Raw genomic sequence first — 72,089 nt, forward strand, 5'->3', positions numbered from 1 at the left:
TGGTGCTGTCTTTTAACATCCATGGCAGTGTCCTAATGTTTAGGGCTCAGCACAAAATGGCACTGTATGTCCCTATTCATTCCCCAGGAGATAAGTGACACCGGACGTATACTTCAGGTCTTCATCTCCATACTTGGCCATGGTGAACGTCAAGGCTGATATAAGTCACCAGCTTCAACAATGTGGGGCAGAAAGGTTTTAACGCAAAGAGAATGGGTGAATGTTTGCTTTCTGTAGGATTTCCATGGAGGCTTCCGATCAGTGAATACTTATACGCCGGCACAGGTTGAAACAACATTTGACTATAATCCCCTTGTTATGCCAGCTTTACTGCTCAGGAGGACAACTGTTGCAAGGCCGAGACACATGGAGGGCAACTCCAGTTGTACAAACAGAACAGGACCCCTTAGTAATGTTAGTTGTATTTTTCTAACCGGGTAATATTTTTTGAATTCAGCATTACCGAAACGTGAGGAGCTCCAAGTGATTTCAGAAATGTTTCATCTCAATGTCATTGTAGTTGAATACAACTTTTACAGAAATTTCCAAAGCAAAATTTGCTGCATGTGTGGTCCTTAAGGGTTTGTGCCCATGGGGCATTTTCCACACTAAGCGCTTAAGCAGCGCTTAAGAAATCTCATGAGCATGCTGTGAACTATAAACGGCCTGCAGTTTGGTGGAGGTCCTGAGACCCTCATCGATTGCTTACCTCTGCAAGCAGCTTCATGAGTGCCTGGACATGGACACAGAGGTCTATGGTTTACAGTAGGAAGTCTAGGCCTTTTGAAGACCCTGACCCTCACTGACCTGCAGGACGTTTCAGAGTAAATGCACACAGTGTGTATTTGTTGTAGATTTTCCCTCGTGTAAAAAAACGCAGGGCAATACAATACCAGCTAAGTTACTGAGAATCGAAAAATCTCATCTATACATTGCGGTCATTTTCCTGCATATAACTTGACTTGTGGATTTTAAAATCCCCAGCGTGCCAATCCTTTGTTCGGAATTTATTGTGGTCTTCACTTTTGCAGAGCATAGGGCGAAATTCTCATTCTGTAACATCTGCAGATTTTGTTGTGGAAACGATGCAGATATGGAAAATCAGTATCAATTCCACAAAGTGTGCAGCCGGGCTAAGGGGGAAAAATATATACAAAAATAAAGTAAAATGAGGGGTTTCCTTTGTTCCACTGCTTGTGAGATTCCAGACTTTCACTCACAATGTGTGGACTATTCAGAGTGGAACTATCAGCCTGAAAAATAGGAAACATGTTGCATGGAGCAACTAGCTACCCTAATAATAATGCTCCATCATCTGAATGTTGCTTGCGTAGTCTAAATATCTGGCAGTTTTCCTCTAAAGGATGAATCAGTGTCAGACAGGAGCCTGTAAAAACAAAGGGCTGAGCCTCGTGGATCTCAAAAAGTAGGAAGTCTAGAATTTAACACAAAAGAAAAGTACAAAGCGGAGCGGAGCTCATTGCAGCTGGAAGATCAGATCCCAAATCCAAAAGGTCAGACTTTCTATCATCTACTGTTATTTATATTAGATTGTGAACTCTGCAATTCAGAAATTATAGCTTCTGGTATTAGTCTTGTGGAATTGGATGAGAATCTCTCCAATATTCAGGTATTTTGGTTGACCATTGTTTCAAGAATACACCGGAGTGATCATCCGCGATGGCTGGCAGCAGACTACTGCACGCCAGCCCGGTGGTCCATCATGTTGACATTTTTTGGGTGCCAGTTAGCACAAATGCATTGCAGTGTTATGACTTTGATCTGGCAGTTTAGTTTGCCATATGAATTGTCGCTATTGCTCGTATCATTCAATCTGGTGAATCGATCTGCTTCATTCTTGGCTGATCCTAATTTTATGCACTATGATGGCATCACAAAAGACATTGGATTTTCCACAAGAAAATATACAAAGGAAAATTTGCTGTAGAACAATGTTCAAATTTACAGACACCATGTTCCTTTCTGAGGAAGTCAATCAATAGCTATTGCAGAAGGTTTTATTATATTCCTTTTTTCTTTATTTAATAGCTAACTTTACGTTTTTCTTTTTTCTCCCTCTAGGTTACATCGGCATATGCGGATGGTACGTGTATTAAGTGAAGGAACACTGACACACTGTGGAGACCATGTTGAAATGCATCAACAAAAATCGACTAGGTCTTCTTGATGAAGCGTTGGCCGAGTCGCAGTACATGGGTGTTTGAACGCAAACTAACAATAATTTGTGCTGGGATTATATCTTCCTGGATGTTGCTGACCATACATGGCTTGGATACAATCTTGCTATAGTTGAGGTTCAGCCAAGGTTCCAAACTTTGGAGAGCTTTGAGAAGATCAACTGTCAACCATGGATGGTGTAACGCATCATCGCTTGAGCCGTTTGTACAGAGAATACCAAAACAACAGCGTCATTGCTCTTCATTACAACTACACAGGGAAGCTGAGCACTAGTAGATATAAGGGTGGACTAAAAGCCGAGGCTGTGGTCTTTTTGGTGGTATGTGTCCTCATTGTTCTGGAGAACCTCATTGTACTTTTGGCTCTATGGCGCAACAAGAAGTTTCATTCACCTATGTTCTACCTCCTCGGCAACTTGACTTTATCAGACCTTCTTGCAGGAATAGCCTACATGGTTAATATTGTGTTGTCGGGGGCCAACACACTCCGACTCACCCCTGTTATGTGGTTTGTTAGGGAGGGTGGTGTCTTTGTTACATTGACTGCTTCGATCTTCAGCCTCCTTGCTATTGCCATAGAACGTCACATCACCATGGTTCGTATGAAACTCTACAGTGGAGACAAACAGGGACGGATGGCCTTACTTGTAGGCATAAGTTGGCTTCTCTCGATCTTGTTGGGAGTGCTTCCAATACTGGGATGGAACTGTATGAGAAATCTTCCTTCCTGCTCTACCATCCTACCCCTTTATTCCAAGGATTATATATTGTTTTGCATCACCATCTTTCTGGCCATCCTTATCTCCATCGTGGTCCTCTATCTACGCATATATAGGATTGTTAAGCTGAATAGTCAAAGGCTGGGTACTCTGCGAAAGGGAGCACTGAAAAAGTCCCAAAAATACATGGCTCTGTTAAAGACTGTTACTATTGTGGTAGGAACCTTCATTGGCTGTTGGCTTCCTCTTTTCATCCTCCTTCTCTTTGATGTGTCATGTGAGGTCAATGCATGCCCTGTCCTTCTTAAAGCAGATTATTTTCTTGGTTTGGCCATGATAAATTCTCTTCTAAATCCAATCATCTACACATTGACTAGCAGGGACATTAGAAGAGCCATTCTTAGGTTGGTCTTCTTCTTCTGCTTTGTCAACGAGGATGGAGAAACCAGAGGGAGATTCGGATTCTTCCCAGTCATTGAAAGAAGCACGAGCAAATCTGAAAAGTCATCCCACAAGCAAGAGGGTTTGGAGACAACAATGTCTTCTGGAAATGGGACTCCTACGCCAATCAAGTCTCTTGTGGCCATTAAAAAGTACTGAGACAAGTCATGGTAAAAAAAAAGAAGTAAAAAGGGAACTATCTGCCTTATCCTTTAAATCACTTCCAACTCGAACTGGAAAATATAAAATTTATTGAAAGGTATTGAAGAAAAATCTATAAATCCCTTGAAATCAAGAGAATGGACAATAGGTTTCATTGCATTAGGCACAAGTATGCTGTATGGTATCGAGTTTATGTAATTATCCTTCAACTTTACAAATAATCCGTACAAAAGGTGATCTCAACCCGTAAGCAATCTCCATGCTACAAATGTTAAGTTGGCCATAGATAGTGATTGCTAACTCGATTGGTCTAGCAATCTTTTCAGTGGGCTTGGTAAATCTTTCCACAGGTACCGTGAGTGAAACACGCCATTGAGAGTTTTGCTACTTTTCTCGCATAGCTAAAGAGTAGCAGTGGAGAACAGTTAACCTCCATGGCTATCAGGAAGGGGGCATAGAGTAATAGAAAGTTTTGCCAGGAATGAAAGATGAAAAGGGTGAATATACTGTTTTCTGTCATTTAGGTTATTTCTTTACATATGACCATGTATTGATGACTGCTTTTCGCAAAGCTGGTTATTAAAGTAGGCCTCTGAACAGAATGTCAAAAGTTGACGATTGGCCCTCGTAAATGACACTTATCACCTGACGAATGAACAAAATGCTTATAAAAGGTGATTGGAGTGTTTATTCCGCCATAAAAATCTTTGTTGTAGGGAACACATCTTCCCATGTACATGTGGGATGTGCTGCAGAATTATCATAGTTTTCATTGGCATATGTAAACAAGTGTCGATCAACTTGTATACAGCCCATCAACGCTTGTTAATGGGTCGAAATAAGCCCATATAAGAAGGCTTTTAATAATTTCATGAGGTTTTTTTTTCTGCGAAAAATGATTGCTTCCAAATTAAAATTATTTTCCACCTTTGCAGAGATCTTGTATTGTATGGCCGTACAACAGCCAGCGTTTTGGTGAATTATACAGGCAAACTTGTTGAAACCAGGACAAACTGGGCCAAGTAAAGCCTTCCTTATAGGTGCAACCCTATCATCAGTACCACACTATAATTAGTGTCATCAATTAGGGCCAATTATGTGTCTCTTCTGACGTATTTAATCATCGTGTCTGAGGACAAGTGTAGCATTATTCTACCGAAGTCGGTGTTAGTCTCAAAAAAGAACAGGCAGGTGCGTGCAAACAAGGCAGCATACTGGTCGATCACATCTTATGGACCATACAGTTCTTATGTGTCTATGTAGTTTCATGCCAATACAAATCCCACAGTGGGAGTAAAATGATGTACATCTGTATATATGTATATATTGAAAATGTATAAATTAATAATGTATTAATTCAACCAGCATTAACATCAATGTATAGGTCTCGAGAAAGAAAAATAAAAAGTTGTCAAGTATGTGTGTCCAAATATTTGGTGTGCCAATCTACATGTGCAAGGGGTTAATCCTCAGCTAGTTGTACTCATTTTGTAGCACCAACGATTATAAGAGCTCCATTTTTCTAATTTCAGGGGTGAGCTCACTATGGATTTATACTATGGAGTTCAATTACAGCAATATACAGTAAATATACGGTACATACATCGTGCTGCCGCTAGTGGTGACTGAAGGCATAAGATCTCTGGTTCAGCGCCTTCACGTAGCACCGGAGAGAGACAGCGGCAATACTCAAAGTGCTGAGGAAATCACTGAAATTTCACCTCCTCCAGTTCCATTAGCCGAATTGTAATGATGTTCAGCAATTAAAATGAGAAAACACTAAACCGGACTTCAAGATTGTGAAGAATAAAATAAAATTGTTCTTTAACAACTCAAATAAAACATTCACCTCTTCATCAAATCGGGAACATTGTGTACTTAACTTTTATATCACCTAGGGGGAGGTGGAACAATACTAGAATATAGAACAAAACGTATCCACTCATATCATCAGGAGTGCTCCAGAAATAGAGAAAAAAATCATCAAAATGTCACTATTGATAACTTGATAAATATGTTTACTTAATAAATCACACTAATTTTGTCTAGGATTACGATTGCTGCCTTCTTTTTAATCTAACTGAAACCTGTCCTAGAAATCTGTTCTACCTCAGCACCCCTGGTATCTCCAGCGTTACATTAGAAAGACAGGGTGGACAGCAGTGTGAGCAGCCTCTTCCTACCTCAGCACTCCTGGTATCTCCAGTGTTATATCAGAAAGACAGGATGGACAGCAGTGTGAGAAGCCTCTTCCTACCTCAGCACCCCTGGTATCTCCAGTGTTACATCAGAAAGACAGGGTGGACAGCAGTGTGAGCAGCCTCTTCCTACCTCAGAACCCCTGGTATCTCCAGTGTTACATCAGAAAGACAGGGTGGACAGCAGTGTGAGCAGCCTCTTCCTACCTCAGCACCCCTGGTATCTCCAGTATTACATTAGAAAGACAGGGTGGACAGCAGTATGAGCAGCCTCTTCCTACCTCAGCACCCCTGGTATCTCCAGTGTTACATCAGAAAGACAGGGTGGACAGCAGTGTGAGCAGCCTCTTCCTACCTCAGCACCCCTGGTATCTCCAGTGTTACATCAGAAAGACAGGGTGGACAGCAGTGTGAGCAGCCTCTTCCTACCTCAGCACCCCTAGTATCTCCAGTATTACATCAGAAAGACAGGGTGGATGTCACGATTCCCCTGACCGCTGTCACCAATGGGTCAGGATTCACACCGTGACCGTCACCGCTACGTCACGGATTGAGGTGACTTTAGGCCAACAGACGGCTATCACATGTGCAGGGGGGCTTATCTTAGTTATCCCTCCACTCCACGATGTGATGAAAAACCACACACACAGGGCTATTGACCTCTTAGTTTACAGCAGGGGCTTATTCTAGGTATCCCACGGCTTTCAATATACCACAAACTGCAGGGATTTATGTATATCCCGCTTACAGTTCCACTTAACACTTGCAGCTCTCTGGCGCCCCCTTACTCTCAGGTCAGATTAGGTACTGCACCCTGGGTAATTAGTCGCCAGAAAGGCTGCCTGCTATGTACTGGCTATTGGGCACGCTGCAACGACGCGATAACTACTCCCACTCAGGCAGGAACAATAATTATTAACGCCGCAGCCGCTACAACATAGCCCAAAAGTCTGCACACTTCTCGCTGCCACCAGCTTCGATTAAACGGGTCCGAAGCTAACCCAACACAGTAGCGTAATTCTCTTCAAGAGACAGGGTACGTTTATAGCATGGATGAACGAACTAATATGAAATATTATATCCCATAAAAATACTTAGGCAGTGCTTTATCAAAAATAGTTTATAAAGATGTTACAAATGAGACAATTGCAAATATGTACAAGGGTAATTATGAAATAAACAGGGATTAAATGAGAAAAGTATCACTCACATGTTCAAAGCATTGCAGGCAAGCAGGCTAGTGGAGTTTTCCATATGTCCCAGCTCATTAGGACGGGCTGCTGGCTTCAGGAGAAGACAAGAAGTCCAGAAGAAGAAATCAAGCAGAGAGCCTGAGCTGGGGAGCCTGCCACAACTTAATACCTTAAGGCTTTGACATCACAGAAGGGCTGGCTTATCCAGACCCTCCTCTCTCTACATTCTGAGTACTTCAATCTTAAATTGATACCGTGCCGCACAAGAGGTTGGTACACAAAATGAGAATGCTTGGTCTGGGGGAAAATGTGTGTAAATGGGTTAGTAACTGGCTTAGTGATAGAAAGCAGAGGGTGGTTATAAATGGTATAGTCTCTAACTGGGTCGCTGTGACCAGTGGGGTACCACAGGGGTCGGTATTGGGACCTGTTCTCTTCAACATATTCATTAATGATCTGGTAGAAGGTTTACACAGTAAAATATCGATATTTGCAGATGATACAAAACTATGTAAAGCAGTTAATAAATGAGAAGATAGTATTCTGCTACAGATGGATCTGGATAAGTTGGAAACTTGGGCTGAAAGGTGGCAGATGAGGTTTAACAATGATAAATGTAAGGTTATACACATGGGAAGAAGGAATCAATATCACCATTACACACTGAACGGGAAACCACTGGGTAAATCTGACAGGGAGGACTTGGGGATCCTAGTTAATGATAAACTTACCTGGAGCAGCCAGTGCCAGACAGCAGCTGCCAAGGCAAACAGGTTCATGGGGTGCATTAACCCCTTCATGACCCAGCCTATTTTGACCTTAAAGACCTTGCCGTTTTTTGCAATTCTGACCAGTGTCCCTTTATGAGGTAATAACTCAGGAACGCTTCAACGGATCCTAGCGGTTCTGAGATTGTTTTTTCGTGACATATTGGGCTTCATGTTAGTGGTAAATTTAGGTCAATAAATTCTGCGTTTATTTGTGATAAAAACGGAAATTTGGCGAAAATTTTGAAAATTTCGCAATTTTCACATTTTGAATTTTTATTCTGTTAAACCAGAGAGATATGTGACACAAAATAGTTAATAAATAACATTTCCCACATGTTTACTTTACATCAGCACAATTTTGGAAACAAAATTTTTGTTTTGTTAGGAAGTTATAAAGGTTAAAATTTGACCAGCGATTTGTCATTTTTACAACGAAATTTACAAAACCATTTTTTTTAGGGACCACCTCACATTTGAAGTCAGTTTGAGGGGTCTATATGGCTGAAAATACCCAAAAGTGACACCATTCTAAAAACTGCACCCCTCAAGGTACTCAAAACCACATTCAAGAAGTTTATTAACCCTTCAGGTGCTTCACAGCAGCAGAAGCAACATGGAAGGAAAAAATGAACATTTAACTTTTTAGTCACAAAAATTATCTTTTAGCAACAATTTTTTTATTTTCCCAATGGTAAAAGGAGAAACTGAACCACGAAAGTTGTTGTCCAATTTGTCCTGAGTACACTGATACCTCATATGTGGGGGTAAACCACTGTTTGGGCGCACGGCAGGGCTTGGAAGGGAAGGAGCGCCATTTGACTTTTTGAATCAAAAATTGGCTCCACTCTTTAGCGGACACCATGTCACGTTTGGAGAGTCCCCGTGTGCCTAAAAATTGGAGCTCCCCCACAAGTGACCCCATTTTGGAAACTAGACGCCCCAAGGAACTTATCTAGATGCATAGTGAGCACTTTGAACCCCCAGGTGCTTCACAAATTAATCCGTAAAAATAAAAAAGTACTTTTTTTTCACAAAAAAATTCTTTTAGCCTCAATTTTTTCATTTTCACATGGGCAACAGGATAAAATGGATCCTAAAATGTGTTGGGCAATTTCTCCTGAGTACACCAATACCTCACATGTGGGGGTAAACCACTGTTTGGGCACATGGTAAGGCTCGGAAGGGAAGGAGCGCCATTTGACTTTTTTAATGAAAAATTATTTCCATCGTTAGCGGACACCATGTCGCGTTTGGAGAGCTCCTGTGTGCCTAAACATTGGCGCTCCCCCACAAGTGACCCCATTTTGGAAACTAGACCCCCCCAAGGAACTTATTTAGATGCCTAGTGAGCACTTTCAACCCTCAGGTGCTTCACAAATTGATCTGTAAAAATGAAAAAGTACTTTTTTTTCACAAAAAAATTATTTTCGCCTCAATTTTTTCATTTTCACATGGGCAGTAGGGTAAAATGGATCATAAAATTTGTTGGGCAATTTCTCCCCGAGTACGTCGATACCTCATATGTGGGGGTAAACCACTGTTTGGGCACTCGGCAGGGCTCGGAAGGGAAGGCGCGCCATTTGACTTTTTGAATGGAAAATTAGCTCCAATTGTTAGCGGACACCATGTCGCGTTTGGAGAGCCCCTGTGTGCCTAAACATTGGAGCTCCCCCACAAGTGACCCCATTTTGGAAACTAGACCCCCCAAGGAACTTATCTAGATGCATATTGAGCACTTTAAACCCCCAGGTGCTTCACAGAAGTTTATAACGCAGAGCCATGAAAATAAAAAATAATTTTTCTTTCCTCAAAAATGATTTTTTAGCCTGGAATTTCCTATTTTGCCAAGGATAATAGGAGAAATTGGACCCTAAATATTGTTGTCCTGTTTGTCCTGAGTACGCAGATACCCCATATGTGGGGGTAAACCACTGTTTGGGCGCACGGCAGGGCTCGGAAGGGATGGCACGCCATTTGGCTTTTTAAATGGAAAATTAGCTCCAATCATTAGCGGACACCATGTCACGTTTGGAGAGCCCCTGTGTGCCTAAACATTGGAGATCCCCCAGAAATGACACCATTTTGGAAACTAGACCCCCAAAGGAACTAATCTAGATGTGTGGTGAGGACTTTGAACCCCCAAGTGCTTCACAAAAGTTTATAACGCAGAGCCATGAAAAAAAAATAAAAATTATTTTCTCAAAAATGATCTTTTAGCCTGCAATTTTTTATTTTCCCAAGGGTAACAGGAGAAATTTGACCCCAAAAGTTGTTGTCCAGTTTCTCCTGAGTACGATGATACCCCATATGTGGGGGTAAATCACTGTTTGGGCACATGCCGGGGCTCGGAAGTGAAGTAGTGACGTTTTGAAATGCAGACTTTGATGGAATGCTCTGTGGGCGTCACGTTGCGTTTGCAGAGCCCCTGATGTGGCTTAACAGTAGAAACCCCCCACAAGTGACCCCATTTTGGAAACTAGACCCCCAAAGGAACTTATCTAGATGTGTGGTGAGCACTTTGAACCCCCAAGTGCTTCATAGAAGTTTATAATGCAGAGCCGTGAAAATAATAAATACGTTTTCTTTCCTCAAAAATAATTATTTAGCCCAGAATTTTTTAATTTTCCCAAGGGTAACAGGAGAAATTTGACCCCAATATTTGTTGTCCAGTTTCTCCTGAGTACGGTGATACCCCATATGTGGGGGTAAACTACTGTTTGGGCACATGCCGGGGCTTGGAATTGAAGTAGTGACGTTTTGAAATGCAGACTTTGATGGAATGCTCTGCGGGCGTCACTTTGCGTTTGCAGAGCCCCTGGTGTGCCTAAACAGTAGAAACCCCCACAAGTGACCCCATTTTAGAAATTAGACCCCCCAAGGAACTTATCTAGATATGTGGTGAGCACTTTGAACCCCCAAGTGCTTCACAGACGTTTACAACGCAGAGCCGTGAAAATAAAAAATCATTTTTCTTTCCTCAAAAATTATGTTTTAGCAAGCATTTTTTTTGATTCACAAGGGTAACAGGAGAAATTGGACCCCAGTAATTGTTGCGCAGTTTGTCCTGAGTATGCTGGTACTCCATATGTGGGGGTAAACCACTGTTTGGGCACACGTCAGGGCTCGGAAGTGAGGGAGCACCATTTGACTTTTTGAATACGAGATTGGCTGGAATCAATGGTGGCGCCATGTTGCGTTTGGAGACCCCTGATGTGCCTAAACAGTGGTAACCCCTCAATTCTACCTCCAACACTAACCCCAACACACCCCTAACCCTAATCCCAACTGTAGCCGTAACCCTAAACACAACCCTAACCGCAACACACCCCTAACCACAACCCTAACCCCAACACACCCCTAACCATAACCACAACCCTAATTCCAACCCTAACCCTAAGGCTATGTGCCCACGTTGCGGATTCGTGTGAGATATTTTCGCACCATTTTTGAAAAATCCGCGGGTAAAAGGCACTGCGTTTTACCTGCGGATTTTCCGCGGATTTCCAGTGTTTTTTGTGCGGATTTCACCTGCGGATTCCTATTGAGGAACAGGTGTAAAACGCTGCGGAATCCGCACAAAGAATTGACATGCTGTGGAAAATACAACGCAGCGTTTCCGCGCGGTATTTTCCGCACCATGGGCACAGCGGATTTGGTTTTTCATATGTTTACATGGTACTGTAAACCTGATTGAACACTGCTGCGGATCCGCAGCCAAATCCGCACCGTGTGCACATAGCCTAATTCTAAAGGTATGTGCACACGCTGCGGAAAACGCTGCGGATCCGCAGCAGTTTCCCATGAGTTTACAGTTCAATGTAAACCTACGGGAAACAAAAATCGCTGTGCCCATGCTGCGGAAAAACTGCACGGAAACGCAGCGGTTTACATTCCGCAGCATGTCACTTCTTTGTGCGGATTCCGCAGCGGTTTTACAACTGCTCAAATAGAAAATCGCAGTTGTAAAACCGCAGTGAAATGCGCAGAAAAACCGCGGTAAATCCGCCATAAATCCGCAGCGGTTTAGCACTGCGGATTTATGAAATCCGCAGCGGAAAAATCCGCAGAGGACCAGAATACGTGTGCACATACCGAAACCCTAACCCTAACCCTACCCCTACACCTAACCTCACCCCTAACCCTATTCTAACATTAGTGGAAAAAAAAAATTTCTTTATTTTTTTATTGTCCCTACCTATGGGGGTGACAAAGGGGGGGGGGTCATTTATTATTTTTTTTATTTTGATCACTGAGATATAATCTATCTCAGTGATCAAAATGCACTTTGGAACGAATCTGCCGGACGGCAGATTCGGCGGGCGCACTGCGCATGCGCCCGCCTTTTTGGAAGATGGCGGCGCCCAGGGAGAAGACGGACGGGACCCCGGCTGGATCGGTAAGTATGATGGGGTGGGGGAGGACCACGGGGGGGGGATCGGAGCACGGGGGGGGGGGAATCGGAGTGCGGGAGGGGTGGAACGGAGCACGGGGGGCGTGGAACGGAGCACGGGGGGGCTGGAACGGAGCACAGGGGGGTGGAACGGAGCACCGGGGGGGGGGGGGTGGATCGGAGTGCAGGGGTGGTGATTGGAGCACGGGGGGGGGGGGGGGGGTGATTGGAGCACGGGGGGAGCGGACAAGAGCACGGGGGGGAGCGGAGCACTGGACGGAGGGGAGCCGGAGCAGTGTACCGGCCAGATCGGAGGGCTGGGGGGGCGATCGGTGGGGTGGGGGCACACTAGTATTTCCAGCCATGGCCGATGATATTTCAGCATCGGCCATGGCTGGATTGTAATATTTCACCCGTTATAATAGGTGAAATATTACAAATCGCTCTGATTGGCAGTTTCACTTTCAACAGCCAATCAGAGCGATCGTAGCCACGAGGGGGTGAAGCCACCCCCCCTGGGCTAAACTACCACTCCCCCTGTCCCTGCAGATCGGGTGAAATGGGAGTTAACCCTTTCACCCGGCCTGCAGGGACGCGATCTTTCCATGACGCCACATAGGCGTCATGGGTCGGATTGGCACCGACTTTCATGACGCCTACGTGGCGTCATGGGTCGGGAAGGGGTTAAAAGAGGTCTGGATACACATGATGAGAGCATTATACTGCCTCTGTACAAATCCCTAGTTAGACCGCACATGGAGTACTGTGTCCAGTTTTGGGCACCGGTGCTCAGGAAGGATATAATGGAACTAGAGAGAGTACAAAGGAGGGCAACAAAATTAATAAAGGGGATGGGAGAACTACAATACCCAGATAGATTAGCGAAATTAGGATTATTTAGTCTAGAAAAAAGACGACTGAGGGGCGATCTAATAACCATGTATAAGTATATAAGGGGACAATACAAATATCTAGCTGAGGATCTGTTTATACCAAGGAAGGTGACGGGCACAAGAGGGCATTCTTTGCGTCTGGAGGAGAGGTTTTTCCACCAACATAGAAGAGGATTCTTTACTGTTAGGGCAGTGAGAATCTGGAATTGCTTGCCTGAGGAGGTGGTGATGGCGAACTCAGTCGAGGGGTTCAAGAGAGGCCTGGATGTCTTCCTGGAGCAGAACAATATTGTATCATACAATTATTAGGTTCTGTAGAAGGACGTAGATCTGGGGATTTATTATGATGGAATATAGGCTGAACTGGATGGACAAATGTCTTTTTTCGGCCTAACTATGTTACTATGTAAATTTATCTACTTGCTATAACTTCGCTACAACACATGACAGAGTCAGGCCAAACCTATCATTCATCTCGGATTAATGTGAGCATTCTAATGAGATCAAATATGTCCTATCTGGGATACATATTTACAGAGAAAACCCTACTTCTTTACCAGACGGAGTTAGAAGCCCGAGTTTCAAGGGATGGGTAGATACACCGAGTGAGGATAAGAATATATATTTTCGTATTTCTAGCTTAAATCGTTTGCCTAATATCTAACAAAAACTAAACAAAGAATCTTTCATGGATCCTTGAAGTTTCTACTTCACTGATAGCTGAACAAGAGCTTACACAGGAAATGCCGGTCGTAAATTCCGTTCGGCCATAAAACTCCCCACACTCTCTGAGAAGGAAAGCCAGGAATTGGCAGCTACAAACTGTTACTCCAAGAAGGGGGGCTTAGCCCACGCAGGCTAGCAAGAGAACTACTTATGATATTTCATACCATATCGTGACAGTGGACAGCAGTGTGAGCAGCCTCTACCTACCTCAGCACTCCTGGTATCTCTAGTGTTACATCAGAAAGACAGGGTGGACAGCAGTGTGAGCAGCCTCTTCCTACCTCAGCACCCCTGGTATCTCCAGTGTTACATCAGAAAGACAGGGTGGACAGCAGTGTGAGCAGCCTCTTCCTACCTCAGCACCCCTGGTATCTCCAGTGTTACATCAGAGACAGGGTGGACAGCAGTGTGAGCAGCCTCTTCCTACCTCAGCACCCCTGGTATCTCCAGTGTTACATCAGAGACAGGGTGGACAGCAGTGTGAGCAGCCTCTTCCTACCTCAGCACCCCTGGTATCTCCAGTGTTACATCAGAGACAGGGTGGACAGCAGTGTGAGCAGCCTCTTCCTACCTCAGCACCCCTGGTATCTCCAGTGTTACATCAGAGACAGGGTGGACAGCAGTGTGAGCAGCCTCTTCTTACCTCAGCACTTTGAGGATCACCACCATTAGATCAGATTTACAGGGTGCTTACATAAGCACCCATGCAAGCTACAGCTCTTTAGTGATTATCTTGCAAAACAGAACATATTTAGAAGTGTATTTATAATTACTTGTTTTTTTCTTATTTATTTTCTGAGAAATCCTATAACCCCTTCACGACCTTAGACGAATTCATACATCAAGGTCAATAGGTACTTACCGATCTTGGACGTATGGATACGTCCAGGCGATCTTGCACGCTCAGGAGCTGCGCGCTCAAGAGTGTCGCTGGGTGTTCACCTGATATGACAACTGACACCAGGCACTCACTGCAAGCAGCGGGGCCCACACCGCTCCCGGCAGTTTAACTTGCTAAATGCTGAGATCGATATAGTTTATAAAGCATAGCAATGCTGCTGCATTGCTATGCTTTACAAGAGATCAGAGTGAAAAAAGTGAAAGTCCAATAGATGGACTAAGTAAAAAAGTAAAGACTAAATTGGAAAAATATGTTCCAAAAAAAATCAATCACAAAATGACCAGAAAAATTAAAACATATTGTACCCATAAATTAATTTTTTTATGAAAAAATAAATAAAAAATACATGTTTGGTATTGCCAAATCCAGAATGACATGATCTATAAAACAGTCCCACTTTTTAACCCCTTCAGTGAACACAGTTAAAAAAAAAAGGGGCAAAAATTATGCTTCATCATCATACCACCGAACAAAAAAATGGAATAAAATGCGATCAAAAAAGACGAATGTAAATGAAAAAGGTATCTCTGAAAATGTCATCTTGTCCTGCAAAAAATATGCTACTATATAGATCATCACCGGAAAAATAAAGAAGTTACAGCTCTCAGAATAAAATGATGCAAAAATAATTATTTTTTCTATAAAAATGTTTTGTGTAAAAGCGCATAAAAAAAATGTAAATGTGGTAATAAACCTGACCCAAAGAATAAAGCTGCCTTATTAATTTTACCACTTGCAGAACAACATAAAAAATATTATATATTGTGAGGAAGTGACTGGTGTTAAATGCGAGGGTCGCTATGTGTCCCCCAGGATGTGCAAAGAAGCATACAGTGCATTGCAGTCACAGGCATAGCTGTGATTGCACTACCAAATAAAGGTGCGTATTGGTCTTGGGCAAGCTATGTGTCCAGGGCAGATATAAGAAAACCTGTTCTGGGCTTTTATTTTTTAAATTGACTAAAGGATGGCAGCGGGGCAGTGCATTTTCTCCCCAGCCACAGGTTTATCATGTGGCCGACGGTCACAGGATCCTTTGTAAAAACCCCTGCAGCAGAAGGTTGGATGTGTCAGTTTTGGTCTTGCAAGCAGGCAGAACAAACGACTCTGCAGAGCACTACCTGCCTGGCACCCTCAGCATACACGTCGGTGCTGTAGCCCACGGCAACCGGTCACGGACTGTCTTTGTTTTCCCAGCTGTGATCCGTAGGATCTGATTTACTTTTATTTTGAACTATTGCTGGGTCACTGCCTCTTCACTGCACAGCGAGGATACTGCTGCACTACAATATATATATATATATATATATATATATATATATATATATATAAATTTATTTTTTCATTTCTACAGATCAACGTAAAATTCTGGAGGTTAGATAAATTCTTTGAGGGGCCCAGTTTCCAAAATGCAGTCACTTCTGGTGGGCTTCCACTGTTTACACACATCAGGGGCTCTCTTAATGCGACATGACACCTGCAGACCATTCCATCACAGTCTGTGTTCCAAAACATCACTTCTTCCTTTCTGAGCCCTGCCTCCCCCCTTAGTAGTATTCCCCACATATGGGGTATCTGCATAGTCAAGAGAAATTGCACCCCAAAAGATTTGGTGTCCATTTTCTCCTGCTATACTCGTGAAAAAAAATTGGGGCTAAAAACATTTTTGTGGGGAAAAAAACCTGTGGAGCAACTGGGGTCTATTTTCCAAAATGGGCAGACTTGTGTGGGGGTGTTTCACTGTTTAGGCACATCAGGGGCTCTCAAAAACACGACATGGCATCCGCTAACGATTACAGTAAAATTTGTGTTCAGAAAGTCAAATAGCGTTCCTTCCCTTCAGAGCTCTGCAGTGCGTCCAAAATGTCGTTTTCCCCCACATATGGGGTATCAGCGTATTCAAGAGAAATTGCTAAACAAATTTTGGGGTTCATTTTCTCCTGTTACTCTTGAGAAAATAAAAAAGTGGAACTAAAGTTAAAAAAAATTGGGAAAAAAGTTAAATGTTCATTTTTTTTCTTCCATATTTCATTCATTTGTGTGAATAAACTTCTTCAGTGTGGTTTTGAGCACCTTGAGGAGAGCAGCACTTATGTAAGGAGAAATACACTAGCTTTCGAAGAAATATTAATTTTTTCCCTCAATTAAACAGAATGGAGAAAAAAAATATTTTATTTACAAAAGTAAAATATTAAAGGATTTAAAATGGCTGAAGGCAACATAACATAAAATCCACAGGAGGGGACGTGATATAGGGTATATATACACGTTTACTTTCAGTGTCACCATTCTGTGGCCATAAGGCTCCATAAATAATCACAGATGAAGATCTTCAAGTGCTGAGAGCTGTCAATGATGATAGGCTGAGCGATCTCTCCTCCATAGTGGACTGAAAATTAGTTCCAGTTAAGGAAATAGTGTGGGTGACATGAAATAAAATGCACGCTACAAAAGTATCCTGAGGGTAGAGAATACAGTAACATAAGAAATCTTACAAAATGGACCCGCAAACTTTGTTCCAACTTTATTCTTCAGAATTTTTTCTTTTTCGAAAGGAGTTGACCTACAACAGTCCATGCCCTTCTTATGAAAACAACTGCTGCTGCACGGTCTTACAGCAGCCTCGGAGGTTGAGAAAACCACACCCCCTTCAATCGGTGGAGCACTGATATTCCTGCAGCCGAGCGCTCTACTTACACACATCAGTTTTTTCATGTGTTGGTACCAAAACATAAGGTTAAGCCAGAGCAAGGGAGTAGAGCGCTGCCCAATGGGCAAATGCCAGAATGGGTGAATAACAATCAAAACTCTGTAGTTTAAAATGTTGAGGAAAAATTGGAGCAGAAATACAAGGCTTCTCAATATTCATCAAGAAGCCCTTTCCTGGAACAGCCACATATAAATTTGTAAAATGACAGCTGTGCACTTGCTGAAAGGAGGAAATGCAAATATCACACTCATTACAAAACAGTGGAGAACAGGATGGGCTATACTGAATGGTTGAGAGAAAGCCATATAGAGAGTAGGTATCCTATAAACTCTTTTTTTTGATGAACTTGCATATCAAAAGAACCTGTCGGCACATTTTCACACATGGAAGTGCGGTGGTTGTATAGGCACTCGTCCTCTAATAAAAAAATACCTTTTCAGAAGAGATACGATGTGCTGGTCATGAGACATCTGACATAAGAGCCATATGTAAGTCAGTCAGGAAGGGCAATGGGGACATCAGTTGACTTGGACGTGCCTCTGCAAGTCTCTTGGCATAGCCGATATAAATGTATGATCAGGTCATTAGAGCACATATTTAGGACTACAGAAAACAATTCCACCCATGTAAAAATCAGATTTGTTCTCCCACCAGACTCACTCTGCCTCTTGTGCATGTCCCTGTGTTACGGTCGCCATATTTACACCATGTTCAGAGGCCGATTTTACCTCAGTGTCCTCCAGATCAGAAAGACCATCAGCTTCGGTGTCCTCCTGTGGCATGGATGGCAGAATAGTTGCAGAGCAAGTGAACCGCTCCAGTTTAAACCAGAGCCGCCATATTGGAGAAGCCTCCATCACGGCCCTGATTTTTTACTAGCCTTAGATCATATCACGGCGAGCAGGACACCAGCGAGCCATCAAGAGGAGTGTGAAGGATGTTGTCGAGATCACAGATCCAGTGAAGGATCAGATCTGTGCATGTGTCGTTACAACATTACGGTCAGGCCAATCCCCTCCATTAATGGCCATGGTCGGCTCATCTAAATGGACCCTTAAGAGTCGCCTAGGGAAATGCTCAGGTCGCCGAGGGATAATTGTGATATAACTGTGGCTCAGGGAGAGTGCAACATTACAATTGCCGAGAATCACAGTAACGTCATGATTATGCCATGATGTCCCAATACCTCCCACGAGAAGCAACAGTATTCTCCTCTCTCGGGAGGAACTACCGTACGTATACTAATGTGTAAAACAAGCATATCATAAGGAAGGATACTGCCTTTGATTAGTGTGGAGTCACAATTGTAATCCCAATCAATCTTGGTTACGGAGTGGAAGAGCTTTGCCAAATACCTGCAAAGAAAACATGAGAAAACGTGTTAGATCACAACAAGATCATCTTCCATCTCTGAGCAATTATATTTTAAAGAAATTGTCCGAGTTAATGGTACTGATAATCTATACACAGGAAGGGTCATCAATATCAGATCAGTGGGGTCCGATGCCAAGCATCCCAACCGATCAGTTCTTATCAGCTCCAGATGTAAATCCTGACCCAAGCTGTAGAGAAAAGCCCTGTGCACTGTATATGGCCACTGCCGACAGCTGCATATTCAAGGGAGAAGACTACGTTTCTAAATGGAGGTACTTGCTAATATTATTATTCCTACTCCATATTGAGATAAGATCACCCCTTCAACTTATCCTGTGGAACCGTCTTTGATAGGAATACATAAATTTCACTTTTAAATCCAAAAATCTTTGGATTACTTTCACAATACACCTTTATTAGGATTCAATCTCCTTTATTCTGCCACAGGGGGCGCTCACAGCACACAGGTTATTATTACGTTCTGTAAATTATATACAGTAAATCCAGATGAGCTGAGCTACCTCTAGTGGACACAGCAGGTATAATGGTCCATATTTATAAAAAAAAAAAATGCTGTAATTGGAGTCAAATCATCAGTGTACCCTCTTCAACTCAGCAAATGCATATTTATCAAATGTCGCAACTTTATGATTACGGTAATTTTTTAAAGAGTGCCTGTCACCAATCTGGGGCTGCCCTTTTTTTAATAAAACAATGGCAGCTGCAGATCATGATTTTTCTAAATATAATCTAGTAACAAAACCTGTTAGAAGTGCCCTAATGTCCACCGACGTGTAACTGATCTGTAAACGATGAAAAATGAAAAGAAAAATTGTTAACACATCTTGATTTATTCAGGATGTAGTCTGAGCGCCATGAGCACAAATCCCCGAATTTGTAGGCCACGTAGGGTGCTCACAGTAGGACGGACAGCATGATGGTGTTGGCTCCTGTGACCATTGGGAGAAAGCTGCTCCAGGACCAAATAAATGTAAATGAGCTGTTAGTGTGCCAGGAATGAAGACCAGAGGGACCCGGCTACTCTACATTACGTCCCCCTGTACCATAATCCCGGGGGTGACATTCCCACATGGAGATCTCATGATTCAAGGAATGACGTGTAGTGCTCCTTAAGTGAAATTAGACGTCACGCTGAATCTGAAGAAGTCGGCATGACAATGAGTTATGAGCCAGATGCCCGGCTCTACAGGCCCTCCACTGACCTCAAAGGCTACTAAGGAGCAGAGCTAGATGGCAATGGAGGTCTATCTTCTTCAACGAGTTCCGCTTTTGTCATGTAAGCAATGATTGCAAAAGATTGGTCTGTAGACCACATGGGAACGCCATGAACAGCCCTTCTCAAGGAAACGTTAAGGTGTCCCAGGTGCCGTTTTTTTAACAAGACAACCCAAGGCCGCATGTTGCTGGTGCTACAATGAGCAGCTTGTGTAGCCTAAACGTGCCACCATGGCCTGCGGCATCTCCGGACTGGTCTCCTATTGAACACATCTGGGACATCATAGATCAGCAATTGCACAGGAGCTGCCAGCAGCGGATCTTGATGATTTCCGTGCTCAAGAACATTCCTCAGACAACCATTAATGACCTCAATGATATCAGCCAAGGCTGTAAGTGCGGAGATTTCTGCACATGGTGCTCATACTCCATACTGAATAAAGCCAAATGTTTTGAAAAGTGTATTTTTATTATGTTAAACATTAGTAAAATTCATAATATCAGAGAAGAACTCTAGACGAACCAATGTGTCAAAAGCCGCACGCTAATGTAGAAATTTGTGCCAAGGGTGAGTTTTTATACATGTTTTAGGATGGAGGAAAAAAATTTGGTGATGTTCCCCCAATATCTCTGGCTTAGCCGGCTGTATACAGCACTGCAGAGAAGAGGTAGCAATACTCACAGCGCTGAAGGAATGATCACCGTAGTGTCCTCCTGAGTCTCTCGCTCCACCTCAGCAATTTCGTCTTCCAGCAGTTTCACCTCCTCAAGCTCCTTCTGCAGAAATGTTCTGGCGTTGAGGAAAACAGACTAAACTGGACATCCAATGACTCTGACTATTGTTATACATATCCAAAAGGAGGGCAGATACTACACAACTACACAGCTATTTCACTCAGACTCTTAGCTTGCAATAGTAGTAAAAAGACCCAGCACTCTAACTTAGCTTTTAGTCAGTGGATTAATTGTGTCCACGTTAAATAACAGAAACGTTTCGGTCCTAATATTCGGACCTTCCTCAGTCACAGTAATAAGATATGGTTGACACCAGGCAGACCCCAGGATTGTGAGATCTCAGTAGATTCATGGGGGATGGTGGACACAGACAGTGTCTCAGGGCTTGTAAAAGTATCCGGCAGGTGCCCTTAGGGAGAATCTGGAGCCTGTGTGTGGTCTGAAGGGACGCGGCCTCCACCGTCAGTCGCATGGATCCTGGGGTCTGCCTGGTGTCAACCATATCTTATTACTGTGACTGAGGAAAGTCCGAATATTAGGACCGAAACGTTTCTGTTATTTAACGTGGACACAATTAAACCACTGACTAAAAGCTAAGTTAGAGTGCTGGGTCTTTTTACTACTAGTTATGATATTGGAATCTACCCAGGCACTTCACTATCAGGCTGTGCACGCGTTTACCTTTCTAATCTTAGCTTGCAATACACCTGGGCCCCGAGTCATCGCTTTTTTTTTTTTTTTTTTTTTTTTTTTAATTGCCTTTTTTTTTTCCTTCCCTTGTCTTCCTTTTTTGCGCCAAGTTTTTCAAAATGGGATATAAGGGTAGATTCTTCTATGCGCCGCTTGAGAAATTAGAAGTCCAGATGAGTAATCCAATGAAAAAGTGGCTTTATTCAACGCGTTTCGGAGCACTAGAGCTCCTTCATCAGGAAAACTCACATCCTGATGAAGGAGCTCTGGTGCTCCGAAACGCGTTGAATAAGGCCACTTTTTCATTGGATTACTCATCTGGACTTCTAATTTCTCAAGAGGCGCAGAGAAGAATCTACCCTTATATCCCTTTTCTTTTTACTTTTGTTGGTCATGAGAAGACCGGTGGATCTGCAGCAGCTTACTTTTCTGAGCCTGTGTAAGGGCTGAATACATTTGAATAGAATTTATCTCCTTATACCCAGATAAGACCCTATTGCTCTTTTATTTTTCTTCCAGCCGTTTATTGAAATTTTTCTAAATGGCGCATGTAGGCTGATGAATTCGCAAAATCAAAAGGGTCTCTCTTTTTTTAACCTTTTTCTTCATTCTTAGAACAAAAAAAGTCACACGATCCTTTAGTGTCGCATGCCAACGTTTGATTTTGCAAAAAATACATACCGTATATACTCGAGTATAAGCCGACCCGAGTATAAGCCGACACCCCTAATTTTGCCACAAAAAAAAACTGGGAAAATTTAACCCCTTAATCCCATGACGTACTATCCCGTCCAGGTGACCTGGGACTTAATTCCCAGGGACGGGATAGTACGTCATATGCGATCGGCCGCGCTCACGGGGGGAGCGCGGCCGAGTGTCAGCTGCTGACATCCGGCACTATGTGCCAGGAGCGGTCACGGACCGCTCCCGGCACATTAACCCCCGGCACACCGCGATCAAAGATGATCGCGGTGTGCCGGCGGTGCAGGGAAGCATCGCGCAGGGAGGGGGCTCCCTGCGGGCTTCCCTGAGACGATCGGTGCACGGTGATGTGCTCACCGTGTACCGAGCGTCTTCTCCCTGCAGTCCCCGGATCCAAAATGGCCGCCGGGCTGCATCCGGGTCCTGCAGGGAGCACTTCCGGGTGAGGATCAGGCTGCAGCTCTAATCCTGCCCGGCTGTATGTCAGACCACCGATCTAACAGAGTGCTGTGCACACTGTCAGATCGGTGATCTGTATTGTCCCCCCCTGGGACAAAGTGAAAAAGTAAAAAAAAAAAAAAAAATTTCCACACTTGTAAAAAAAATAAAAAATAAAAATTCCTAAATAAAGCAGAAAAAAAAATATTATTCCCATAAATACATTTCTTTACATAAAAAAAAAAAAAACACAATAAAAGTACACATATTTAGTATCGCCGCGTCCGTAACGACCCGACCTATAAAACTGGCCCACTAGTTAACCCCTTCAGTGAACACCGTAAGAAAAAAAAAAAAAAAAAACGAGCCAAAAAAACAACGCTTTATTATCATAACGCTGAACAAAAAGTGGAATAACACGCGATCAAAAAGACGGATATAAATAACCATGGTACCTCTGAAAACGTCATCTTGTCCCGCAAAAAACGAGCCGCCATATAGCATCATAACCAAAAAAAAAAAAAAAAAAAAGTTATAGTCCGCAGAATAAAGCGATGCCAAAATAATTATTTTCTATAAAATAGCTTTTATCGTATAAAAGCGCCAAAACATAAAAAAAATGATATAAATGAGATATCGCTGTAATCGTACTGACCCGAAGAATAAAACTGCTTCATCAATTTTACCAAACGCGGAACGGTATAAACGCCTCCCCCAAAAGAAATTCATGAATAGCTGGTTTTTGGTCATTCTGCCTCACAAAAAAAATCGGAATAAAAAGCGATCAAAAACTGTCACGTGTCCGAAAATGTAACTGATAAAAACGTCAACTCGTCCCGCAAAAAACAAGACCTCACATGACTCTGTGGACCAAAATATGGAAAAATTATAGGTCTCAAAATGTGGAGACGCAAAAACTTTTTTGCTATAAAAAGCGTCTTTTAGTGTGTGACGGCTGCCAATCATAAAAATCCGATATAAAAAACGCTATAAAAGTAAATCAAACCCCCCTTCATCACCCCCTTAGTTAGGCTAGGTTCACATTGCGTTAATGGGTTAACGCTAACGGACAGCGTTGCACGGCGAAAATGTCACAATTAACGCCGTGCAACGGGTCCGTTAGCACACCCATTGACAGCAATGTGATTTTCGGGTGTAGCGCATCGCTAGAGCGTGCCATTTTCGGCTCGCGCTAGCAAGGTGCCATTCTTTTGTGGCGCGCCTCAGACGCTGCTTGCAGCGTCCGCGGCGCGCCCGAGGTCCGATCCCCGATCTTCCAGACCGGGGACGTTAACGCGACCACTAAACACGACACCTAAAAAGACATTGCGTTAGCGCAATCCGCTAGTGCTAAACGGATTTCCCTAACGCAATGTGAACCTAGCCTTAGGGAAAAATAATAAAATTAAAAAAAAATGTATTTATTTCCATTTTCCCATTAGGGTTAGGGCTAGGGTTTGGATTACATTTACGGTTGGGATTAGAATTAGGGGTGTGTCAGGGTTAGGTGTGTGGTTAGGGTTACAGTTGGGATTAGGGTTAGGGGTGCGTTTGGATTAGGGTTTCATTTATAATTGGGGGGTTTCCACTGTTTAGGCACATCAGGGGCTCTCCAAACGCGACATGGCGTCCGATCTCAATTCCAGCCAATTCTGCATTGAAAAAGTAAAACAGTGCTCCTTCACTTCCGAGCTCTCCCGTGCGCCCAAACAGGGGTTTACCCCAACATATGGGGTATTATCGTACTCGAGACAAATTGGACAACAACTTTTTGGGTCCAAGTTCTCTTGTTATCCTTGGGAAAATAAAAATTTGGGGGGCTAAAAATCATTTTTGTGGGAAAAAAAAGGATTTTTTATTTTCACGGCTCTGCGTTGTAAACTGTAGTGAAACACTTGGGGGTTCAAAGTTTTCACAACACATCTAGATAAGTTCCGTGGGAGGTCTAGTTTCCAATATGAGGTCACTTGTGGGTGGTTTCTACTGTTTGGGTACATCAGGGGCTCTGCAAATGCAACGTGACGCCTGCAGACCAATCCATCTAAGTCTGCATTCCAAATGGCGCTCCTTCCCTTCCGAGCTCTGCCATACGCCCAAACAATGGTTTACACCCATATATGGGGTATCAGCGTACTCAAGAAATTGGACCTCAAAAATTGTTGGCCAATTTGTCCTCTCTTACTCTTGGGAAAATAAAAAATTGGGGGCGAAAAGATCATTTTTGTGAAAAAATATGATTTTTTATTTTTACGGCTCTGCATTATAAACTTCTGTGAAGCAATTGGTGGGTCAAAGTGGTCACCACACATCTAGATAAGTTCCTTAGGGTGTCTACTTTCCAAAATGGTGTCACTTGTGGGGGGTTTCAATGTTTAGGCACATGAGGGGCTCTCCAAACGCAACATGGCGTCCCATCTCAATTCCTGTCAATTTTGCATTTAAAAGTCAAATGGCGCTCCTTTCCTTCCGAGCTCTGCCATGCGCCCAAACAGTGGTTTACCCCCACATATGGGGTATCCGCGTACTCAGTACAGATTGTACAACAATGTTTGGCATCCATTTTATCCTGTTACCCTTGGTAAAATAAAACAAATTGGAGCTGAAATAAATTTTGTGTGAAAAAAAGTTAAATATTCATTTTTATTTAAACATTCCAAAAATTCCTGTGAAACCCCTGAAGGGTTAATAAACTTCTTGAATGTGGTTTTGAGCACCTTGAGGGGTGCAGTTTTTAGAATGGTGTCACACTTGGGTATTTTCTATCATATAGACCCCTCAAAATGACATCAAATGAGATGTGGTCCCTAAAAAAAAAAATGGTGTTGTAGAAATGAGAAATTGCTGGTCAACTTTTAACCCTTATAACTCCCTAACAAAAAAAAATTTTGGTTCCAAAATTGTGCTGATGTAAAGTAGACATGTGGGAAATGTTACTTATTAAGTATTTTGCGTGACATATCTCTGTGATTTAAGGGCATAAAAATTTAAAGTTGGAAAATTGCAAAATTTTCTACGTTTTCGCCAAATTTCCGCTTTTTTCACAAATAAACGCAAGTTATATCGAATAAATGTTACTACTAAAATGAAGTACAATATGCCACGAGAAAACAATGTCAGAATCGCCAAGATCCGTTGAAGCGTTCCAGAGTTATAACCTCATAAAGGGACAGTGGTCAGAATTGTAAAAATTGGCCCGGTCATTAACGTGCAAACCACCCTCGGGGCTTAAGGGGTTAATGACTCGAGTATAAGCCTAGGGTGGAAAATGCAGCAGCTACCAGTAAATTTCAAAAGTAAAAATAGATGCCAATAAAAGTAAAATTAATTGAGACATCAGTAGGTTGTGTTTTTGAATATCCATATTAATCAGGAGCCCCATATAATGCTCCATACAGTTCATGATGGCCCCATTAAATGCTCCATATTAAAATATTCCCCGTATAATCCTGCATAAAGGGTAATAAGGGTCCCATAAGATGCTCCATAGAGATATTTGCCCCATATAGTGCTGCACAAACGTTATGGCCCCATAAGATGCTCCATACAGTCACTTGCCCCATATGCTGTGGCTGCGATAAAAAAAAAAAAAAAAAAAAAGAACAAAAACGGTCGAAACCAAGTAAAGCTAAAGTAAAAAGAAGTGCATGCTAAATATTGAATAAGATGCAAACATAAAAGTCACTATTAGACCCATTTCTACTTCAGAAAAAAACCTTACTAATGTCCAAGTGATCTCAGTATATATGGGTAACAAGGAGCCATTCGTCACTGTTGTCCTGTTACACACTATCTGTAATGTTTATTCAGCGTTTCATGGCTTTCTTTCCGTACCTCTAAATTTTTAAGCTATGGCGTCTTTTCACCATCCAGTTTCACATTCTCTTACTATCCAGTTTTACCACAGAATGGTTGCTGCATTCCCTGCTTCTACTTTTATAGAGGCTATTATAGTCTTTTCTGATTGGCTGTGCTATACCATGTGATGTGATAGTTACAAGGCACTATGAGGATGCCCGCAAGGCTGTGCTTGAGATTACAGGATTCTTCTCCGGCCGATGCCTTCTTCTATTTAGTGTAAAATTAATCTTAAAATTGTTCGAAATCTCTGGGTCCTGACAAGTTCATAAAATTCAACACATTCGATTTGTTTAAAGGGACACTGTCACCTGAATTTGGAGGGAACAATCTTCAGCCATGGAGGCGGGGTTTTTGGGTGTTTGATTCACCCTTTCCTTACCCGCTGGCTGCATGCTGGCTGCAATATTGGATTGAAGTTCATTCTCTGTCCTCCGTAGTACATGCCTGCACAAGGTAATCTTGCCTTGCGCAGGCATGTACTTCGGAGGACAGAGAATGAACTTCAATCCAATATTGCAGCCAGCATGCAGCCAGCGGGTAAGGAAAGGGTGAATCAAACACCCAAAAACCCCGCCTCCATGGCTGAAGATTGTTCCCTCCAAATTCAGGTGACAGTGTCCCTTTAACTCTGCTATACTGGATTACTTTAAGTCTATGTCTACATGACATCTTTGGTTTGCTGACTTTATCTAGATGTAGCGGCATCGCTATATTTTACACTATATTGTCGAGAGGCCATGTTCCTTTTCTGTATCGGCTTCATAGTTTCCGAACTAAGTAGCGGTTAAAAGAAACTAAACATGTGCACAGCGATGTCATTTCAAAATTTCTGTGCACTATGTTCCTTTCATTTGCGTTGCTTTTCCAGGCAGACTTTAGGCAGACTCCCTTGACTTGGTCTTCTCCCGGCTTTGCTCAGTGGATGATTTCACAAACTCCCCTCTCCCACTCTCTGACCACCACCTTCTTTCATTCTCTCAAGAACTGCCATCCCGCTCAGGTCACCCCCACTTTCCACACTTATAGAAACATACAGGCCATTAACACCCAGGAACTTATGAAGAACTTGCAGTCCTCATTGGCCCCAATCTCCTCCATCTCATGTCCTGATTCTGCTCTGAAGCATTACAATGAAACCCTGCAAAGTGCCCTGGATGAAGCTGCTCCTCCTATACATAAAACAACTCGGCACAGACGGCAACAACCGTGGCACACGCTGCAAACACGTTTCCTGCAGCGGTGCTCCAGGTGCGCAGAACGTCTGTGGAGAAAATCTAATCTACCCGAAGATTTCATCCATTATAAGTTCATGCTAAAGACATACAATTCTGCCCTTCACCTCTCCAAACAAACCTACTTCAACACCCTCATCACCTCCCTGTCCAATAACCCTAAACGTCTCTTTGACACGTTCCAGTCCCTACTCAACCCAAGAGCGCAGGCCCCAACCACGGATCTCCGTGCTGACAATCTGGCCAATTACTTCAAAGAAAAAATTGACCATATTCGACAGGAAATCATCTCCCAATCTCTTCATACCATGCACTGTCCTCCCTCCCCCACTGCATCTAGTTCACTCTCTGACTTTGAACCAGTTACAGAAGAAGAAGTAAGCAGGCTCCTTGCATCTTCTCGCCCGACCACTTGCACCAGTGACCCCATTCCGTCACATTTCCTCCAGTCCCTTTCCCCGGCTGTCACCTCTCACCTAACAAAAATATTCAACCTTTCCCTCACTTCCGGTATTTTTCCCTCCTCATTTAAGCATGCCATCATACATCCATTACTTAAAAAACCATCCCTCGACCAAAACTGTGCCGCTAATTATAGACCTGTCTCTAATCTTCCCTTCATCTCTAAACTCCTCGAACGCCTGGTCCACTCCCGTCTTACCCGCTATCTCTCAGATAACTCTCTTCTCGACCCTCTTCAATCTGGTTTCCGCTCTTTACACTCTACTGAAACTGCCCTCACTAAAGTCTCTAATGACCTACTAACAGCTAAATCTAATGGTCACTACTCCATGCTAATTCTCTTGGATCTCTCTGCAGCATTTGATACTGTGGATCATCAGCTCCTCCTCACTATGCTCCGCTCCATCGGCCTCAAGGACACCGTTCTCTCCTGGTTCTCCTCCTATCTCTCTGACCGATCCTTCACTGTATGTTTCGCTGGTTCCTCCTCCTCTCACCTTCCCCTTACTGTTGGGGTTCCTCAAGGATCAGTCCTAGGCCCCCTCCTCTTCTCTTTGTATACTGCCCCTATTGGACAAACAATCAGTAGATTTGGCTTCCAGTACCATCTCTATGCTGACGACACCCAACTATACACTTCTTCTCCTGATCTCACGCCTGCCTTATTAGAAAACACCAGTGATTGTCTTACCGCTGTCTCTAGCATCATGTCCTCCCTCTATCTGAAACTAAACCTGTCAAAAACTGAACTCCTCGTGTTCTCTCCCTCTACTAACCTACCTTTGCCTGACATTGCCATCTCCGTTTGCGGTTCCACCATTACTCCAAAGCAACATGCCCGCTGCCTTGGGGTCATCCTTGATTCTGACCTTTCATTCACCCCCCACATCCGATCACTGGCTCGCTCTTCTTACCTGCATCTCAAAAACATTTCTAGAATTCGCCCTTTTCTTACTTTCGACTCTGCAAAAACTCTTACTGTTTCACTTATTCATTCTCGTCTGGACTATTGTAACTCTCTACTAATCGGCCTCCCTCTTACCAAACTCTCCCCGCTCCAATCTGTCCTGAATGCTGCTGCCAGGATCATATTCCTCACCAACCGTTACACCGATGCCTCTACCTTGTGCCAGTCATTACACTGGTTACCCATCCACTCAAGAATCCAGTACAAAACTACTACCCTCATCCACAAAGCACTCCATGGCTCAGCACCACCCTACATCTCCTCCCTGGTATCAGTCTACCACCCTACCCGTGCCCTCCGCTCCGCTGATGACCTCAGGTTAGCATCCTCAATAATCAGAACCTCGCACTCCCGTCTCCAAGACTTTACACGTGCTGCGCCGATTCTTTGGAATGCACTACCTAGGATAATACGATTAATCCCCAATCCCCACAGTTTTAAGCGTGCCCTAAAAACTCATTTGTTCAGACTGGCCTACCGCCTCAATGCATTAACCTAACGATCCCTGTGTGGCCTATATTAAAAAAAAAAAAAAAAAATTAATTAACTGGTTCATGCAGCTTTACATGAACACCCAAGCCTTACACTATGGCTGGTCCGAATAACTATAGCAATTGTTACCATCCACCTCTCGTGTCTCCCCTTTTCCTCATAGTTTGTAAGCTTACGAGCAGGGCCCTCACTCCTCTTGATATCTGTTTTGAACTGTATTTCTGTTATGCTGTAATGTCTATTGTATGTACAAGTCCCCTCTATAATTTGTAAAGCGCTGCGGAATATGTTGGCGCTATATAAATAAAAATTATTATTATTATTATTATTATCTGAAGACGTTGTGTGCACATATCCTAAAAAACCTGTGCCCATATCACCCTCCCTCATGTCGGATTATTGAAATTTCAGATCACCCTTTATGACCGGAAGGATATTTAATGCCGCTTTCCAGGGAGGCATTTTTGTCACATAGAGTCTGCAGCTCCTGCTCAATCTTCCCTAGTTTGTAGAGTGTTTTCTGCTTTGTGTCTTCTGTTTCCAGAAGGGTCCGAGCTGCATCTTCTTCTACAGACAAGAAATCTAGAAGTGCGGAATTAAAGTAAGATACAATTTTAGGCCTGATTTACCCATTCCGTATACTCTACTATGATGTCGAAGGTTATGGAGCTGATCGGGACACAGTACCTCTGAGGAGATCAGACATCTCGCTCTCCGTCTGTATAAGAGAATCAATCATGCATTCTTGCAAATCAAAGCTCTTCTTCAGGATTACTGGAGCGTTGTCCGACTCCATGAATTTGACCATCTCCCAACTAACCTCCAAATACTCCTGCATTTGTTTTCGCATCATTTTATCCCAAATGTGAAAGCGATCTGGAGTGGTCTACAAAGAAAAAGAAAAAAGGTTAAAGCAAGAACACCGAACAAATATACAGTTGTGGCCAAAAGTTCTCTGACCAACATAAATGTTGGTTTTCACACACTTTGCCGCTTCAGTGTTTATGATCGTTTTAATCGGACGTTTTTCTGGTTTCTGAAGTACAATTATTAGCATTTCATATGTTTTTAACCCTTTATTGACAAATACATAAAGTTTATAAGAAAACACTCAAAATTTACAGTGTTAATCCTTATTTCTTCAGAATTTTGCTCTTCGTCCCCTGGCAGCTGGATATCAGTTTTAGGGCAAAACCCTGACTGATGACAGCCCACTCTTATCTAACCAGTGTTTGGTTTTGATCACAATTTCTATCAATTTGAGGACTGACCACAGGTTCTCAATGGGATCGAGATCTGGGGAGGTTACTGGCCATGGACCCAAAATGTCAGTGTTTTGTTCCCAAAGTCACTTAGTTACTGCTTTTGCCTTGTGATGTGGTCTCCATTATGGTGGAAAATGCATTGTTCATCCCCAAATTGCTCCTGGATCATTGGACGATGTGTTGATCTGGTTATGTATTCAGCGTTCTTAGGGAAAATTGTAAGCGACTCCCCTCCATGGATGAAAAGCCTCCACACATGAATTAACACAGGAGGCTTTACTGTTGGCATAATACAGGACCCACGATAGCTCTCGCCTTTTCGTCTCCAGACAATCATTCTTTCAGATGTCCCAAAAAGTCTGAAGGAGGCTTCATCAAAGAAATTAACTTTACCCTCATCCTCTGCAGTCCAATCCCTGCACTTCTTGCAGTATGTTAGTCTATTCTTGATGTTTGGCTTCTTTGCTCCCCTTCTTGACACCAGGCCAGCCCCCAAAAGTTTTTGTCTCACAGTTTGTGCAGATGCACCGATACCTGCCTGCTATCATTCCTGAGCAAGCTCTGTACTGGTGTTGGACTAATCCTGTAACTGAATCCTTTTTAGGACAAGGTCCTGGCACTTGCTGGAGTTCATTGGAGACCCAAAAGCCTTCTTCACAGCAGTTAGACCTCTCTATTTGAAGTTCATGATGCTCCGATATATAATTGATTTAGGGGAAATCTTACGAGCAGCAATGTCCTTGCCTGTGAAGCCCTTTTGATGTAAAGCAATGCACGTTTCTTTGGAAGTAACCATGGTTAACAGGAGAAGACAATGATTTCAAGTACTAGTCCCCTGTTATGGTACTGTAGCAACTCACTCAGGAAAGTAGGTAACACACTAAAATCTGCAACTGCCCCTGCCAGTTCCTGTACAGACTAGAGAATCTGACCCTGAAGTCACTAGTGGTTTCTGTTGTGAGCTGATAGAGCCCTAACCACACACTAGATGATGGCAACTCGAACCTATGCTGCCTTAAAGGCTGTTGAGTTTTTCATGTTCCTCCTAAAGAACCGGAGGGCAGAGCAGAATGCAAATTACCTTCACAAGGGAAAGAGATCCCAGAGTAAAACAAACTACGAAATACAAAATAAAGGATTAAAGTAAAGGATTTTCACTATTTGCAATGGATCCTTTTTTTCAAAAATTCGCCGGATCCTGCCTGATGGAAACAAACTGATGTGCGAAGGTAGCCTAACTATCCATATATCCATCTTCATCTATCCATCAGGCAGGATCCGGTGAATTTTTGAAAAAAAAGGATCCGTTGCAAATAGTGAAAAACTGATGCAACAGATCTGTTTTTTTTTTTTTTTAGAGAGAGAATGGAAGATGTGCATGATTTCAATGGAAAAAAATGCACGAAAAACCGGATTCGGAGGCCGGATTCATCATTTCACATCTCAGTTTCATACGTTTTTCACCAGATCAGTCGCTGGGTGTTTTTTCGCCGGACAGAAAAACCGTTCTTCTGTACGTTTTCTCCATCCGCAGGAAAAAGCTTTTCTGACGGATCCGGCAAAAAACGGATGACGTTACTGTGTCCAACAGTTATTAGATATATGTAACTGAAATAGCTGTTGCAAAAAAAAAAAAAAAACAAAAAAAAAAAACAAACAAACAATTTTTATAAAACATTAAGCTTAAGATTAATAGGGGTGCCCAAACTTTTTCATATAACTGTATATTGCCCAGTCACGTACTATATTGCCCATATAACTGTACTACGTTTTTGGGCAATATACTACGTGGACATGCATATTCTAGAATACCCGATGCATTAGAATCGGATAGATATATATATATATATATATATATATATATATATATATATATATATATATATATATATATATATATATATATATATATATTTCCACTTCATTATGCTGAGGTCACGTGAGCAAATTAAAAATGTGATCACTTGTCATTGGTTCCTAATCAGTTTTTTTTACAGCAGCCATTAATAATTTACAATTACCATTTACAGTTTCCTACGTTACAGAAATGCTAATTTCTTTGCACACCCATGGACTTGAATGGGTGAGTCTCATCCGACACACGGAAGATACTAGTGCATACTACAATTTTTTTCACATGCAGATTTGATCTGTGAAAAATAAATAATAAAATTGCACATCTGCATTGCCTCAATGAAGAACTCCAACCTTTAACCCCTTCCTGACATGCTCACGCAGAGCACCGCCACAGGCGCCATCAGGTGCGGATTTCAGCTCTACGTGAGAGCCGACACCCTGCAGCAATGCCCACAATCGGTGCTAGCACCAATCACGGGTATTTAACCCCTCTGGTGCTGCTGTCAATAGTGACAGCGATATAGTGCAGGGAGGGGCCTCCCTGAATGCTTCCATCAGAACAATGCGATGTGATCACGTTGTCCTGACGGTCTCCATGGAGATTCCCGGCAACAAGATGGCCACGGGGTCCATCAGGGAAGGTGGTTTGTGAGCGCCTGCTAAAAGCAGGACCTGAGATGCATACTTCCCGACCTGTCAGGCGCTGCTCCGATGCTCTGAAGATATACATTTATTATTTTTACATTTTTTTTTTTACTTTGTACCAGGATGGGACATCACTGTATAGTGACAGATCATTTATCTAATACTCTGCAATGCTTCTATATATGTTTATATATAATCCCCAAATAAGGAACAAAAAAAATATTTAAAAAAAATGCATTTACCGTATATACTTGAGTGTAAGCTGAGAATTTCAGCCCATTTATTTAGACTGAAATTGCCCCTCTCAGCTTATACTCAAGTCATACGCAGGGTCGGCAGGGGAGGGGGAGCGGCAGCTGTGTAATAATACTCACCTGCTCCTGGCGCAGTCCCTGGTTCTCTGGGTGCCGGCAGCTTCTTCCTGTAGTGAGCGGTCACATGGTACCGCTCGTTACAGTAATGAATATGGACTCCCATAGGGGTGGAGCCGCATATTCATTACTGTAATGAGCGGTACCATGTGACCGCTCACTACAGGAAGAAGCTGCCGGTGCCGGAGAACCAGGGAATGCACCTCGCCAGGAGCAGGTGAGTATAACTCAGTGCGCGATATTCACCTGCTCCCCATTCCACTGACGGCCGCTGCTGCATCTTCCCCGTCCTCTGCACTGACGCTCAGATCAGAGGGGGCGCAGTGACGCGATTAGTGTGCGCGCCGCCTTCTGCCTGAACATCAGTGTAGAGGACGAGGAAGACACAGCGGCGGCCGTCGGTGGAACTTGGACCGGTGAATATAGCAAGTGCCGGGGGCCTGAGAGGTGAGTATGTCATTATACTCGAGTCATTAAGTTTTCCCAGTTTTTTGTGGCAAAACTAGGGGGGGTGTTGGCTTATACTCGAGTATATACGGTATGTAAAACAAAAACAAAAGTACACATATTTGGTACCGCCGAGTCCGGAACAACCCGCTCTATAAAACTGTCCCACTAGCTAACCCCTTCAGTAAACACTGCAAAAAAATGACGAGGTAAAAAAACAATGCTTTATCATCATATCGGCGAATAAAAAGTACAATAAAACGCGATCAAAAAGACAAATATAAAATAAACAAGGTACCGCTGAAAATGTCATCTTGTAGTGCAAAAAACAAGCCGCCATATAGCTCCACCAGCTGAAAAATAAAAAAGTTATAGCTCTCATAATAAAATCGATGCAAAAATAATAATTTTTTTCTATAAAATAGTTATTGTGTAGAGCACCAAAACATAAAAAAAAACTGTCTAAATGCGGTATCACACATATATATATATATATATATATATATATATATATATATATATATATATATATATATATATATATATATAATCTCTCAAAACAATTCCTGAATTGCTGGTTTTTGTTAATACCATCTCCCAAAACTTGGAATAGAAAGCGATCAAAAACGTCATCTGCCCAAAAATGGTAAGAATAAAAACATCAACTCGTCCCGTAAAAAAAAACAAAAAACCAAGCCTTCACATGACTGACGGCCAGGATAAGGAAAATGTATAGCTGTCTAAATAAAAATAAAAAAAGTGTGTGACAGCAGCCAAACATAAAAACCCGATATAATTCTGTTATCGCTGTAATCACACCGACCTGAAGAATAAAGTCGCCTAATCACTTATACCGCAGTAGGAACGGCGTAAAAATTAAAACCAATTCTTCACATGCTATTTATTTTTTCATTCTGCCTCCCAAAGATCGCAGTAAGGCTTGATGCACATTTATCCTGTGCTCTGTGTTAGCGCTTACACCGAGGCTTCCTTGTAAACCTCTGAAATATGTGATTCAGACGGAGCCTCTGCGGAAGATCTACTATATAATTGTCTACGGGTCACTTCCGTCTGTCTGTGTCTGTCACGGATATTCATTGGTCGCGGCCTCTGTCTGTCATGGAAATCCAAGTTGCTGATTGGTCGTGGTCGTAGCAAAAAGGCCACAACCAATCAGCGACGGGCACAGTCAGTCGGTAAAATGGCCGCTCCTTCCTCCCCACAGTCAGTGCCCGCTCCATACTCCCCTCCAGTCAGCCCTCACACAGGGTTAATGGCAGCATTAATGGACCGCGGTGTAATGCACTCCATTAACGCAGCTATTAACCCTGTGTGACCAACTTTTTTACTATTCATGCTGCCTATGCAGCATCAATAGTAAAACGATCTAATGTTAAAAATAATAATAATAAAAAAAAAGGTTATTCTCACCCTCCGACGTGCGCCCTCTCCTCGGCACTGCAAGCGGCAGGTTCCGGTTCCAAAGATGCTATGCGAGAAGGACCTTCCATGACGTCAGTCATGTGACCGCGACGTCATCACAGGTCCTGCGCTCATACCAACCCTGGGACCGGAAACTGCCGCGTGCACCGCACACAGGCGCCAGGACTTCAATTCGCCTTCGGAGGGGGAGTATGTTTATTTTAAGTCTTTTTTTAACCTGTTACATACGTGACTGGGCAATATACTACGTGGCTGGGCAATATACTACCTGGCTGGGCCATATACTACCCGTAACCTTATCAGCCACTGCAGTATATGACAGCGGAAGGTACCGAAGACCAACCACTGTCACCAGAAGATGGGGTATTGTTGTTTACCGGACCCCATTGGAAAGGACACCGTGCCAGCCGTTGTCGGCGCTATTCACTTTATGGACTGATTAACCAGTGACTTTCATCGGAATAGCCGTGATCTGTACCGTTGTTCTTCTACTCACCATATCCTTTTGCCATTTATACTGTTAACTAGATGGAGGCCCAATGCTATCGCATCGGGAGAGCGGTAATGTCACGATGGGGGCAGGTTTTGCAGCATTGAGAATCCCCCCCACCCCCCCCCCCTGTGTGCTCACCCACCTATCCACTCTTTCTTTCCCTTTTGTGAGGTAAAATATTGTTTAAAAACAGTCAGTGAAATATTTTACCTCACAAAATGAATTATCTGTGATCCCCGCTGTAATGTCAGTATTGTCTTTTGCTTCCTCCCCTGCCCAGGAGATGTGGTATGCTCCGTACACGATCAGACACAGAAATTTTTTAAAATGAACTTTTGTTCGTGGGAAAATACGTACGCTACTCACCTGGTAGCAGTGTTTTTTCAGGAGCCATGACAGCACAACGAGAGAGGGGATCCGCCCTTCAGGGACAGGAAACCTCAGACATAAAAGGGCGGCACCTCACTCACCCGCCAGTTGGTTTACAGAGTATGAAAGGACCTTCTAGGTTAGTAGCACATAAACAATATTAATATATGGTACAATTCACCCAGTGAATAAACTTAGGAATTTTCTAAAGGAAGTGTTGAACCCATAAACAAAGAGGGTAGGGAATATAAGGGTGCTGTCATGGCTCCTGAAAAAACACTGCTACCAGGTGAGTAGCGTACGTATTTATTCAGTCGCCATGACAGCACAACGAGAGACTTTCAGAGAAGTGAAAAGGTGACTAGGGAGGGATAATAGCTTCCAGCACCCTTCTCCCAAACGTGAGGTCGGAGGAGCCACCTAGATCTAATCTATAGTGTCTAAGAAAGGTGGATGGAGAAGACCATGTGGCCGCCTTACAGATGTCCTCAATCGATACTTCTGCTCTCTCAGCCCAGGATGTGGCTACCGCACGAGTGGAGTGAGCCTTTATACCTTCTGGAATCTCCACGCCACCTGCGGTATAAGCAAGAGATATCGCCTTCCTAATCCATCTGGCTAGGGTATTTTTTGACACTCTAAGTCCCTTCCTAACCCCCTGGTAGGATAAAAATAATGCGTGGTCTTTTTTCCAGGTGTCTGTTACTGAAATGTATTTAAGAAGGCACCTACGTACGTCCAAACAATGAAATCTCTGCTCCTTATTGTTAGAGGGATTAGGACAAAATGAAGGTAGAATCACCTCCTGGGATCTATGAAATTTTGAGGCAACCTTTGGAAGATAAAGAGGGTCAGGCCTCATCACCACTCTATCTTCCAAAAATTGCATATATGGACGTTGCCTGGATAATGCCTGAAGATCACTAACCCTTCTTGCCGATGTAAGAGCAACTAAGAGGGCTGTTTTGACCGACAGGATCTTGATCGGGACAGAGTCAATAGGCTCGAACGGAGCTTGTGTTAGAGCTGAGAGCACAAGATTTAGGTCCCATGGAACTATTCTCTGTTTAACAACCGGCCTGGATCTGGTGACCGCTTTGAAAAACCTTGTTATCCAGTGATTACTGGCTATGTTGGAATTATATAGTGCCCCTAGAGCTGAAACCTGAACTCTAAGGGTGCTGGTGGCTAAGCCTAACTCTAGGCCCTTCTGTAAAAATTCTAGGATCTGAGCAATATCAGGTTTTTGATCGATTTGTGCTCCTGAACTTGATAGGAACTTCCTCCATACCCTAACATAAATGCTAGTCGTGGAGGCTTTCCTACTTTTAAGTAGAGTATTTACAAGATTCTGGGAGAATCCCTTTCCTTTCAGAAGTGACCTCTCAAGTTCCACGCTGTCAGGTGCAAGTTGGTTACTCGTGGATGGAAGACTGGACCCTGGGAAAGGAGGTCCGGTATTTCTGGGAGGATCCATGGTTGGGAAATGGACATGCTTCTCAACCATGGGAACCAAGACCTTCTGGGCCAGAATGGGGCTATTAAAACCACTCGGGCTCCGTCTTCGCAAATTTTCCTCAGAACTATAGGAATGAGATTCAGAGGAGGGAAAGCGTAGGCGAGATTGAAATTCCAGGGAATCAGAAGAGCGTCGACTGCGTACGGGTTGTCCCTTGGGTCTAGGGAACAGAATTGATGGAGTTTCTTGTTTCCTCGACTGGCAAACAGATCTATCTCTGGACATCCCCACAACCGCACGATCTGATTGAAGACAGCCGGTTTTAGAGACCAGTCCCCTTGTCTGAGCTCGTTGCGGCTTAAGTAATCGGCCATGGTATTTAGATTTCCCTTTATATGAAGGGCCGTAAGGGAGAGCAGGTGATTTTCGGCCATCTGAAAGATATGATTTGTAACGTTCATTAATGACCTAGACCGTGTACCTCCTTGGTGGTTCACATAAGCAACGGTCACCTGGTTGTCAGAGAGTATCCTAACATGTCTACCCTGCAGAGGTATAAGGAACCTATCTAAGGCGCGTTCCACCGCCATCAATTCCTTCAGATTGGAGGACGTGTCTCGCTCAGAATGGGACCACAGACCCTGAATGCAATTGCCCTCCCAGTGTGCTCCCCACCCCGTGGGGCTAGCATCCGTTGTTATTACCCGTGATATATGATATGTCCAAGGTACCCCTTTACGCAGATTAGGGATGTGTGTCCACCACCTTAGTGAACCCGTGGCCTCTACAGATAGGGAAAATTTTTTGTCAAGGTTAGCGCCCAGACGCCGAAAATTATGCAGAACATCCCATTGCAGAGCCCTGGAGTGAAACTGTGCCCACATCACCGCCGGAAAACAAGAAGTAAGTGAACCTAAGAGTGACATAGCACTTCTTAGGGAAACTACGGGATTACTAATTGCCCTGGAGGCCAGCCGGTGAATAGTATCAACTTTTGAGTCTGGCAGGCGACATTCCTGCTGAGCTGAATCCACAGTAAGACCCAAGAACTGCTGTGATGTTGAGGGCTGAAGACGCGACTTTTTGAGATTGATAATCCATCCTAAGTTGTGTAACGCCGCCATCACTTTCCCCAACTGTTCTTTACAGTGTACCTCTGAGCGCCCAACGATCAATAAATCATCCAGATAGGGAATTATTAGTATATTTTGCTCATGAAGGTGTGCCATAACCTCCACCATAATCTTAGTGAACACCCGAGGTGCGACTGCAACACCAAAGGGGAGTGCCCGATATTGAAAGTGCTCCACTGTGCCGGCAAGAGAAATCGCCACCCTGAGAAAGCGCTGATGAGTTGCATGTATCGGGACATGATAATAGGCGTCTTTCAGATCTAAGACAACCATGAAGCAATTGTGAAAAAGAAGCTTTATTGCCGACTTCACAGATTCCATTTTAAAGGATGGGACCAGCAGGAATACATTCAGGCCCTTCAGATTGATGATGGTACGATAAGATCCATCTGGCTTCTTTACCAGGAATAAAGGGGAGTAAAACCCCGTACCTTGTTCCTCCGTAGGTACTTTAACGAGAACCCCCTTTTTTTTGGAGATCTCGAACCTCTGACTCCAACGCCAACTGTTCTGCGCGAGAAGAACGGATAGGAGTTAATTTGAATTTTTCCAGGGGGGTATGGTGGAATTGGAACTTTAGCCCCTCTTTAATGATACTGAGTATCCATGGACTATTGGTGATTTTTACCCAGGCTGGGTAGAAGGCCAAAAGCCTACCGCCCACCTGGGCCGCCAGTCATTGATGCTTTTTAGAGTCTCTAGAAGAGTTAAACATGTAACCTCTACCTCTTCCCCTGTAAGAGTTGTATCTGGTCGATTCTCTATTTGAATCCCTGTCCGATCTTCGGCGATATGGCCCTCCTCTATTATAGTCCCGTCTATAGAAGGGTCTTGCTAGGAGAGGGAATCGCTTCTTACTGTCACCTGCTTTTTCTAGAAGCTCATCCAGCACTGGGCCAAACAAATGAACCCCTTCACAGGGGATGCCACATAGTTTTGATCTGGCCTGCAAGTCTCCTGGCCAGCATTTTATCCAAAGAGCCCTACGGGCCGCATTGGACAGTGCTGATGACCTTGCCGCTAGCCTAACAGAATCGGCTGACGCATCCGCAAGGAAGGCTGCTGCATCCTGAATCATAGACATAGATGATAGGATCTCGCTCCTAGGAACCTTATCCTTGAGCTGGTTTTCTAGATTACCCAGCCATACCATCAACGACCGGGCAGTGCAGGTGGCCGCAATCGCTGGTCTCAGGGAACCCGCTGATGTTTCCCAAGCTCCTTTAAGGAATACCTCAGCTTTCCTATCAAGCGGGTCTTTTAGGCTCCCCAGATCCTCAAACGGAAGAGACGTCTTTTTACATGCTTTAGCCACCGCCGCATCCAGTTTCGGGACCTTGTCCCAGGGGGAAGAAGCTTCTTCCTCAAAGGGATATCTTCTTTTGAACGCTGGTGGGAGAGACCCCTTCCTTTCGGGTTTTTTCCATTCTCTCGTAATCAGAGACTTAACTTTATCAACTACGGGAAATACTCTTCTGGATTTGCGATCTATGCCCTTAAACATTATATCCTGGATGGAACATTCCGCCTGGGTCTCCTCAATGCCCATAGTGCTATTGACAGCTTTGACTAAGCGGTTAACCCTGTCCAGTGATAGACAGGTTCGACTAGATTCCACGTCCTCTGATGATGATGACGGATGAGAATCCGAACTCACACCACCCGTGTCTGAATCCACATCCGAGGCTGGGGATAATATCTCCTTCCTCTTTTTTGAAACTGTCTTCTGAGACCTTATGGAATCTCTGACCTCCTGTCTAACCAGATCCCTAAGAGTAGACGTAAGGTCAGGGGTCTCGTCCTCAATTAATTGTTGAATGCAGATGCTGCACAATTTCTTTTTATGTCCATCCGGAAGAGGTTCCGTACAGATGGCACACTCTCTATGTTTGGATTTGGACACAGATTTCCTCCCCTAATAAGGAGAGAGGGAATACAAGGAGGGACAGCTATCAGAAATGTACTTTCACGAAGCTCACTTACCCATCCCTGCAGTGAATGGTACCGTGATCGGGGGGTCCTTCTTAGCCGGAGATTTCTTACGGCCAGAGGACTTAGTTGACTTCTGAGTTTCTTTGGCTCTACCAGCGCGACTACTGCCACTAGACCGCCGCTGGGAGCTGCTCAAAGGTTGTTCAGGTAACTGCTGCTGCTCACCGCCCAGCTGCGGTGTTCCTTCCAGAGACTCCATTCCAAGATGGTGGACAGGAACAATGTTGAGGCCTCAGTGCAGCGTTTAAATCCATCCCCCTGGGTACCACCCCCGGATGGGGGGTCAGCAGGGACATCCCTCGGTGCACCGCTAATTGGTACTGCCTCCGCTAGCGCCCGTAGAGCGCCAGACTCCCTGAGGCCAAAATCCCCCCCTGCGACGCCGGGCGCCGCCATTAGCCAGGATAAGACGCTACCGCGCATGCGCGGCCGCGTCATCGCCCCGCGCCGCACCCGCGTCATCAGGACACGCCCCTTCCGGACGCGGCCGCGGCGCTGAGAGCAGACGCGCCGAGCAAGGACGGCAGCGCTCACCTAGCCACCGCAGACCCCAGCAGCAGCGGCGGACCGACCCCAGGAGCTCCGGCAGATGCGCACCATTGGGCCTCACATACCAGGTGAACAGCGGCACCACAGAAGTCAAGCCCCCCGCTTAGGGCTGCTTCCTCCTGCTGTCACCTACACAGACAGTCCCCCTGCCGTGTGGTGCTTCCATCCCCCTGATCAGGCCGAGGTAGGGGACCCCCGCTACCTGCATCGGCCTGTCAGGAGTGGGATAGCTTCTATCTTCAACCCTCTTCTCTGGGCCTGTCTGAAGAGGTTCCACTGTCAGGGACAGGAAACCAACTGGCGGGTGAGTGAGGTGCCGCCCTTTTATGTCTGAGGTTTCCTGTCCCTGAAGGGCGGATCCCCTCTCTCGTTGTGCTGTCATGGCGACTGAATAAACCCCTTTAATGTGACCGGCTTCCTCTGCCTGTAGACACGTCACGCATCTGCCACCGGGATCAGCCGAATGATTCACTGCACGGAATTTGCGCAGGCGCAGTAAATCAGACCGCCACCATCTTTGTGCAGACAGATAGCGGTGGTCACATTAAAACCGCGCATGCGCTCCTCCAGTACAAAGATGGCGGCGGTCAGTGAATCATTCGGCTGATCCCTGCGGCGGCGTGTTCACGACGGTGTTCCGCTGGTGGTATTGCGCAAGCGGCTGCATACGGCGTATACAGTGTGTATGTGGTGCGTACGGCGTATACAGTGTGCGTTTGTGTGTGGTGCGTACGGCATATACAGTGTGCGTTTGTGTGTGGTGCGTACGGCATATACAGTGTGTGTGTGTGTGTATACGGCATATACAGTGTGTGTGTGTGTGTGTGTGTGTGTGTGTATACGGCATATACAGTGTGTGTGTGTGTATACGGCATATACAGTGTGTGTGTGTGTGTGTGTATACGGCATATACAGTGTGTGTGTGTGTGTGTGTATACGGCATATACAGTGTGTGTGTGTGTGTGTGTGTATACGGCATATACAGTGTGTGTGTGTGTGTATACGGCATATACAGTGTGTGTGTGTGTGTATACGGCATATACAGTGTGTGTGTGTGTGTGTGTATACGGCATATACAGTGTGTGTGTGTGTGTGTGTATACGGCATATACAGTGTGTGTGTGTGTGTGTGTGTATACGGCATATACAGTGTGTGTGTGTGTGTGTGTGTATACGGCATATACAGTGTGTGTGTGTGTGTGTGTATACGGCATATACAGTGTGTGTGTGTGTGTGTGTATACGGCATATACAGTGTGTGTGTGTGTGTGTGTACGGCATATACAGTGTGTGTGTGTGTGTGTGTGTGTGTGTATACGGCATATACAGTGTGTGTGTGTGTGTGTGTGTGTGTATACGGCATATACAGTGTGTGTGTGTGTGTGTGTACGGCATATACGGCATATACAGTGTGTGTGTGTGTGTGTGTACGGCATATACAGTGTGTGTGTGTGTGTGTGTGTGTGTGTGTGTGTGTGTGTGTGTGTGTGTGTGTGTGTGTGTGTGTGTGTGTGTGTGTGTGTGTGTGTGTATACGGCATATACAGTGTGTGTGTGTTGCGTACGGCGTATACAGTGTGTGTGTGTGGTGCGTACGGCATATACAGTGTGTGTGTGTGTGTGTGTGTGTGTGTGTGTGGTGCGTACGGCATATACAGTGTGTGTGCGCGCGTGGTGCTACGGTCTTCCGCTGCTGGTACCGCACAAGAGGCTGGCACCACCAGCAGCTTCCATATTGAGACACCCATCACTTGGGTGTCCCAATATGGCAGTCGGTGAACTTTCGACGCTTGGAATTCTGGGATCTGGACGGAACTGGATGTGAAGACATTACAAGGTAATGTTCACACTAGCGTTATGCTAGTTTGCGTCGGGCGACGCATGCGTCATGAGCCCCTATATTTAACATGGAGGACGCATGCGTTTTTTGTTGCGTTGTGCGACGCATGCGTCTTTTTTGCCGCTAGCATCGGACCAAGAAAACGCAACAAGTTGCATTTTTCTTGCGTCCAAATTTCGGCAAAAACCAACGCATGCGTCGCAAAACGCAGCGTTTTTGCGTGCGTTGCTGACGCAGCGGCGCACAACACTAGTGTGAACGTAGCCTTAGTGAGGGACAAATATATATATATATATATATATATATATATATATATATATATATTTCCACAAATATTTGAGGCCATGAATCCATTATATGTCCATTTAGCAAGCCAGCAAGAAAATCTCGACGTACGGATGTCACATGGATACGTTTTTGAGGGAAAATAAAAATAAAATAAGTTTAAAAAAAAAATTGCATCCTCGCATTGCATATGGATGACATAGGGTGCGTGTCCACGGTCCAGATTGTCGGCGCTTTGGACGGAGCAGAAAACACGTTCTGCCCCCTTCTGTACGCGCGGTGATTCCAGAGGTGTCCATTGTACACATCCAGAATCCCCGCACTCCATACATAGGACCCTGTTATTTACTTTGCGGCGACAGAGCGCAACAGACATGCTGCGTTCTAAAAAGACACGCCGCATGTCCGTAAACGCTGGGCCGCCGGATGAGCGTTCGCACGCATAGTGGAGACGGGATTTCATAAAATCCCCTCCACTGTGCTGTAACATCTGGACGCTGCGGGTTGAACGCTGTGGTTGTACGCAGCTTTCAATCCGCAGCTAATCCGGATGTAATCTGGGCCCGTGGACACAGATCACTGTCCAGGAACATTTCTGCGTATCTCGGCCGTAAAAAAACGGACCGTATTTTTATACGTTAGGTCTGACCCCGACCATACAATGATTATTAGGGTATGTGCACTGATTTTGGTAAATCCGCACTGCGGCTCTACCGCAGTTTTTGTGCGGATTCCTATTATGGAGTCGGTGTAAACCGCAGCGGAATCCGCACAAAGAATTGACATGCCGCGGAATAAGCAACGCTACGTTTCCGAGCCTTTTTTCCGCAGAATGTGCACTGCGGATTTTGTTTTCCATGGGTTTACATGGTACTGTAAACTCATGGAAAACTGCTGCGAATCCGCAGCGGCCAATCAGCTGCAGATGCGCAGCAAAATCCGCAATGTGTGCACATAGCCTTAACCAGAGGGGTGTACTTTAGTGGTAACTCCGTTTTCATCAAGGAGAAAAAAAAAAACCGTGGCCGCCATCATTATTTACCTCAGTTTCTCCTCACAAACAGACTTCACTGAACTCCACCTGCACAGCCCGCCCCCTGCTGTCAATGATCAGCACAGCACACAAACCTGACCTGCTCCGTCTATCAGCCAATCACAGCGTAGCTCTGCTGGTAAACTACAGATAGCCATGGCAACCGCATGCAAGGTGACCAATCACAGCGCGCACACGCTCCGTCTCTACTCACTTTTCTTATAGGATCAGAGGCGACGGTTTGAATTTAAACTTTCCCGCCCAATCTCTCCTCATAACGTCGCTGTGTGGCGGCGCGGTCTCCGGTGCTTACCGTAAGATGCGCGGTGTCTGTGGCGGGTATAGAGACCGGGACCAGCGTGTAACCAGGAGATGGCAGCGTGTGTGTCCGGCACCGGAGCCCGCCTTGTTTTGAGGTGGGGAGGAGACACCGGGGCGGGCTTCTCCTCACTGCTGCGACCAATCACGTGTTTCGCCACGTGCTCCCGTTATACACAATTACCTCAGGACCGTGGCTGATCCTCCACGTCTGCCTACAGTGACTTCCATCATTTCCTTAGCGGGGAGCCTCGTTCTGATATCTACTTTATCCCCTGCTGCCTGTATAGCGCCGCCATATGCAGCAGGCAGGAGGACGTGCAGCAGCACATGGCGTCTAGGGTGTCCCCTATGTATATCGCCACGGAGGGCGCTCACCGATCAGCCACAACACAGTCAGGAGAAGGGAATGGCGTCTGTCAGGGCAGGATATATTATCTGCAAGTGATCAGTCTCTTGTTATGAAAGCAGAGAATGGGCACGATCCAGAACAGCTTGTGGGGTGTTCCCGGTATATGGCGGGTCTTGTGGGGTGTTCTCGGTATATGGCAGGTCTTGTGGGGTGTTCCCGGTATATGGCGGGTCTTGTGGGGTGTTCCCGGTGTATGGCGGGTCTTGTGGGGTGTTCCCGGTGTATGGCGGGTCTTGTGGGGTGTTCCCGGTGTATGGCGGGTCTTGTGGGGTGTTCCCGGTGTATGGCGGGTCTTGTGGGGTGTTCCCGGTGTATGGCGGGTCTTGTGGGGTGTTCCCGGTGTATGGCGGGTCTTGTGGGGTGTTCCCGGTGTATGGCGGGTCTTGTGGGGTGTTCCCGGTGTACGGCGGGTCTTGTGGGGTGTTCCCGGTGTACGGCGGGTCTTGTGGGGTGTTCCCGGTGTACGGCGGGTCTTGTGGGGTGTTCCCGGTGTACGGCGGGTCTTGTGGGGTGTTCCCGGTGTACGGCGGGTCTTGTGGGGTGTTCCCGGTGTACGGCGGGTCTTGTGGGGTGTTCCCGGTGTACGGCGGGTCTTGTGGGGTGTTCCCGGTGTACGGCGGGTCTTGTGGGGTGTTCCCGGTGTACGGCGGGTCTTGTGGGGTGTTCCCGGTGTACGGCGGGTCTTGTGGGGTGTTCCCGGTGTACGGCGGGTCTTGTGGGGTGTTCCCGGTGTACGGCGGGTCTTGTGGGGTGTTCCCGGTGTACGGCGGGTCTTGTGGGGTGTTCCCGGTGTACGGCGGGTCTTGTGGGGTGTTCCCGGTGTACGGCGGGTCTTGTGGGGTGTAAACCGCTGCGCTTACGCGCATTATTTTCCGCAGCATGTGCACAGCGTTTTTTTTTCCCCATACATTTACATTGATCTGTAAACGCATAGGAAACTGCTGCGGATCCGCAGCGAAATCCGCATCGTGTGCACATAGCCTTAAGGCTTCTTTCACACTTCTGTCGGTACGGGGCCATCACGAAGCGTCGGCGTGACGTACCGACGGAAGTGTTTGCTTTCACACTTCCATCTGCGTTGCCGAGCAGGAAAGATCGTGAGAGCGATATTTCCTGCTGTGCATGCGCAGTCTGAAACACTGGATGCAACGTACAGAAAAACCTTCCCTTGAACGTTTATCTGTGACGACGGGCCGCCAAAACCCGATGCATCCAGTGCACGATGTATGGCCATACGTCGCGATCCGTCAACAATACAAGTCTATGGGAAAATGCAGAATCCTGCAAATTTTTTTGCAGGAATTTTCAAAAATCGATGGATTGCGACGTAAGCAGAAAGACGGAAGTGTAAAAGACGCCTTAGAGTATTCTTTGCAGCAAGCAATTGCTGTGGTTGTGAATGCCAAAGGAGGTCCATTAAGCTCCTAGACTGGCCATCCTCTGACTGGCAACTACTTGCCTCTGCTGCCCTTCAATGACCGCTACCGACTCAGGCTGCTGTCACACTAGCAGTATTTGGTCAGTATTTTACATCAGTATTTATAAGCCAAAACCAGGAGTGGGTGATAAATACAGAAGTGGTGCATATGTTTCTATTATACTTTTCCTCTAATTGTTCCACTCCTGATTTTGGCTTACAAATACTGATGTAAAATACTGACCAAATACTGCTAGTGTGATGGCAGCCTCAGGCAGCTATTCTCCTGCTTTCTGTGATGTCAGTGGACAAAGCAGTTCCTCTCTTCCACTCTTGACGGGGCGTCATTACTGACGTCATGTTAATTGACAGCTGTCTCAGATTTCCCTGGTAGCAAGTCAGTGAAAAATGGACAGCAAATAGATGTGTGCTGATCTTTTTCATTGTGAACCCATTCACTGGAATCAGCTAGTTTGCTATACAAATTGGTACAAATTAGGTCTTGTGTTCTTACTTGTGTCACCAATCATTTGTCAAAAGACCTATTGTGTGTGTCTGTGCTGTGTAATAAAATCAGACTGCACAAGAACAAGAATCTGTCAAGACCAGGGAGATCACGCAGATCCCACTGCTGCCATTTGTAAGAAGACATAACTCCACTGCCACCAATCGTCAGGGCAATTATGCAATTGACTGACCAGCGATGAACGAGGCCGTGGCTGCCTCGACTACTAGGTCTCTTAGGGTACCGTCACACAGTGCAATTTTGATCGCTACGACGGCACGATTTGTGACGTTCGAGCGATATAGTTACGATATCGTAGTGTCTGACACGCTCCTGCGATCAGGGACCCCGCTGAGAATCGTACGTCGTAGCAGATCGTTTGAAACTTTCTTTCGTCGTCTAGTGTCCCGCTGTGGCGGCATGATCGCATGGTGTAACATGTATTGTATACGATGTGCGCATAGTAACCAACGGCTTCTACATCGCACATACGTCATGAAATTATCGCTCCAGCGTCGTAGATTGCAAAGTGTGACAGCAGTCTACGACGCTGGAGCGATATTGTTACGACGCTGGAGCGTCACGGATCGTACCGTCGTAGCGATGAAAATTGCACTGTGTGACGGTACCCTTAGGGTTTGTTTTCACCTGCGAGGAACACGTCCGTGTCTCAGATGTGGAAACGAAGCTCTGGTGCCGGCACTCCAGAGCGGAGCGTGCGGCTGCGTGTGTTGCTATGCGGCCGCACGCTCCGTTCCACAGTGCCGGCACCAGAGCTTCGTTTCCACATGCGAGACACGGACGTGTTCCTCGCAAGTGAAAACAAGCCCTTACTGGGAAACTCAGTGAGCGTATGATCTATACACCTTCAATTCCAAAGCATTCACTCACACTCTCTCACTAGATGGTGGCCCGATTCTAACGCATCGGGTATTCTAGAATATGTATGTAGTTTATTTATGAAGATATCAGAATAATGCAATGAATACACAGGATTCGGACGGTCGGGGGCGCGACCAATTAGCGAAGCGTGGCTTAAATTCCATGGCAATTTGCAGCCGGACTGCGTCTGTCGCTGATTGTTCGTGGCCAGCCACGAACAATCAGTGAAGCCAGGGCCAGCTCCAGGTTTTAGAGGGCCCCGGGCGAAAGAGTATCAAAGCCCACGCAGTGTATGACACAGCCCACGCAGTGTATGACACAGCCCACGCAGTGTATGACACAGCCCACGCAGTGTATGACACAGCCCACGCAGTATGTAACACAGCCCACACAGTATGTAACACAGCCCACGTAGTATATAGCAATGTGCGCACCATATCCCTGTTGGGGAAAAAAAGAATTAAAATAAAAAATAGTTATATACTCATCTTCCGGCAGCCCCCGGATCCAGCCCAGGCCTTTAGCGATGCTCCTTGTGACGCTCCGTTCCCAGTAATGCCTTACGACAATAACCCGTGATGATGTAGCTTTCTCGTGAGACCGCTACATCATCTGGGGTCATTGCCACAATGCATTCTTGGGACCGGAGCCTCGCAAGGAGCGGCAAAGGCTGCCGCGGACGCCGGAAGGTGAGAATATAATGATTTTTTTATTATTATTTTTAACATACGTTTTTACTATTGATGCTGCATAGGCAGCATCAATAGTAAAAAGTTGGTCACACAGGGTTAATGGCAGCGTTCACAGACTGCGTTATACAGCATTATGCCGCGGTGTAACACAGTCCGTTTAATGGACTGCTGAAACGCTATGTGGGCGCTGACAGGAGGGGAGTAGGGAGGGGCCAATTCGCGGCCGGACTGTGCCTGTCGCTGATTGGTCGTGCCCAAGTGGCCGCGGCCAATCGGCGACGCGGGATTTCCGTGACAGACAAACAGAAGGAAGTGGACCTTAGACAATTATATATATATATATATATATATATATATATATATATATATATATATATATACCGTAAAAAATTGGAACAGCACAATGCTCACCGGTGGGTGCCTGGCCTCCCGGGCAGAATGGTCCACTCATCTGCCCACATAGATACAAAAATCAGCAAATGAAGGCAGCACTCCAAATCCTTTCAAAGGTGAAAAATGTGACTTTATTGAACCCACATCTCTGTGCGACGTTTCGGCTCACACTGAGCCTTTTTCAAGCCATGAGTGTGAGCCGAAACGTCGGCCACTTAGTATATAGCACAGCCCACGCAGTATATAACAGAGGCCACGTAGCATAACATAGCCACATAGTATATTGCACAGCCCACGTAGTATATAGCAATGTGGGCACCATATCCCTGTTAAAAAAAACTATTAAAATAAAAAATAGTTATATACTTACTATCCATCAGCCCCCGAATCCAGCCGAGGACTTTACCGATGCTCCGTTCCCAGTAATGCCTAGCGGCAATAACCCGTGATCATGTAGCGGTCTCGCAAGACCGCCACATGATCTCGGGGCATTGCCGCAATGCATTCTTGGGACCGGAGGGTGAGGAGCGGGAAAGGCTGCGGCGGTGAGAATATAATGTTTTTTTTAATTATTTTTAACATTATATCTTTTTACTATTGATGCTGCATAGGCAGCATCAATAGTAAAATTTGGTCTGGGATGGTCGCGGCTGGCCGGGCGCGACCAATCAGCGATGCGTGGTTTAAATCCCTTATCAATTCACGGCCGGACAGCACCAATCAGCGAATCGTGATTTAAATCCTGTGCCAATGTCACTGATTGGTCGTGCAAGGCTGGCCGCGACCAATCAGCAAAGCAGTGTTTAAATCCCGCGCCAATGTCGCTGATTGGCCATGGCCGGCCAGGGCGACACACTGGCGCTGACGGGAGGGGGCACTGACTGGAGTAGAGTAGGGAGGGGCCAATTCGCGGCCGGACTAATCCTGTCGGCCGCGACCAATCAGCAACGCGGGATTTCCTATATATATATATATATATATATATATATATATATATATATATATATATATATATATATATATATATATATATTTATTTATATATATATATATATTTTTTTTTTCATCTACTTTTTAATAATGTGGGCCTATGCAAAAGTTTGTTGCAGCCTTGGAGATTTGTGCTCCGAGATAACTTTGACCAAGGTTTCTGAACTTAATTAACCTGTTAGGGTTATAGCTTTTTCCACTGTCATCGTTGGGAAAGGCCATGTGATGCAAATTTATCCAGTCACCTTCCACGACAGCGGTACTGGAGGATGTCTCCCCGCCCTAATGGGGGACAGGAAACACAAAGAGGTTAAATACCCTCCCCTTCCTGCCATCTCCAGTGTTTTTCCTGTCCCCTATTGGGGCATGAAGAGGTCCTGCGGTAGTGCTGCCGTGGCCGGCGATCGGAGCACTCAGGTCTTACCTAGCCGGGCAGCCTGGGTCGGGATGTGTCTCCTCCCTGCGGCGCTGCTCCCGTCTCCCCACATGGTGCGGACTCGGGACCCTTTCTCCGCTCCTCCCGCGCTCCTTCGGGAGTAAAGCGGAGCGGTGTGGTGCGGCCGGGGTCCCCGCGCGGCTCCCCGGCATTTCCTCCTCTCCTCATGGCCGGAAACAGTGGACGCGCGAACCGGAAGTACCCGAACTTCCGGTTCTCGGCATGTGCGTTCCAGCGGTGGAACGCACGCGCGTCGGACTGCAGTTTCTGTTGGCGGCATAGCGGTCTTTCCCCTACGCCTGGGACCGGGAGGAGGAGCACAACATGGGACGCAACTTCCACGGTATTTAACCCTGGTAGTCACCTCCAGGTAAGGCCCCCTGTCTGACTGACTGGACTACAGTGCTGACTGACCATGGAGGGTGACAGATCTATCTCTGCTTCTGCCGAGCCCTGCGTCCTACCGTGAGTAGCGGGTTAAGGTCCCTTTACCCCTGTATTCCTTAGGGTGCCATATACTTAGTCCCCTTCTCTCTCTTTTTTAGGGAGACAAGGCCTCTGCCCCTAGGAAGGACAGATCTTCCAAGACAAAATCGGAAGATCGTAAATGTGGTGTTTGTGCATCAAAACTACCTTCTTCTTACAAGAAGAGACTATGCCAGCCCTGCACCGATGAAATAATTCGCTCAGAACAGCCATCCTTGTTTGAGAGCATTAAATCCCTCATTAAACAGGAAGTGCAATCCTCGGTATCGGCCCTTTCCCAGTCTCTGTTACCTCCGCCACCTCCTCCTAAAAAAAGGAAGACGACGGCGGTTACTTCTGATTCAGATTCTGGTGAAGTTCATTCCTCCGGCTCGGAGGATTTGTGGGAGAATGAGGGCTCCACTTCCACCCCCAGAGAGGAGAGTAAAAAATATTATTTTTCCTCAGAGGACATACAGGAGTTAATCAGTATGGTCAGGGGGACAATGGGTGTTGAGGAGGAGGAGGAGAAGCCATCGGTGCAGGATGAGATGTTCGGTGGGTTGAAACCTAAAAAATGGAAAGGGTTCCCTATACATGAGAATGTACAGAGTCTCATCCTTCATGAATGGGAATCACCTGAAAAAGGTCTTTCTGTTCCCTCTGAACTTAAAAATCGTTTTTCTCTCGATGGAGATGTCTCTCTGTGGGATACCCCTAAGGTAGACGTGCAGGTCTCTAGAGTGTCAAAAAAGACAACCCTCCCTTTCGAGGATTCTTCCCAACTCAGAGACCCTATGGACCGCAAAATGGAGAGTTTACTAAGAAGATCGTGGGAGACTTCTACCAATCTCCTTAAAACAAACATTGCGTCCACCTGCGTGGCTAGATCCCTATTTCGTTGGCTCCGCACGCTGGAAGACCACCTTACCCAGGGAACATCTAGGGAAATAATCTTAGATTCTCTCCTGCTTCTCCAGAAAGCTACGGGCTTTCTGGCCGATGCTTCGGCAGAGTCCGTAAGAGTGGCTGCCAAATCAGCAGTTCTCTCTAACTCAGCCAGAAGAGCTCTATGGCTCAAGTCTTGGAGTGGGGATATAACGTCCAAAACAAAACTATGTGCCATTCCCTTTCAGGGCCGCTATCTGTTCGGGCAGGCCCTGGATGATATTCTGGATAAAGCAACGGACAAAAAGAAAGCGCTTCCGGAACAGAGAAATCCGAAGAAACGTTTTTTTTCGTCCCTCAAAAGAGCAACCCTTCCAATGGGAATTCAAAGGGAAAGGCAAATCAGGACGCTGGAGCTATCTTAAAGAGGGGAAAGGTAGGAACATCCTGGTTCCCCAGTCCCAGCAGACCCCAGAAAAGCAGTGACTACGCCCAGGGCGTTGGGGGGCGTCTCTCGAACTTTATCAACCAGTGGAGGTCCATTTCGTCGAACCAATGGGTACTCGACACTATTCAGAATGGACTAAAATTAGAGTTCGAGAGCCCTCCCCCTCATCACATGAGGATAACCTCATTACAGAGTCTCAGCCCTCAGGGCGCATTCCTTTCCGGCCTACAAAACTTACTCCAGGAAGGAGTAATTTCCCCAGTACCTCAGCAAGAAATTGGCAGAGGACACTATTCCCATCTGTTTCTGATCAAGAAGCCTTCGGGGAAACACCGAATAATAATCAACTTGAAGCCCCTGAATCAAGTAATAACCTACAGGAGGTTCAAGATGGAGTCGGTCAAGACAGCGATCCCTCTGATAGGACAGGACTGGGTGATGGCTACAGTAGATCTGAGGGACGCTTATTACCACGTCCCAATCCATCCAGAATTCCGGAAGTTCCTAAGATTTGCAATATCTCAGGATCGGGAGATAGTACACTATCAGTTCAACTCCCTTCCCTTCGGAATCGCCTCAGCACCCAGAGTCTTTACAAAAATCATGACAGAAGCCATTATATTCATCCGTCTTCAGGGGATCTGCATAGTACCCTATCTAGACGATCTTCTCATTGTCGCTCCCTCAGTCTCCCGCCTCAGTGCCGACTTAACAAGGTCTCTAGAAATCCTAAAATCATTGGGTTGGATCCCAAATCTAGAAAAATCGGACCTTCATCCTTCCAGGAGGAAGAAGTTCCTAGGAGTCCTTCTGGACTCGGAGGCGAGGAGATCCTTTCTGCCCAGAGAACGTCAACTCGATCTGGTACAGAAGATAACGGCATTCAGAACCCTGAAGGCTCCTACTCTACGACATTCCATGTCTGTGCTGGGATCTCTAACATCTTGTATCCAGATGGTACCTTGGGCACAAGCCCACACGAGAATCCTCCAGACCCATGTCCTATCATCCTGGGACGGTCAGCAGAGTTCTCTCTCCAAGAGAGTTTGCCTTCCCAATCATGTCAAGGCATCCCTGGCATGGTGGCTACGGGTTCGAAACCTCCAAAAGGGGGTCAGTTGGGATCAGATCCCACTAAAGACACTAACATCGGATGCCAGTCAAAGGGGATGGGGAGCTATAGTCGAGGGAACCCATTTCCAGGGCACCTGGGGCCCAGACATCAGAGCAAGCTCTTCAAACTTCAGAGAACTGAAAGCAGTAGAAGAAGCATTAAGAGCTGCATCCTCCCTTGTTCAAGGACACCATGTCAGAATATATTCCGACAACATGACCACGGTAGCATACCTTCGTCATCAAGGAGGCACAAGATTCAGGAAACTAAAGACCTTAGCCTCAAACATTTTTTTCTGGGCAGAGAGACACGTTCTCTCTATCTCAGCAATTCACCTGAAGGGGTCAGCCAATACCCAGGCAGATTTCTTGAGCAGAAGGGATGTGCATCCAGGAGAATGGTGTCTGGACCAGGAGGTCTTTCTCTCCCTGATTTCCAGATGGGGGATCCCAGAGGTGGACCTTTTTGCCAACAGTCAGAATGCCAAGCTGCGAACTTATTTCTCCTTAAATATGACAGACAGAGCACTGTGCATGGATGCGTTCTCTCAGCCGTGGAGGTTCGACCTTGTTTATGCATTCCCTCCGATCCCATTAATATCGAAAACTCTACAGAAGATCCGATCGGAACGAGTTACGGCGATTTTGATAGCGCCAACATGGCCAGGGAGGAGTTGGTACAGCGCCCTGTTAGACATGGCCCAGGAAGGTCCAGTGTGTCTACCTCAGAAGGAAAATCTTCTTCGTCAGGGTCCATTGCTGCATCCAAACCTTCACAGATTGAATCTTTCAGCATGGCTTCTGAGGCCGAGATACTAAAGGCAAGAGGTCTCTCAGATGGAGTAATTCATACTCTCCAGAACAGTAGAAAACCCATAACAAATGCCATTTATGCCAAAATCTGGAAGAGGTTTTCATCGTGGTATCTTCCAGACATTCCTGATCCATTTCATCCAAATATTGCCAAAATTCTGGACTTCTTGCAAAAGGGTCTAGAGTTGGGTCTTAAGCCTAACACCTTAAAGGTACAAATTTCAGCACTTAGCTCCTATTTCGATCAGGATCTAGCCAAACATCGGTGGATCAGGCGCTTTGTTACTTCAGCAACTAGAATCCGTCCCAGAGTTCTCAACAATACTCCTCCTTGGGACCTTAATCTGGTCCTTAAGAGTCTAGCTCGAGATCCTTTTGAGCCTTTATCTCATATTTCATTAAAGGTTCTTACCCTAAAAACGGTCTTTTTAGTGGCTATTACCTCGGCCAGACGGATAGGAGAACTGCATGCCCTATCCATACAAGAGCCTTACTTAAGGGTAACATCTGATAGTATAATCCTGCGTCTAGATCCTACCTTCCTACCTAAAGTAACATCAGACTTTCATAGAGGTCAGGACATAGTGTTGCCCTCATTCTACCCAGATCCTTCTAATGTGAAGGAAGAGTCCTTCCACACTCTGGATGTCCGCAGAGTGGTGTTACATTATCTTTCACAAACAGAGAGTTGGAGGATTGACCAAAATCTCTTCATTCAACTCTCCGGGAAGAACAAAGGCAGAAAGGCTATGAAAAATACTATCGCCAACTGGATTAAACAAGCCATATCTCTGGCATACTCATCCCAGAATCTACCACCTCCTCCATCACTGAAGGCCCATTCTACACGGTCGGTGTCAACATCATGGGCAGAGAGGGGTGACGCTTCTACGGAGCAGATTTGCAGAGCTGCCACCTGGTCATCAGTACATACGTTCACCAGGCACTACAGGCTTGATTTCAACCGAGATTTAACTTTCGGCAGAACCGTTCTGCAGGCGGTTGTCCCCCCCTAAAAATTATTTGTTGGTACTACTCCAGTACCGCTGTCGTGGAAGGTGACTGGAGAAAATAGAATTATTCTTACCGTTAATTCGGTTTCTAAGAACCTTCCACGACAGCACTAATTTCCCTCCCTATCTGATGATTTTATTGGATGATTCCTGCACTTAAGTGGTAACTATACATACTACTGTGTCCAGAAAAAACACTGGAGATGGCAGGAAGGGGAGGGTATTTAACCTCTTTGTGTTTCCTGTCCCCCATTAGGGCGGGGAGACATCCTCCAGTACCGCTGTCGTGGAAGGTTCCTAGAAACCGAATTAACGGTAAGAATAATTCTATTTTCCCAGCTTCATAAAAACCAAGCCTCTAACCTTGTGCCAAAAAACAGCAGCTATGGGTTGTACTGAGCAGCTGCCTATCACTCTGAGAATGAAAATGGTGGAGGTCCAGAAAGCAAGAGAAGGCTATAAGAAGATAGCAAAGTGTTTTCAAGTTGTCCTTTCCTCAGTTTGAAATATACAGTAATTAAGATATGGCAGTTAACAGGAACAGTGGAGGTCAAGATAAGGTCTGAAAGTCATAGAAAAATTTCAGTGAGAGTTGCTCGTAAGATTGCTAGAGAGGTAAATCGGAACCCATCCTGGACTGAAAAAAGACCTTCAGACAGACTTGGCAAACTCTGAAGTTGTGGTACATTGTTCTACAGTTCAGAGACCACTGCACAAATATGGACTTCATGGAAGAGTCAGCAAAAGAAAACCTCCTGCATCATCGCCATGAAATTCAGCATCAGAAGTATGGAAAAGAACATCTAAACAAGCCTGATGCATTTTGGAAACAAGTCCTTTGGACCGATGAGGTTAAAATAGAACTCTTTGGCCACAATGATCAAAGGAATGTGTGGAGGAAAAAAAGGGCACAGAATTTCACGAAAAGAACATCTCGCCAACCATTAAGCATGGGGGTGGCTCAATCATGCCATGGGGCATTTCACAGGTAGAGGGAAGAATGGATTCAATTAAATTTCAACAAATTATTCATGCAAACATATCCCATCTGTAAAAAGCTAAAGATGGAAAGAGGATGGCTTCTATAAATGAATAATGATCCAAAAAACATACTTCAAAATCCACAATAAACTGCCTCAAAAGGCGCAAGCTAAACGTTTTACAATGGCCCTCACAGTCCCCTGATCTGAACATCGTTGAAAATCTGTGGCTAGATCTCCAAATAGCAGAGGATGCAAAACGAACCAGGAATCTCACAGAACTGAAAGAATTTTCAAATGAGAATGAATGAAAAAAATGTAAAATGCAAAAAATGAAAATAAAAACAGTATATTTTTGCCTAAAATACAAAGGAAATATGTCATTTTAATTTTATCAGTTTGTCAACTTGCTTAAAGGGAACCTGTCACCCCCCTGTGCCTCCCCACACACACACACCAGGGCCTATTAAGGTAAAAGAGTCACCTTCAGCAGCACTAAGGCTGCATTCTGTGAAGGTGGCTCTTATGCTTAGTATCCATAGGAACGTTGAAATAATCACTTTTTTAAGTTTCGTGCCATACCTGTATTGAGTCAGGGAGGTATGATTTCTTCCTGACTCAAGCGCCTCGCAGCCGTCCATCATCCCACCGGGCGCCACCTCCTCTCTGTCTTGTGCCGCCACCGGTGCTCTGCAACTATTTCTCGGGCATGCGTTGTGCGCGATGCCCTGGAACTTACATCACCTGATGTAAGTAGATCGCGCCTGCACACAGTGGAGGCCCCAGATCCCGCCACACAGTGTGTAATGATGTATTCACACTGCAGGGCTGGGAATCTGGCGCTGAGTGCATAAGAGTCACCTTCACAGAATACAGCCTTAGTGCTGCTGAAGGTGATTCTTTTACCTTAATAGGTCCTGGGGGGGTGACAGGTTCCATTTAAAGAGAAGTACTAAACCTGATGTTGCAGGAATGACTCTGATCTTTATGGAGGGAAACACTACGATTTGGAAAATTGAACACTCTCACAGCGAACTATGGTTTCCAGAAATGAACAATGACAGACACCCAAACTCGGTATTAGATCAAGTGTATGCAGCACCCCAGGGTCCTGGTCGTTGTAATATCATTCTCCTCTAGGGGGGAGTGATGTTACGTTTGGAGGCAATAAAGGAGATCTCTTTACCAGGTAACACAAACATACACCACATTTCATACTCCAGTCCACCAGGGGGAGCTATACTCCTATTTATTAGGGCACTTCTCAAAATTAGGTAAAACTGGTGGTCTGGATAGGAAGTTAGACAGAAGCTGGCTGAGCTTCACTCAGGCGGTTTCTATCTGAGCTCCACTCAGGTAGTGGGTCCCTGTCTGGGGTGGAGTTGGAGCGCCCCCCCAGACGCAGGGCCGTGGGTTACTCGGTACCGGTCCTCTCTGGCTCAGTTCTGGGGATGTCACGGTGGCTGGACCCGGTCCGTGACCCTGCTAAGGGGCGTCCAATGAAAGGTGATATGAGTCTGTCAAGGTTTTGTGACGCCACCTGTGGTATTCGGTCAGGGTGACCGACGCTGCTTGGGCACCACTGGGGTGATGTGATGGCAGCTAGATGGTTTACCTTCCTGTTGTGAATTCTGTGGTCAAGCTCCCTCCTGTGGTCATGAGTGGTACTGCGGCTGGTTCTGTCTATGAGCTTCCTCTGGTGGATGTGAGTGGGGCTGCGGCTTCTGAGTTTCCTTCCTCAGGTGACGAGGTTAAGTCGTTAGGTGCTGCTCTATTTAACTACACCTAGTTCTTTGTTCCTGGCCTCCAGTCAATGTTCCAGTATTGGTCTTGCTCTCTCCTGGATCGTTCTTGTGGCCTGTCTTCTCTGCATAAGCTAAGTTCTGCTTGTGTTACTTTTGTTTGCTATTTTTTCTGTCCAGCTTGCTATATTGGTTTTTCTTGCTTGCTGGAAGCTCTGGGATGCAGAGGGAGCACCTCCGTACCGTTAGTCGGTGCGGAGGGTCTTTTTGCGCCCTCTGCGTGGTTGTTTGTAGGTTTTTGTGCTGACCGCAAAGCTATCTTTCCTATCCTCGGTCTATTCAGTAAGTCAGGCCTCACTTTGCTAAAATCTATTTCATCTCTGTGTTTGTATTTTCATCTTTACTCACAGTCATTATATGTGGGGGGCTGCCTTTTCCTTTGGGGAATTTCTCTGAGGCAAGGTAGGCTTATTTTTCTATCTTCAGGGCTTGCTAGTTTCTCAGGCTGTGCCCGAGGCGCCTAGGTCTGGTCAGGAGCGCTCCACGGCTACCTCTAGTGTGGTGTGATAGGATTAGGGATTGCGGTCAGCAGAGTTCCCACGTCTCAGAGCTCGTCCTATGTTATTAGTAACTATCAGGTCACTTTGTAACCACCAGGTCTATTGTGGTTCTGAATCACCAGTTCATAACACCTTCCCACAGGTGAAGTATGTCCCCAGGGCTTCCCAGTAAGGTGGATGGTGATGGTGTGAGGTGCAGATGGACCCTAGAGACGCCCCTCTCCACGCGTTGCCCCTATGTCTGCTTAGGTGATGTAAGGTAGACAGCCAACCTATAATTAACTGTCCTGTGGTATTTGAAGTAAGGCATAGTCAGTCCCTTCCTCGGTGTTCCGGGCACCGGCTACGCGCCTCAGTAGGATGTTGCCGTTCTTCGGGCACGACTCCTACTGGCTCTCCTTTGTGCTTGATCTCGTTTCTCACTGTCCACAATATCCTTCGCTTCGTGTCTTTCTTAGGATACCGTCGCGGGTAGTGCAGGCGCGGTTCCGTAACGTTCTGTTCTTGTCGCTAGGTACCTGCCAGGTTCCCATGCCTGACAAGGACCCCCCTGAATCTTCCCCCTGCAACACCCCCTGCCACGGGATGTTGCCTGAATCAAACCCAGTCAGCTTCTGACTAACTTCCTATCCAACCCCTAGTTTTACCAGTGTGAGGATTTGCCTAATAAATAAAAACTTTTGCTTCCCCTAGTGGCCGGAGTGTGAAGTGTAATGTGTGCTGGTGATACCTGGTCAGATGAACTCCTTTGGTGCCATCAGACGTACCATCACTCCCCTTAGTGGCAGAGCGACGTTACTGCAACGACCAGGTCTCTGGGGCGCTGCAGGATCCTGTCAGAGGCATAGACAAAAGGCCACAGAGCTGCGCCATAGGAACGTTGAAATAATCACTTTTTTAAGTTTCGTGCCATACCTGTATTGAGTCAGGGAGGTATGATTTCTTCCTGACTCAAGCGCCTCGCAGCCGTCCATCATCCCACCGGGCGCCACCTCCTCTCTGTCTTGTGCCGCCACCGGTGCTCTGCAACTATTTCTCGGGCATGCGTTGTGCGCGATGCCCTGGAACTTACATCACCTGATGTAAGTAGATCGCGCCTGCACACAGTGGAGGCCCCAGATCCCGCCACACAGTGTGTAATGATGTATTCACACTGCAGGGCTGGGAATCTGGCGCTGAGTGCATAAGAGTCACCTTCACAGAATACAGCCTTAGTGCTGCTGAAGGTGATTCTTTTACCTTAATAGGTCCTGGGGGGGTGACAGGTTCCATTTAAAGAGAAGTACTAAACCTGATGTTGCAGGAATGACTCTGATCTTTATGGAGGGAAACACTACGATTTGGAAAATTGAACACTCTCACAGCGAACTATGGTTTCCAGAAATGAACAATGACAGACACCCAAACTCGGTATTAGATCAAGTGTATGCAGCACCCCAGGGTCCTGGTCGTTGTAATATCATTCTCCTCTAGGGGGGAGTGATGTTACGTTTGGAGGCAATAAAGGAGATCTCTTTACCAGGTAACACAAACATACACCACATTTCATACTCCAGTCCACCAGGGGGAGCTATACTCCTATTTATTAGGGCACTTCTCAAAATTAGGTAAAACTGGTGGTCTGGATAGGAAGTTAGACAGAAGCTGGCTGAGCTTCACTCAGGCGGTTTCTATCTGAGCTCCACTCAGGTAGTGGGTCCCTGTCTGGGGTGGAGTTGGAGCGCCCCCCCAGACGCAGGGCCGTGGGTTACTCGGTACCGGTCCTCTCTGGCTCAGTTCTGGGGATGTCACGGTGGCTGGACCCGGTCCGTGACCCTGCTAAGGGGCGTCCAATGAAAGGTGATATGAGTCTGTCAAGGTTTTGTGACGCCACCTGTGGTATTCGGTCAGGGTGACCGACGCTGCTTGGGCACCACTGGGGTGATGTGATGGCAGCTAGATGGTTTACCTTCCTGTTGTGAATTCTGTGGTCAAGCTCCCTCCTGTGGTCATGAGTGGTACTGCGGCTGGTTCTGTCTATGAGCTTCCTCTGGTGGATGTGAGTGGGGCTGCGGCTTCTGAGTTTCCTTCCTCAGGTGACGAGGTTAAGTCGTTAGGTGCTGCTCTATTTAACTACACCTAGTTCTTTGTTCCTGGCCTCCAGTCAATGTTCCAGTATTGGTCTTGCTCTCTCCTGGATCGTTCTTGTGGCCTGTCTTCTCTGCATAAGCTAAGTTCTGCTTGTGTTACTTTTGTTTGCTATTTTTTCTGTCCAGCTTGCTATATTGGTTTTTCTTGCTTGCTGGAAGCTCTGGGATGCAGAGGGAGCACCTCCGTACCGTTAGTCGGTGCGGAGGGTCTTTTTGCGCCCTCTGCGTGGTTGTTTGTAGGTTTTTGTGCTGACCGCAAAGCTATCTTTCCTATCCTCGGTCTATTCAGTAAGTCAGGCCTCACTTTGCTAAAATCTATTTCATCTCTGTGTTTGTATTTTCATCTTTACTCATAGTCATTATATGTGGGGGGCTGCCTTTTCCTTTGGGGAATTTCTCTGAGGCAAGGTAGGCTTATTTTTCTATCTTCAGGGCTTGCTAGTTTCTCAGGCTGTGCCCGAGGCGCCTAGGTCTGGTCAGGAGCGCTCCACGGCTACCTCTAGTGTGGTGTGATAGGATTAGGGATTGCGGTCAGCAGAGTTCCCACGTCTCAGAGCTCGTCCTATGTTATTAGTAACTATCAGGTCACTTTGTAACCACCAGGTCTATTGTGGTTCTGAATCACCAGTTCATAACACCTTCCCACAGGTGAAGTATGTCCCCAGGGCTTCCCAGTAAGGTGGATGGTGATGGTGTGAGGTGCAGATGGACCCTAGAGACGCCCCTCTCCACGCGTTGCCCCTATGTCTGCTTAGGTGATGTAAGGTAGACAGCCAACCTATAATTAACTGTCCTGTGGTATTTGAAGTAAGGCATAGTCAGTCCCTTCCTCGGTGTTCCGGGCACCGGCTACGCGCCTCAGTAGGATGTTGCCGTTCTTCGGGCACGACTCCTACTGGCTCTCCTTTGTGCTTGATCTCGTTTCTCACTGTCCACAATATCCTTCACTTCGTGTCTTTCTTAGGATACCGTCGCGGGTAGTGCAGGCGCGGTTCCGTAACGTTCTGTTCTTGTCGCTAGGTACCTGCCAGGTTCCCATGCCTGACAAGGACCCCCCTGAATCTTCCCCCTGCAACACCCCCTGCCACGGGATGTTGCCTGAATCAAACCCAGTCAGCTTCTGACTAACTTCCTATCCAACCCCTAGTTTTACCAGTGTGAGGAGTGGCCTAATAAATAAAAACTTTTGCTTCCCCTAGTGGCCGGAGTGTGAAGTGTAATGTGTGCTGGTGATACCTGGTCAGATGAACTCCTTTGGTGCCATCAGACGTACCATCACTCCCCTTAGTGGCAGAGCGACGTTACTGCAACGACCAGGTCTCTGGGGCGCTGCAGGATCCTGTCAGAGGCATAGACAAAAGGCCACAGAGCTGCGCCTGCTCCACGTGCGGCAGCTTCCAGAAAGAGACACAAACAGACCTGTATTGTATAGAGTGAGAAGTCCTAGCAAAAGGAGAGCAAACCAAAAGGAGTCCTGCCCTACACAGGCTGCCTCCTGAGGCGCAGGATCCCGGTAGCCGGAACACAGAGGGAGCAACAGTTCTTTATGCCTTGCTCCAAAGACCGGCAGGACAGCTAATTCCACATTACCTGCCCACCCTATACTCGGGAGGCAAGGTGGCACCCACGAGAGGCTGGGGCATGATAGAGTCCCTGTAAAAAGCCTCACGCCACCGGTCATACGAGTTTGTCCTATCCATCTGGGGGACAGAGAGAGACACAACATCTAGAACATCTACAACAGTTGTGAGGACCTTATGAGAGGCTCAGCAATAAGGTACCACAACAGGCTACTGATTTCCACCTGGATAAGGGGACTCTGGATTTTCCTCCAAACCGGCTGGACTCTGCCTGCCCTGTGATCTGGTGCTTTGGACTGTGGATGCTGAAGTCTTCAGTAAAAAGGTAACTGCGCCTCACACGATCCACCATCTACACTCTGGGAAGCCCTGGGGACACACTTCACCTGTGGGAAGGTATACCATCTAGCTGCCATAACATCACCCCAGCGGACCCCTAAGCAGCGTCGGTCACCCTGACCAAATACCACAGGTGGCGTCACGAACATTTCCCCTTTAAAGACCTTTCCCTTTTACACGGACGGGCCACGGACCGGGTCAGCCACTGTGACATCCCCTTTGAGAACCGAAGGACCCAGTACCGAGTACCCCGTAGTCCTTGGGGGCGATCCAGATACACCCACATACCTCCCCTTCGTGAGCTAATATGGGGGCTGGTTGTCGAATATGCTAAGTCTTTTAGAACGTTATGAGATCCCCAACTTACAGAATATCTTTGCCCTTGGAGGTCCCAAGCGATAGGTATTGTTATGTTTCCTATTGCAATTTTACTTTTCTATAGAGATTAAACATGGCATGGATAGCATCATTCATCAGACCAAAATTACGTTGGAGGGGTTAGAATGGCCTTACGGTGATGTGAGTGAATACGTTATGTTTGTCCTTTTAATCACCGCAAATATTTTTCCCATAAAGATCGGATCTATGGAAACCCAAATATTCATTACTGATCACTGGCTTCAAAGTGACTCAGACCAGCCCTTTGAACTTGCCTCAGAAGTGTACTTTCCACCTCTGCTTAAACGAATCAGAGTTTTGGTGGGTGGTTCTCAGAGCAGATCTCTGCTGTAATTAACTGTTCACTGCAAGAGGTCCCTAATTCAATGGAGGTTGAAGTGTCATCTCTTTCTCTCTTATCCAGTTATAATTAATCCTGTAGGTTCAATGTGAGGGTGGTATGCCCTCTCTCAGGAGATGTCTTTATGGATTTTAATTTTCTCAACAACACAAACATTGATGCATATTTACTTGGATCTATAAATCACAGAACTGGTGAATCAGAGAACCGTTTTGCTTTACATGTTTTTTTTTTCTAGAAGCCGTGAAGCATCATAAAAGAAAATAACAGTAGATAAGGCCTCTCATGGTATTGTAGAAGTCACAGGATGATCCACCATTGTTTCTTGCAGTCCCGATCTCTTACCACATGTGTGATATTTCAGGTGATGGCGTCAGTCCTGTCCTAACCTTACTTTGAGCTGTTTGTGTGCAGCTGTACCGTGTACCTGGGGCTTTGTCCTTAAAACACCTCAGCTGTAATTACAGTATCTCGGGATAAGACAGACCAGGCAGCAGAGACACAGACTGCTTGTAGTGTGGATTTACAGTAAGCATGATGACCGTAAAAGATTGATGTTGTGAAAAAGACTTCACTTTTTTCTTCGTGAATGGTAGAGTATTTTGCTTTGCTGTGAAGATTTTAAAAGGAATGTACAATCATTAAATATCCTATTTGTTCTCTAGATCGTAAAAAGTAACCCCGTTACCTTCAAGGACATGTTCATACATTCGGTATTTTGTCAATATGTTACATCAGTATTTGAAAGCCCAAACCAGGAGTGGTTGAAAAATGCAGAAGTGGTGACGTGTTTCTATTATACCTTTCCTCTGATTTTTCCTCAGCTGGTTTTGGCTTACAAATACTGATGAAAAATACTGACCAAATACTGATACTGTGACCGTAGCCTTAAAGGGGTTGCCTGGTTAATCCATTAAAGACAAAAAAAAAATGAAACTTGCTTCTCACAGCGGAGCTGTTCCTATGATGTTGGCGCTGCTGTTCCTGGCGGGTGAGGTAATGTATGACATACAGATATAAAATCTATGAAATATTTGTATATACTAGTTTGTATTTACTTGAACATATACCAAACTAGAGTTTTCTACAATGTAACTCAATCACTACGGCCAGGGTCAATTGTTAGGCTATGTGCGGATTTGCCTGCAGATCCGCAGCGGATTGGCCGCTGCCGATTCGCAGCAGTTTTCCATCAGGTTTACAGTACCATGTAAACCTATGGAAAACCAAATCCGCTGTGCCCATGGTGCGGAAAATACCGCGCGGAAACGCTGCGCTGTATTTTCCCCAGCATGTCAATTCTTTGTGCGGATTCTGCAGCGTTTTACACCTGCTCCTCAATATGTATCCACAGGTGAAATCCGCGGTAAATCCGCAGATAAAACGCAGTGCTTTTTACCTGCGGATTTTTCAAAAACCGTGCGGAAAAATCCACACACTAATCCGCACCGTGGGCACATAGCCTTAATGTCGAAAGCTTTCAGACATGTCAGTCAGAATGCACATATGAGACAAATGTTCCTAGCAGATAGGAGCTAGTGATGAGTGAGCATGGTCAGAAAAGGTGTTATCCGAGCATGCTCATGTGCTGATAGAGTGTCTTCATCGTGGTCGAAAACTATTCTCGACTTGCCCTGGCTGCATGTCTCGTGGCTCTTCAACAGCCACATCACATGCAGGGATTGCCTGTTAGGTAATCCCTCACGTTTCATCCGGCGAAAATTGTTGATCCAGCGGCGGGAAAAAAACATACAAAGTTACGTTTTTTGTCTCCGGCGAAAAACTGGACAGTGCCGCATCTGGCGGAATCTGGCGTTTGCTAGAATAGAAGCCTATGGGCGCCGGATCCGTCAAATAACAGAATCCGGAGCCGGATTTTGGTTTGTGCATGCTCAGATACAATTGGCCAGCCCCCAATTAGGAAAGGTGTATATAAAGACTGCTAATAGAGCTTCTCTCATCCATTTACCAGTCAGCAAGCAAGGCACAGCCAGCCTGAGACGGAGCAGCCAGCCTGAGACGGACCTGCCAGCCAGAGTAATAACCTGCCAGTCAGAGCAAAAACATGCCAGCGAATACCAGGCCAGCCAGCCACAGCCTACCAGGCCAGCCACAGCCTACCAGGCCAGCCAGTCACCGCCTTCCTCCAGGCCGGCCAGCCACAGACTTCCAGGCCAGCCAGCGCCTTCCAGGCCAGCCAGCTACAGCCTTTCAGGCCAGCCAGCGCCTTCCAGGCCACCAGCCAGCTAAACAATGTCTTCTTCTGGGAGCCCTTCCCCACGTCATCTGTGTTGTGAGGTAAATAAATATTTTTTGTTCTTGTTATATATATATATATATATATATATATATATATATATATATATAATTTTTGTATTATATTATGTACCTATTTTGTACCTCCCAGGGTCGTCGGCATGAGCGTCAGTACCTTTTTTTTAAATTTTTTTTCCACTTCATGTTGAGGATTTCAGTGTAATGTTTTTTTTTTTTTTTTTTTTTTCTTTTTAAACTGTCTTCACAGCATGCTCCTGACTCGGACGGCGAAGAGGCAGGTCTAAACATTGACCTCCTCATCGATCTAATCCGAAAGTGTGAGCCGCTATGGAAAATGGGGGACTGCTGCCACATCGGTCTTGGTGTGACCCGTCGGCTCTGGGAGCAAGTATTCAACGAGGTTGTGGACCACTGGGAGGACCTTGATATTCGGACCCAGAATCAAGCGCGTAAGTATTCACAGTTCAGTTATATTGCTGGATGTAATGTGTTGTATACTAACCAAGTTGTGCTTTCACTTTACAGGCGAAAGAGTTATCAAGCAGTGGCGGTCACTCAGGGATCGCTTCAATAAGGAGTTCAAAACCCAACCCAACAAGGTACAATACTTTGGGTAAAACCCAACCAGGTACAATACTTTGGGTAAAACAAGGTCAAATACTTTGGGTAACAAGGTCCAAGACAAATTTTTGAAACTCTATCATCCTGCCAGTCTATTCTTCCTTGAGGTGAAATAAAATATTCAGCAAATTTGTCCCTCATTCTGGCAACTGACACAGAACTTCTAAAAGTAATGTTATGTTAATCATGCAAGGTGGTTACTTCAAAGTTGTCATCAATGGAAATCTGTTCCTTGCATATAACAAAATTGTGCAAGACCACACAAGCTTTCACCACCTCATCCATATTGTCAGTCTTCAGGTTTATAGCGGTCAACAGAACTCGACATTTGGCTGTTAGAATCCCAAAAGCGCATTCGACCATTCTTCGTGCTCGTGTTAGGCGGTAATTAAAAATTCTTTTAGTTGGCGTCAATCCACTACTTGAGTATGTTTTCAGCAGGTGTTACGAGAGTTGGAAGGCTTCATCTACAACACATGCAAACGGCATGGCCCAGAGGATTCAGGCAGTGGTCTTGGGGGTGGAAATTGGAAGGTGTTTCCATAGAGTTGACGCCCCATTGTAGACACTTTAAAAACTTGCGAATCATTGGAGCGGCCATAGGCCCCAATATCGACTGCTATAAACTTGTATTCAGCGTCTATGATGGCCTTCAGCACAATGGAGAAATATTTCTTGTAGTTGAAATATTCTGAGCCAGATGCAGCAGGTTTGACGATGCGTATACTGTATGTTCCCCGTCCACTGCACCCAAGCAGTTGGGAAACTTAACAAATTTGGTGGAATTTATCTGCAATTTCCAGCCAACTTTCCGTTGTGGGATAAATTTGTCATGTAAAGAGTCCCACAGTGTGTGCTTCACAATTCCCGATATCGTAGAAATCCCAAGTCTGAACTGAAAATGGAGTGACGAATGGGATTCTCCAGTTGCAAGGAATCTGTGAAAAAAAGCAAGGCAATAATTACTACAAAATAACAGCAACAACATTACAGTTATAAGTCAGCTTTAACAGTAGGAGATACTATAAAAATGGCTTACCGAAGAGTCCCCATCAGACGCTCTGCCGGTGAAATGGATTTAGCGGCAATATATGTCACTTCTTTTGATGAGGTGTACAATCCATTCCACCAATAAATCAAAGTTCTCCATTTGCATCCAAACATACGAGGGAAACTTTTCGGGGTTTCCTCTTAACTCCAGGTATAGTGTAGAATACACCCCACGTGTCATTCTCTGTGCTGTTATTGGGTGGATCCAAAAACGTAGTCGGTGCAGACGCTTGATGCGCTTTATTTCTCGCTCCTTCTCCATAACAATCGCTTTCAAACGATTTGCCTCAAAAGTGAATTCCACATTAATCTTCAGAATGTTTGCCATCACGCCTTTCATCTTCGCCACTTGCTCTACAACCTTTCAAAGATGGGCTGTAGGAACACTGTATATATAGATTTTCAGTAGCCAATAAGGTTTGGGAGCCTCACATTGGCATTTTTAAAAAAAAGGATCCATCGTAAAATGGATAAAAAAACGGAAGAAATGGATGTAAAACTGATGCGACGGATCCGTTTTTTTGTCGGGTCCGGCAGAAAAACGGATCCTTCGCATCAGTTTTTCACAAAATTTATGCCGGATCCGTCGCTCTGTCGAGCCGCTGGATTTAGCCTGACGGCAAAAAACTGATGTGTGAAAGTAGCCTTAAAGGGAACCTGTGAGCTGATTCATGCTGCCCGGACCAGGGACAATATGAATCACTGGTGGTGTGCAGCTGGGAGAGTTTTAGGTTATGTTCACATGCAGCATTTTTGCTGTGTTTTTATTGCTAATTTTTTAATGCAAATTAAAACCTGCTGCTTTTTAGGCCGCCGTCACACTTGCGAGTTTTACGGACGTATGAGCGCAGAAAATACGTCCTTAAAACTCGCAAAACAAACGCCAAAATTATTCTCTATGCCCCTGCTCCTGTCTGCCGTATTTTACTGATCCGTATTATACGGCTTTCTACGGGCGTAGAAAATCGCAGCATGCTGCGTTTGTCACCGTACTGCGCAAGAAATACGCCAATGAAAGTCTATGGAAGCCTGAAAAATACGGATTACACACGGACCAGCAGTGTGACTTGCGAGAAATACGCAGCGGTGTTAGAGAGAAAAGCCGGTAATTCATTGCGGTGTACAGTAAAATAACACTGACAGCTTACAGAAGAATAGGTAGAATAAATGTGTACACATAGAATAGGTGTATATATATATATATATATATATATATATATATATATATATATATATATATATATATATATATATATATATATACAGTGGGGCAAAAAAGTATTTAGTCAGTCAGCAATAGTGCAAGTTCCACCACTTAAAAAGATGAGAGGCGTCTGTAATTTACATCATAGGTAGACCTCAACTATGGGAGACAAACTGAGAAAAAAAAATCCAGAAAATCACATTGTCTGTTTTTTTAACATTTTATTTGCATATTATGGTGGAAAATAAGTATTTGGTCAGAAACAAACAATCAAGATTTCTGGCTCTCACAGACCTGTAACTTCTTCTTTAAGAGTATCCTCTTTCCTCCACTCATTACCTGTAGTAATGGCACCTGTTTAAACTTGTTATCAGTATAAAAAGACACCTGTGCACACCCTCAAACAGTCTGACTCCAAACTCCACTATGGTGAAGACCAAAGAGCTGTCAAAAGACACCAGAAACAAAATTGTAGCCCTGCACCAGGCTGGGAAAACTGAATCTGCAATAGCCAACCAGCTTGGAGTGAAGAAATCAACAGTGGGAGCAATAATTAGAAAATGGAAGACATACAAGACCACTGATAATCTCCCTCGATCTGGGGCTCCATGCAAAATCCCACCCCGTGGGGTCAGAATGATCACAAGAACGGTGAGCAAAAATCCCAGAACCACGCGGGGGGACCTAGTGAATGAACTGCAGAGAGCTGGGACCAATGTAACAAGGCCTACCATAAGTAACACACTACGCCACCATGGACTCAGATCCTGCAGTGCCAGACGTGTCCCACTGCTTAAGCCAGTACATGTCCGGGCCCGTCTGAAGTTTGCTAGAGAGCATTTGGATGATCCAGAGGAGTTTTGGGAGAATGTCCTATGGTCTGATGAAACCAAACTGGAACTGTTTGGTAGAAACACAACTTGTCGTGTTTGGAGGAAAAAGAATACTGAGTTGCATCCATCAAACACCATACCTACTGTAAAGCATGGTGGTGGAAACATCATGCTTTGGGGCTGTTTCTCTGCAAAGGGGCCAGGACGACTGATCCGGGTACATGAAAGAATGAATGGGGCCATGTATCGTGAAATTTTGAGTGCAAACCTCCTTCCATCAGCAAGGGCATTGAAGATGAAACGTGGCTGAGTCTTTCAACATGACAATGATCCAAAGCACACCGCCAGGGCAACGAAGGAGTGGCTTCGTAAGAAGCATTTCAAGGTCCTGGAGTGGCCTAGCCAGTCTCCAGATCTCAACCCTATAGAAAACCTTTGGAGGGAGTTGAAAGTCCGTGTTGCCAAGCGAAAAGCCAAAAACATCACTGCTCTAGAGGAGATCTGCATGGAGGAATGGGCCAACATACCAACAACCGTGTGTGGCAACCTTGTGAAGACTTACAGAAAACGTTTGACCTCTGTCATTGCCAACAAAGGATATATTACAAAGTATTGAGATGAAATTTTGTTTCTGACCAAATACTTATTTTCCACCATAATATGCAAATAAAATGTTAAAAAAACAGACAATGTGATTTTCTGGATTTTTTTTTCTCAGTTTGTCTCCCATAGTTGAGGTCTACCTATGATGTAAATTACAGACGCCTCTCATCTTTTTAAGTGGTGGAACTTGCACTATTGCTGACTGACTAAATACTTTTTTGCCCCACTGTATATATATATATATATGTCAGTGAAACACATATATATATATTACTATTTCTTCCAGCGCGAGATAGCTTTAAAGCCGGTAATTCAATTACCGGCTTTTGCTCTCTCCTTCCTAAACCCAACATGATTTGAGACATGGTTTACATACAGTAAACCATCTCATATCCCCCTTTTCTATCTACTAAATTAAAGGGTTAAATGGCGGAAAAAATTGGCGTGGGCTCCCGCGCAATTTTCTCCGCCAGAGTAGTAAAGCCAGTGACTGAGGGCAGATATTAATAGCCTGGAGAGGGTCCACGGTTGTTGGCCCCCCCTGGCTAAAAACACCTGCCCCCAGCCACCCCAGAACAGGCACATCTGGAAGATGTGCCTATTCTGGCACTTGGCCACTCTCTTCCCATTCCCGTGTAGCGGTGGGATATGGGGTAATGAAGGGTTAATGCCACCTTGCTATTGTAAGGTGAAATTAAGCCAAATTAATAATGGAGAGGCGTCAATTATGACACCTATCCATTATTAATCCAATACTAGTAAAGGGTTAAAAAAAATACACAAACACATTATTAAAAATTATTTTAATGAAATAAAAACAAAGGTTGTTGTAATATTTTATTCAACGCCTAATCCAATCACTGAAGACCCTCGTTCTGTAACAAAAAAAGCATAATAAACCAACAATATCCTTACCTTCCGCAGATCTGTAAAGTCCAACGATGTAAATCCATCTGAAGGGGTTAAAATATTTCTCTGATCACCCATGACGGCACCACGGAGAGAGGGGATCCGCCCACCAAGGACAGGAAACCTACGGATAAAAAGGCGGTACCACTCTCCTGCATCAGTTGGTTTCCTGTCCTTGATGGGAGACCTACGGACTTACCAGTTCGACGTTGGAATTCCGGGGCCAACCAGTCCGACTCAGGCAGCTGGGGTCCCTCTGCCTCGGCTAGGGTGGTGACCCGAAGCGCCACCGCTGGGAGCCAGTGGGCCTACAGGGTGTGCGGGGGAGGTGACAAGGAGTTCGCGGTCACCTCCCCAGGTAAGATGCAGCAGCGGCAACATCCAGGGGGGTCCCTCTGTGGTTGCGGGAGGTGCAGCGCGACCCTCCCTAAAGCAAGCATCAGTCTGCACGCTGCACTGCCATCGGGCGTGCAGAGTAACGCGCTAAAGGGACTGCATAGGACCGGGGGTGCCGGTCAGCAGCGCCATATCTGCTTTCCGGGCGCCATCTTGAAAGTTCGGCGCATGCCCGGGATCCAGGCTGTTCTCGCGAGGTGAAGGAAGCTTCCGCGCAGGCGCCGGCGGATTACCGCTCGGGCGCCTGGCGCGGTCTGCGCAGGCGCCGGCGGGGTTGCCGCTCGGGCGCTTGGTGCGGTCTGCGCAGGCGCCAGCGGGGTTGCCGCTCGGGCGCTTGGTGCGGTCTGCGCAGGCACCGGCGGGGTTGCCGCTCGGGCGCTTGGTGCGGTCTGCGCAGGCGCCAGCGGGGTTGCCGCTCGGGCGCTTGGTGCGGTCTGCGCAGGCGCCGGCGGGGTTGCCGCTCGGGCGCTTGGCGCGGTCTGCGCAGGTGCCGGCGGGGTTGCCGCTCATGCGCAGGCGCCGGTTAAGACTTGATGCGCAGGCGCCGGCATTCGGCGCTCCTCGCCGTGGGCAGGCGCTACTGCGCAAGCGCAAGAAAAAAAAAAAGCGGCGGGAGGATTTAAATAGGAGAATCCACATCCTCCCAGTGGCTCTGCAATAATAGGCAGGAACCTCAA

General features: G+C 45.6%; 2 protein-coding genes across 5 annotated transcripts in view; one reads left to right on the forward strand and one right to left on the reverse strand.

Annotated features, from left to right (window-relative positions):
• The window catches only part of LOC138677175 (sphingosine 1-phosphate receptor 1-like), a 23,759-nt gene extending 18,617 nt beyond the window's left edge, over positions 1–5,142 (forward strand). Inside the window, exons 1-2 of one of the 2 annotated variants that reach the window (XM_069767093.1) lie at positions 1,456–1,514; positions 2,083–5,142. In XM_069767093.1, the coding sequence (XP_069623194.1) occupies positions 2,369–3,517 (1,149 nt within the window). In that variant the 5' untranslated portion in view covers positions 1,456–1,514; positions 2,083–2,368 and the 3' untranslated portion in view covers positions 3,518–5,142. Of the gene's footprint in view, positions 1–1,455; positions 1,515–2,082 lie in introns of those variants that run through there. The other variant, XM_069767092.1, reaches the window with a different exon arrangement.
• An 11,603-nt stretch (positions 5,143–16,745) lies between these two features.
• On the reverse strand, positions 16,746–45,127 carry SPC24 (SPC24 component of NDC80 kinetochore complex). 3 transcript variants are annotated; one of them, XM_069767094.1, is made up of 6 exons: positions 44,979–45,127; positions 30,175–30,373; positions 29,923–30,069; positions 20,594–20,696; positions 18,580–18,656; positions 16,746–16,980 (listed from the first exon to the last, which is right to left on the reverse strand). In XM_069767094.1, the coding sequence occupies exons 2-6, from the start codon at positions 30,338–30,340 to the stop codon at positions 16,874–16,876; spliced, it is 600 nt and encodes a 199-aa protein (XP_069623195.1). In that variant the 5' UTR covers positions 30,341–30,373; positions 44,979–45,127; the 3' UTR covers positions 16,746–16,873. The 3 variants fall into 3 exon arrangements, with proteins under 3 accessions (XP_069623195.1, XP_069623197.1, XP_069623196.1); XM_069767096.1 differs by having other exon boundaries at positions 44,880–45,096; XM_069767095.1 differs by lacking the exon at positions 44,979–45,127 and adding an exon at positions 44,675–44,745.
• Positions 45,128–72,089: the final 26,962 nt, after the last annotated feature.

The sequence above is a fragment of the Ranitomeya imitator genome, chromosome 4 (genome assembly GCF_032444005.1).
Source record: "Ranitomeya imitator isolate aRanImi1 chromosome 4, aRanImi1.pri, whole genome shotgun sequence".
NCBI classification, from domain to species: domain Eukaryota; kingdom Metazoa; phylum Chordata; class Amphibia; order Anura; family Dendrobatidae; genus Ranitomeya; species Ranitomeya imitator.

Bases quoted from the DNA above. Each gene is read 5' to 3' on its own strand.
- SPC24 (XM_069767094.1), bottom strand. From the start codon at position 30,340: ATGATGCGAAAACAAATGCAGGAGTATTTGGAGGTTAGTTGGGAGATG. The intron at 18,657-20,593 runs GTGAGTATTGCT...TTTTCTTTGCAG, and splicing joins GTGATCATTCCTTCAGCGCT to GTATTTGGCAAAGCTCTTCC. The intron at 16,981-18,579 runs GTATCCTTCCTT...ACTAATTTTCAG, and splicing joins CTCCACACTAATCAAAGGCA to TCCACTATGGAGGAGAGATC.